Raw genomic sequence first — 63628 nt, forward strand, 5'->3', positions numbered from 1 at the left:
GCTCTCGGATGGCAGGGCAAGGCAGCTTGAAGAAATGCATGGCATGGGGAGTGATAAGGAGCAAATTGCTGCTGGTGATTAAGCCGTGGCACAACATGGTGCCTGCCTCAGGTGTGCAGCAGCGAGCACAGCTTGGCCGTGCTCTGGGCTGGGTGTCACGGTGAGGTGACAGGGGGATGAGGTCTCTCAGTTTGGACTCTTCCCAGCTGATGCTGTGGTCAAACAAAGACGACTTACCTCCCCATCTGAGACCACCTGGCCTGCTACAGCATCACAGATTGGGCAGCCCAGTGCATGCAGCATCAAGGCACTGTAATACACAATAAATGTTTGTTCATTGTCTTTTGTATTATAAAAACAAGGAGTACTGTTTGAGGAGCGGGAGTTGTGAAAGCTCCCTGCTGAAGTAAGGAGCTGTATAATGCTTGGCTAGACACTATGAAAATTCTTTTGCTTAATGTAACAAAAAAGAGAACCCCCTCCCCTTCTCTCCTTCTGCATCTCAGTTGCCTCTTTTGTTTAAAGACCCTGCTGCAAAGCTCATGTAACCATCTCCTGATAACTTGCTAAACTAGTGTATCAACATCCTGCCTTCCTGTCTCATGCTGGGCCAACATGACCAAATAAAAAAAGAAGTTGAACCACAACGCCGAGGTAGACTACGGCCTTCATCTTCACGACCACCAGAGGGACAGAGACGACCCCCTAGCAACAGTGCGCGCAGTCGCAGAACATACCAGGATGTGCTGTGTAATCCTGGAATTACCAAGATATAAAAAGGGGACCCTGGCCGGGGTGAGGTGCGCGCCGTTGGCAGAGCCGAGACTCCCCGGCCACCCAGCGCTGTTTTGCTTGCTGTTGCTTACTCAATAAATTCCTTTCTATTATTAATGCAATGCTCTCTGAAAATTAATTAAAGGGGCAACTTATAACAGGCACACTTGAACAAATAAAAAAATTGGCATGTGTTTCCTTAAATGAAATGTGGATCTGAGCAGGGCGCGAGAAGACGCACACCTCTGCCGGCAGCACTGGAGCAGTGGCAGGATGGAGGCATAGGTAGCTCGCGGTAGTCATGTTGGAAGCAGAGACTTGGCAGCGTCCCTTCCTCAGAGGGTTTTGCAGGCCAAATGGTTAGTGTAATGGATATTGGAGGTGTTAGCAATGTTACTCATGGGGATCTTAAAGGGAATGCACTTAACTTTTCCCTGTTTGTAGTGGGTTTACATAGCAAGGTAGCAGGGGGCCATAGGGGTGGCTTCTGTGAGAAGAATCCAGAAACTGCCCCATGTTAGGTAAGGGCCCCACTGCTGACCAGAGCCAAGCCAGTAAGTGATATAGTTTGCACCTTTGTGAGAGCATGTTTAAGACAGGAGAAAGAAAAAAAAAGGCTACTATACAGCAGCTGTGGGAGAGAGAGGAGTGAAGAACAGCCTTGCAGGCACCAAGGTCATTGAAGAAGGAGGGAGAGAGGCTCTCCAGGCGCTGGAGCAGAAGTCCCCTGCAGCCTGTGGAGAGGCCCCTGGTGGAGCAGGCTGTCCCCCTGAAGCCCATGGGTCCCCCGTGGAGCAGATCTCCATGCTGCAGCCCCTCCATGGGTGGAGGAGCCCCCGGTGGAGCAGGTGGATGTGGCCCGGAGGAGGCCGCGGCCCATGGAGAGCCCCCGCAGGAGCAGGCCCCTGGCCGGAGCTGCAGCCCATGGAGAGGAGCCCACGCAGGAGCAGGGGGTCTGGGGGGAGCTGCTGCCTGTGGGGGACCCGTGCTGGAGCAGTTTGCTCCTGGGGGATGGACCCTGTGGTACGAAGCTGTGTGGGAGCAGTTCTTGGAGAGCTGCTGCCTGTGGGCAGCCCCGCAGGAATCGGTTTGGGAAGGACGGCATCCTGTGGGAGGGACCCCACGGCACAGAGGATGAGAGAAGGAGCAGTAGAGACAAAGTGCTATGGACACTGTTACAGAGTCTGTTTTGCCCGTCACAACAATTGTTGAGCAATTTCCCCATCCTTATCTCAACCCTTGAGCCCTTTGCATCGCATTCTCTCACCCTTTCCCTTTGAGGAGGGGGAGTGAGAGAGCAGCTGAGGTGGAGCTTGGCAGCCCACCCGAATAAAACCACCACCCTGTTTTGGACTCCGTTCTGCATACTGTTTCCCCCTTAATTCCCACCAGTGTGTCATCCTGAGAACTTCTTTCCAACGTTGTGGTCCTGAATTGAACAAATTCTGTTGTCTCTGTTGGGAAAGTGAAGGAAAACTAGACTGCCTTTTACCTAACTGTTGTCTGGAGGCAAACGAACTTATAATCTCAAACTAGTAGCTGCATATGTTTGTTTAATGTCCTACATATAGTATAAATCCTTCCCTAGGAGAGAATAATTTTATCCACGCCAGCCACTTCACCACACAGCTGCAGCAGTGCCAGATACTGCCTCGGCGCTCGCGGACGGACCTTTCAAGCACGGTGAGCTGCGGGGCAGCTGCGTAGGGCGAGCGGAGAGCAGATGAGCCTCTGCTGCAGGTGCTGGCTGCCCCGGCAGCTTTCGGCCGTGGGTTACAGTCTTCTGGGTCTGGGGCTGCTCCTGCGAGCTGGAAGACAAAGAGGGATGCTGTTAGGCAGAGGGATTGTGTTGTTCTCTCTGAGCCTGTGTTTGTCCTAGGCTATTGACATATTGGTATTTATTTAATGTTTTAGAGCTTCTAAATTGAGGGCAAAGGGTTAAATGTTATCACAAATTGTAGCTGTGTTCCAGTATTCATCACCCTTCAGAGGGTCCTCCTCCACCCTCCCTTTTCAGCCGTGCTGCTGTGTGCAGTCCCTCTGGCTTTACTCCTCTGGATACCTTTTATTTTATTTGTCTGGACAGGATGTTCTTCCCTCTAATTATAACGCTGTATTTTGGATGTCACCCAAAATATATGGTTGAAATTCATTTTGCCACTGCAAGTAGCAAGACACAGCTGGAAATAATTTTAACCCAGAGTATTTGTAAGTCTTACACTCCTTTGTACCGATAGTCAAAGGAATCATAGCTGATATTACTGTTAAATTTAATAGTTATTCACAGCTGTTTTAGCTGTTGTAGCTTTGGGACTGTCAGCTACCTTTGCTTTTTGTATATCCGCGTATATACGTGGTTTTGAAGAAGAGGTTAGAGAGATTAATTGTCTTTTGATGCTGTGTTGCTGGTGGATTTGGTAAAACATTCATAGGAGCATAAGTGATCTTTGCTAGTGAAATTGTTGTTTTTACCCCTGTCCTGGGCTTTAATGTGAACCAATCTTAGTTTCTGAAGTTAAAGCAAGCCATGTTTCCCCCCCTCTCTATCAGTTAATATTTCATTTTGCCTCAATTTTTTAAACCATTTTCTTGTTTTGGCCTTAGCTGTCATCTAATTTTAATAAAACTTGAAAGATACTTCCTGTGTAACTTAGCTTTTCAAAGAATGTATTTAATAACCAAGTGAAAAGCACTGAATCAGATACAGTAATTGTATTTAAGTAAGGTCTTAAAAATAAAATTCTCTTGTTAGCAGAGATGGAGATGCCTACTAGTCTATGAATTTTCACAGCGGGAAAGCAAATAGAATTAGGAAATGGGATGGCATAGTAAAACTAGTAAACAAAATCATGTGATTAAACTCTACATGTGGGAGTTGCTTACTACTGACCTGTTCCCTGGCTAAGTTTTTCATATCAGTATGGAACTGGAAAAAAAAAAATGTAGAGGGGACTCAGTGGTATTTTAAGTGATAACATTTGACATGCAGGATCACAAAATATATAAATAAGGCGAATATTGGAAAACCAAGAAAGCTAATTCCTTTTAATTTAAGTATTAAAAGTTAAGTTACAGAAGTTCACAGGCCCTGAGATAACATAAATAAAGCTGTTCTCAAGCTAAAAGATCTCATTTCTTCAGGATTTCTTCTGGATGCCTTACGCAGATTCCTGCTGAGTTCTGATAAGTCGGAAAGCAGCAGGAAGAGACCAGAGAATTTGACTCATTAGTGTAAAACTGGCACGGGCAGCAATCTCCCAAATTACAGATGTTCAAGCATACTAGTTAAAAAGAGATTAGAGTGTGACTAGAGAGGCATCTCAAACTCCTGTTATACACTTCAATTTCTCTCCAAGGATGGAACGACTACTACGTATTACCATGCCTGACTGGCTGTAGAGGGAGAGAGAGGAAGTGAAAGACTTAGAAAAGCACCTTCCCTTCATAGCCCTCCAGAACCAAAATGGTTCTCAAGAAAAACTACTGACAGACTAAGGTTAACTGCTTTGAAAGGGTTGTGCGGGTGGACCCATCACCTTCAAGTTCAAGCTTTTTCCTGCTGAAACTGCCAACAGTTCTGCCAAATATTACAATGGTTTTGCAATACAGAGAAACATCTTCCAGACTGAAACGAGAAAGTCTGACTTTTGTTGTTGTCTGGGCACAGACAACTAAGCAGTAAAGAGCAATGCTAAATAACCGTGATAGCCAGAATGCATGAATACTGCATAACAGTGACAGAAAATGCTATAATACAAAAAGAAAAAAAATTACCTCCACAATGTAAATACATTGATTAATCATGCCATATACTTTGTCCAAGGGAAATATGTCAGATCCCTGAGTTAGCTCAATGACAGTGTGCAACAGTTTCTGAAGAAAGCAATGGGAGGGTGGGGTGGGAAAAAACAAAAAACAAATGGGCCAGATGGGATTCACCCGAGGATACTGAGACAAGTGTCGGAGGAGCTGGCCAAGCAGCTTACCATCATTTATCGGCAGTCCTGGCTATCAGGGGAGGTCCCAGTCGACTGGCGGCTAGCAAACATGACGCCCATCTACAAGAAGGGCTGGAGGGCAGACCCGGGGAACTATAGGCCTGTCAGTTTGACCTCAGTGCCAGGGAAACTCATGGAACAGATTATCTTGAGTGCCATCATGCAGCACTTACAGGGCAAGCAGGCGATCAGGCCCAGTCAGCATGGGTTTATGAAAGGCAGGTCCTGCTTGACGAACCTGGTCTGCTTCCATGACAAAGCGACGCATTAGCATTAACATTGAAGTTCTCGCCTCTTAAAAATGAGCGACAGTGCATGTCCAGGTGAAGACACAATCCTGTTTGATGCTGGAACAACCCTCTTCAAAGCCATAGAATATCCTTTGCTTTTATTTTAGTAGAATTAATGTCTAGTCACAATCTCTCCCTCCTTGCATAGATCTGAGGATCGCGTCGATGCAGAGAGCACAGCGCAGCTTCAGTACATAAGGATTTTATATCTGCACCACAGTATCCTAATAAACAAAACCCACATGTTACATCAGTCAAGGCCCAGGTTTACAATATGCAACATTCAAAGAATTTGTAAAGCCCAAACCAAACAAGTTATCAGGGACTGGAAAGTGCTACCGCTCTGCAAGGAAGTTTTGTTATGTTGCTCACTGCCTGCTATGTCTCCTATCCCCCTCCACGAGCCTAGGAGATGTCCTTCTGTAGCCTTGTACTTGGCATTGCCCTTGCCCACATTGCACTGATCCTGGAGGAGCCCTAAATCCCACTGGAGGGACAGGATCTCCCTTCCCAGAGGCTGGGGTCAGGGCCTGTCTGTTGGACTTCACGGGACACATCAGGGTTTCCTCAGCATCAAGACCACCTTTACATGGCCTGGTATCCCCATCATCACTGCTTGCACTTTTCTGCTCTAACAAGCCCATGGGGGGGCTTTGTCAGGAATGTCCCTCAGTGGGACTCATTAACGCCGCGAGAGGCTTTGGTGTTTGCATCTGCATTCTCTACTTGAGAAATGTCTTCTATTTCCTCTCAGTGTCTGAGGCTCCTGGGCTCTGCCCAAACCCACCGGGAGGGTCAGTAAAACGCCTTTGGCTGGGCCTGTGCTGCTGAGCTGGGACAGCTAATGGCATGGAGGGACGGAGCTCCTGGCAAGCAGGCAGCAATGCAGAGACACAGCTCTGTCCAGGAGTATCTCCTCTGCAAGGTGCAGCAGGGCTGGGGGCACTGCCTGCAGCAGGCATGGGGAAAGGAGAGAACTGGGAATGAGGTTCAAGGCATCCTGGGGGGGAAATGCAGGGGGAGAGCTTGCTGGGGGAGAAATCTTCACAGCCACCTCCCCATGGTAGGTCTCTGGGTGCAGGGCAATGCCGCTGTGCACCCCGCCAGGCTCTCCTGGAGCTGGCACAGCCCTCAGCCGATGGGAGCTGTCAGGAGGACGCTCGGTGTTGGAGTTGAAGGGCAGGCAGGGCTTGTGTGCTGCAGGGTCAGCATGCAGGGCCCGAGGGCTCACTTCTCTTGGGGCCGGCTGCATTGTGTACAGCCGGGGGTGCAGGCAGGGGTGCCCAGGGCTGTGGTGCAGAGCAGGGTCCCTGCTGTGCTTCAGGGGCTGTGTGCTGGGGCAGGGTCTCTGCTGCCTGCCAGGCTCAGCACTCAGCCTGCCCGGGAAGCTGCCCAGGCGCTGTGGTGAGAAGCTGTGGGTGGAAGGATGCCCCTCGGCAGGGCAGGGCAGGGCAGGATCCTGCTGCTGCCCAGAGTCTGCTGCCTGGGGCAGGCTGCTTACAGCCCCACACCTCTGCAGGGCATTGCACAGTAGAACTGCAAGGCAAGAGCTACCTGAAGGCAATGCAATTTCTACAGTCTCTGTTTCCGTTTTTCTTACTGGGTGCTGAGGCAGAGGGATGGTAATGGAGTAGTAACATCTGTATTAGAGACTAAGGCTCCTTGAGCATTGCTGTCAATTTGAGGCGCCTTTGTTGTTTCTTAAGGGATTATTTGACCTTCTCCTCATGTTCTGAGATCAGAGAGATATCCTTGGCCTGTGGACTTCTCAGATGACTCCTGGTTCCCTTTTACATGATGCCGTAGACCAGGACGGACTGCTGCAGAGTCCACAGCACAGCCCCCTGCTTGTTGTGGCACCCTCAGAGCACCAACCAGAGGTAAGCCATGGAGCTGCAGAAAGCTCTTCCTGAAGTCACTGAGGCAGTGTGGTGTTTGTAGGGTATTCTATGAGACATGCAATGGATTTTGGTCAGAGAAGAAATTAAATTTTGCACTGTCTTTGCTTCGTTTGGACAGGCTCCCTTGATCAGAGATAGTACATGTGTAACAGCAGCTCCATCACTGAGTTCCTCCTCCTGGCTTTTGCAGACACATGGGAGATGCAGCTCCTGCACTTTGGGCTCTTCTTGGGCATCTACCTGTCTGCTGTCCTGGGAAACGGCCTCATCCTCACTGCTGTAGCTTGCAACTACCGCCTCCACACCCCCATGTACTTCTTCCTCCTCAACCTTGCCCTCATTGACCTGGGCTCCATCTCCACTTCTATCCCCAAAGCCATGGCTAATTTCCTCTGGGACACCAGGGCGATTTCCTATTCAGCATGTGCTGCACAGGTCTTTTTGCTAGTCTTTTTAATTTCAGCAGAATTTTCTCTTCTCACGGTCATGGCCTATGACCGCTACATTGCCATCTTCAAGCCCCTGCACTACGGGAGCCTCCTGGGCAGCAGAGCCTGTGCCACCATGGCAGCAGCTGCCTGGGGCAGTGGCTTTCTCCATGCTGTGCTGCACACTGCCAATATTTTTTCACTACCTCTCTGCTGTGGTAATGTCCTGGACCAGTTCTTCTGTGAAATCTCTCAGATCCTCAAGCTCTCCTGCTCAGACTCCTACCTCAGGGAAGTTCAAGTTCTTGTGGTCAGTGCTATTCTATTTGGGGGTTGTTTTGTTTTCATTGCTCTGTCCTATGTGCAGATCTTCAGGGCTGTGCTGAGGATCCCCTCGCAGCAGGGACAGCACAAAGCCTTTTCCACGTGCCTTCCTCACCTGGCTGTGGTCTCCCTCTTCATCAGCACCATCATGTTTGCTCAACTGAAGCCACCTTCCATATCCTCCCCATTCCTGGACCTGGTTCTGGCAGTCCTGTATGCGGTTGTGCCTCCAGTAGTGAATCCCCTCATCTACAGTATGAGGAACCAGGAGCTCAAGAATGCCATGTGGAAAGTGATGACCAGGTGTTTTTCATAATCAATTAACATTCTTGCCTCTCCTCCTCTGAAAACAACTGAAAACATTACACACCACAGGACATGCCTGTTCTTTTTTTGTTGTTGTTGTTTTGTTCTTACTTTCCAGTAATATTCTGAGTAATTTTGTTCACTTTGAAATAATATTCCTCATCTTTGTTCTAAATTTACACCATATAAAGTATATTTTTTTTCTTATATCTTTTCTCTGAAGCCTTTTGTGTGACTACAGAGGCAGTGACCTCTGTAGAGGGCAGAGGTAGAAGGAAAAGAGTCGTGGCCCAGCAACATGGCCAGGGAGCACCAGCACTGGGTCTAAGCAGAGCTGATCCTACCTGCCACTGCCAGCCTCTCCTGCTGAGCCCTGCTGGTGATGTAAGACCGGGCTGCTCCTGTAGCTTGGTGCTAGCTACTAGCTTGCTGCTGTGTGGCTGTGCTGGGACCACAAGCAGGGCCAGTGGGCATTTTGGTGACACAGCTAGCCTCTAGAACAGCATTTCCCTCCTAAAAGGGACGTGTCTGAAGGCTCAGGTCATCTTTTGGGGTTGCTGTCACATCAGAACATGCTCAAAGAGCGTCCCAAAGGCTTCCTGGGACATAGGATGTCGTGAGACAAGAGAAGACCGGGTGCAGGGGAGACATGGTAACAGAAACTCTTTGCAGCTGATACTACCAACAGGCACATCGTACGCACGTGGAGATAGGAACAAGAGTGAGCCCAAAGGCCATCAACTATCCCTAGGGGTGACATGAAGGCCAGTGGGACAGACAGCATCTCTAGGTCCCTTCATCCTGAGAGTAACGTCTATGGGGCATCTGCCTGAATAGCACAGAATAGTCCAGATGGAAAGCACTGTCAGAGACTGACTAGTCCAAAGTGTAAGACCTAAATGCAGCTCTTGTGAAAGGCCTGGCCACTCCTGTATCTTAGTGCTAGTGCTGTTGTGTGGCCATGCAGCAACTGGAGGCCAAAGTGCAAGACCTGAATGCAGCTCTGGGATGTGCTTCCTTGAACCTCCAAGGTCCTGTGCCCATTCCTCATGCCTCGGGGCATCTCAGAGGAGGGCAGAGCAGGGTGATTCTCCACAGGGCTGACGTGCCTCCCAGCCTCCGGCAGTCGCTGCAGGAGTCAAGGGGACCCTGCAAGCGCTTCAGTACTCTGCCTGTGTGTGTGTGCAAGGCAGGGACTGGTGTCTCTAGCCAGCCCTGCATGGATGAGCAGTGCACGAGGCCAGCTCAGATATGGGGACCTCCCAGAGCCCTGACATTATTCTGGGTGGTTGGCCCCAGTGTTCCCTTGACATTTGTGTCACCCTTCTTGCACAGTTTCATTGCAAGTATCCCTCTCTGCTATGTCATGCTACCCTGTCTTTCTGGACTGGTGGTGACAGCCAACTGGTGGCTGTTGGTGACAGCCAACATGGCTTCAATAAGGGCAGATTGTGCCCGTCAACTCTGGTGGCAATCTCCAATGGGCTTACAGCATTGGTAGTACAACATCTGTTGGTATGTAGACAGTGTGATTGAGTGCAGTCTCAGTGAGTTTGCTGATGATGCGAAGCTGGGTGGTGCAGTTGACACGTGGCAGGGAAGGGATGCCATCCACAGGGGCCTTGACAAGCTTGAGAGATTTTCCTGTGAGAACCTCATGAAATGCCACAAGGCCAAGTACAGGGTCCTGCAACTGGGTTGGGGCAATCCCAAGCACAAATGCAGGCTGGGTGGAGAATGGATAGAGAGCAGCTGTGAGGAGAAGGACGTAGGCATTTTGGTTGATGAGAAACTCCGCATGTGCTGGCAATGTGTGCTTGCAGCCGAGAAAGCCAAATATTTTCTGGGTGGCATCAAAGGAATTTTGTCCAGCAGGTCAAGGGAAGTGATTTTTTTTCTCTACGCTGCTCTCGTGAGACCCCACATGGAGTACTGCATTCATCTCTGGGCCGCAAGCTCAGGAAGGGCATAGATGTGGAGGAATGGTTAAGTGAAGTAGGTCATGTGAATGTTGAACAACTTGGAGGTCGCGAGCTAAAAAAGTATCGAACGCAGCTCATATGAGTCTGGCAGATGGCGGGAAGCCAATCAAGGGACAAAGGCATTGTGTCAGAGTGTGGATGGGAATGTACCTAAGGCGGAATAATGGTTGAGGGAATGAGGAGCTAGCTGATAAGATAGGGAAAGTTGCACTAACCAATAGTGAGCTTAGCTTTTGCAATATGTATGAGCTAATTATATTGAATCATATAAAAAACGGCTGAGCTATCCAATAAATCGAAGTTCACTGATCACTCATATTGAGCGTCTGTGTCTTCCTTCCGTCGACAACACATGGAAGTATGAGAATGAGTCTAGAAAAGGCCAAAAAGGGGATTGAAAGTCTGGGGGCACCTTTTCAGTGAAGACAGGCTGAGAAAGCTGGTTCCCTTCAGCCTGGAGAAACCCGATAGTAGCCTTCCAGTACCTAAAGGAGGCCTACAGAAAAGCTGGGGAGGGACCTTTTGTCAGGGACTGAAATAGTGAGACAGGAGCCCGAGTGGGCAGCAGCTGGCAGGAGGCGAGGGGAAGCCAGGAAGCGCCTCCTAAGGCTGCTCCTGCCAGCAGAGACAAGGCCAGGGCTGAGGGAATGGGAGAGGAGGGGGCTGGAAGGATGGTCGTGAGGTCCCAGGCGGTGTGAGGCCTGGTTGCCCTGCAGGAGATGTGCTGGCCAGCAGGCCTTGTGAGGTCACCCAGCACGTCACAGAGTGCCCCAAGGCAGCAGTGATGGCACTGGAGAGGCGATTGGCAGAGCCTAGCCAGGGGCTGGCTGTGGGTCCCCTCTGCTGCAGCTGCCTGACAGAGCGTGGCGGGAGGAGGGCAGGCAGAGCTTGTGGCTGCTGTGCTTACATTTGCCTTTCCACAGGCTGCTGCAGGGCTCTGGGCATGCTCACCACAGCCCCATCCCCTTGGAAGGCACCACAGCTTCTGGGACAAAGGTGGTTCTTGGCCTCTCCAACAACCTCAGGGCCAGAGTCAGCCATGGCACCAGGAAACGGAGGTCCATGAGATGCTGGCACCCCTGCTGCCAGGCCCAGTGGAGCCCTGGCACAGATTTTCAGGGGAGTAGATGGTGAATTTACATTGTCCCATCACATCTCACCCCATCAGGCTGATGGGGATATTAGCAATGTAAGGGTGTACTGTGCACGTAATACCTTCTTGTTTTTTTATAGTAATGTCGTGGTTCCGCTCGAGTGGGCAGCCGAGCTCCACCACAGCCACTCTCTCACTCCCCCTCCTCAAAGAGGAATGGGGAGAAAATATGTGAAAAGGGATCAAGGATTGAGATAAGGAAGAGAAAATCACGCAATAATTATTGTAACGGGCAAAACAGACAAAAGAAGACAGATAGTAAGATTTATTGCTCATTAGTAACAAGCTAGAGAAGTGAGAAACAAAGGAAAGAAACCAAAAACACCTTCCCCCCCCATCCACCCTCTTCCACCTCCTCCCCCGGAGCGGCGCAGGGGAATGTGGGAATGGGGGTTATGGTCAGTCTACAGCACTTCTTCTCTGCCGCTCCTTCTCGGTCACTCTCGTTCCCTGTGCTGTGGGGTTCCACCCACGGGATACAGTCCTTGATGAACTGATCCGGCGTGGGTTTCCCACAGGCAGCAGCTCTTCCAGAACTGCTCCAGATATGGGTCCGTACCACGGGGTCCATCCCTCAGGAGAAAACTGCTCCAACCTGGCTCCCCTACGGGCAGCAGCTCCTGCCAGGTCACCTGCTCCTGCGCGGGCTCCTCTCCACGGGCTACAGGTCTGGCCCGGAATCTGCTCCGGTGTCGTGGTTTAACCCGGCCGGCAGCTAAACACCACGCAGCCGTTCGCTCACCCTCCCCCCTCCCTCTCTGGGACGGGGGAGAGAAATGGAAAGTGAAGCCCGTGAGTTGAGATAAAGACAGTTTAATAAGACAGGAAAATAATAATAACAATAATAATAATAATGATACAATGGTGATAATAGGAAAGTAATAATAATATGTACAAACAAGTGATGCACAATGCAATTGCTCCCCACTCGCTGACCGATGCCCAGCCTAACCCCGAGCAGTCCGGCCCCCTCCCCCCGGCTAGCCACCCCTATATATTGTTTAGCATGACGTCAGATGGTATGGAATACCCCTTTGGCTAGTTTGGGTCACCTGTCCTGGGTCTGTCCCCTCCCAGCTCTTACTGCACCCCCAGCCTGCCCGTTGGCAGGACAGAGCAAAAGGCTGAGATGTCCTTGGCTTAGTATAAGCACTGCTCTGCAACAATTAACGCATTGGGGTGTTATCAGCACTCTTCTCATCCTAAGCCAAAACACAGCATTCCACCAGCTACTAGGAAGAAAATTAATTCTAACTGAAACCAGGACATCTATCCACCCCTTATTCCATACCCTTTATGTCATGCTCAGGTTACACTCTTTTCCATACATTCTAATTAGTCACCTATAGTAATCATGGTAGTGATAACATACAGTATAATATACTAATTAACATGGTACAATTCAGTTCATGGGCTATTCTCACCCAGTATTAAATCTCCTTGAGGTACACACCAGACCTCTCCGTTCTTTTGCATCACCCACCAAGTGTATCCAGGTCCCTGAGCGAAAACAATTCCACGAAGAGGTTTGCCTTTTCCTGAGGCAGGAGTAGCCCAGACTGTTTTACCCAGCATATTTCTTACATGCACTACAGGAACTTTATCCCCATCTACAGTACGTAACAGGTTTGATTGGGCAGGTCCAGCTCGGTTGGTAGATCCCCTAGTATCGACTAACCAGGTGGCCTTTGCCAAATGCGTATCCCAGTTTTTGAACGTCCCAGCGCCCATTGCTTTCAAGGTAGTCTTTAACAGGCCATTGTATCGTTCAACTTTCCCGGAGGCTGGTGCATGATAGGGGATGTGATACACCCATTCAATACCATGTTCTTTGGCCCAAGTGTCTATAAGGTTGTTTCGGAAATGAGTCCCATTGTCTGACTCTATTGTTTCTGGGGTGCCATGTCGCCATAGGACTTGCTTTTCAAGGCCCAGGATGGTGTTCCGGGCGGTGGCATGAGGCACAGGATATGTTTCCAGCCATCCGGTGGTTGCTTCCACCATTGTAAGTACGTGGCGCTTGCCATTGCGAGTTTGAGGGAGTGTGATGTAATCAATCTGCCAGGCCTCTCCATATTTATATTTCAGCCATCGTCCTCCATACCAAAGAGGCTTTGACCGTTTGGCTTGCTTGATTGCAGCACATGTTTCACAGTCATGAATAACCTGTGCTATAGTGTCCATGGTCAGGTCCACCCCTCGATCACGAGCCCATCTGTATGTTGCATCTCTACCTTGATGGCCTGAGGTGTCATGGGCCCATCGGGCTATAAATAATTCACCTTTATGCTGCCAATCCAGGTCCACCTGAGCTACTTCAATCTTAGCAGCCTGATCCACCTGCTGGTTGTTTTGATGTTCTTCAGTAGCCCGATTCTTGGGCACATGAGCATCTACGTGGCGTACTTTCACAGCCAGGTTCTCTACCCGAGCAGCAATATCTTGCCACAATGCAGCAGCCCAGATGGGTTTGCCCCTACGCTGCCAGTTGTTTTGCTTCCATTGCTGTAACCATCCCCACAGGGCATTTGCTACCATCCATGAATCGGTGTAGAGATAGAGAACTGGCCATTTTTCTCATTCAGCAATGTCTAAACCCAGCTGAATGGCTTTCACTTCTGCAAACTGACTCGATTCACCTTCTCCCTCAGCAGCTTCTGCAACTCGTCACGTAGGACTCCATACAGCAGCCTTCCATCTCCGATGCTTCCCCACAATACGACAGGACCCATCAGTGAACAGGGCATATTTCTTTTCACTCTCTGGCAACTGGTTGTACAGTGGGGCTTCTTCAGCACGACCCACCTCCTCCTCTGATGATATCCCAAAGTATTTGCCTTCTGGCCAGTCCATGATCACTTCCAATATTCCTGGGCGACTGGGGTTTCCTATTCGAGCCCGCTGAGTAATCAGTGCAACCCACTTGCTCCATGTAGCATCAGTTGCATGATGCGTAGAGGGGACCCTTCCCTTGAACATCCAGCCTAGTACCAGCAATCGGGGTGCTAGGAGGAGCTGAGCTTCAGTACCGACCACCTCCGAAGCAGATCGAACTCCTTCATATGCTGCCAATATCTCCTTTTCAGTTGGAGTATAGCGGGCCTCAGATCCTCTGTATCCCCGACTCCAAAACCCCAGGGGCCGACCTCGAGTTTCCCCAGGTTCTTTCTGCCAGAGGCTCCAGGTGGGGCCGTTCTCCCCGGCTGCAGTGTAGAGCACATTCTTTACATCTGGTCCTGTTCGAACTGGCCCAAGGGCTACTGCATGGACTATTTCCTGCTTGATTTGTTCAAAGGCTTGTCGTTGTTCAGGGCCCCATTCAAACTCATTCTTCTTACGGGTTACTTGGTAGAGTGGGTTTACAATCAGACTGTAATTTGGGATGTGCATTCTCCAAAAGCCCACAGCACCTAGGAAAGTCTGTGTTTCTTTTTTGTTAGTTGGTGGAGACATAGCTGTTATTTTGTTGATCACATCCATTGGGATTTGACGACGTCCATCTTGCCATTTTATTCCTAAAAACTGGATCTCTCGTGCAGGTCCTTTGACTTTATTCTGTTTTATGGCAAAACCGGCTTTCAGAAGGATTTGGACTATTTTCTTCCCTTTCTCGAAAACTTCCTCTGCTGTGTCACCCCACACAATAATGTCATCGATGTACTGCAGGTGTTCAGGAGCTTCCCCCTGCTCTAGCGCAGACTGGATCAGTCCATGGTAAATGGTAGGGCTGTGTTTCCACCCCTGGGGCAGCCTATTCCAAGTATATTGGACTCCCCTCCAAGTGAAGGCAAATTGTGGCCTGCACTCTGCTGCTAGAGGGATGGAGAAAAATGCATTAGCGATATCAATTGTGGCGTACCACTTGGCTGCCTTTGATTCAAGTTCATACTGAAGTTCCAGCATGTCCGGCACTGCAGCACTCAGTGCTGGTGTCACTTCGTTCAGGCCGCGATAGTCCACTGTTAGTCTCCACTGGCCATTAGACTTTTGCACTGGCCATATGGGACTATTGAAAGGTGAATGGGTCTTGCTGATCACTCCTTGGCTCTCCAATTGATGAATTAGCTTATGGATGGGAATCAGGGAGTCTCGGTTGGTGCGATATTGCTGCCGGTGCACAGTTGTGGTAGCGATTGGCACTTGCTGTTCTTCGACCCTCAGCAACTCTACAACAGAGGAGTCCTCTGAGAGACCAGGCAAGGTAGATAATTGTTTAATGCCCTCTGTCTCTAAGGCAGCTATACCAAAAGCCCACCGGAACCCTTTTAGGTCCTTGCAATATCCTCTTCTAAGATAGTCTATGCCAAGGATACATGGAGCATCCGGGCCAGTCACAATGCAGTGCTTTTCCCACTCATTCCCAGTCAGACTCACTTCAGCCTCCAATACAGTCAACTGCTGAGATCCCCCTGTCACTCCACAAATACAGATGGGCTCTGGTCCTTTATAGCTCGATGGCATTATAGTACATTGTGCACCGGTGTCTACTAAAGCCTTATACTTCTGTGCGTCTGACGTGCCAGGCCATCGAATCCACACAGTCCAATAAACTCGATTGTCCCTTTCCTCCCCCTGGCCGGAGGCAGGGCCCATCTAATCCTGGTCAGAATCTTCTTCATTTCTGCGTTTGAAGGACTGTCTGCTGGAAGTTGGAGCAGCAAACTTTTCAGAGAATCCCTTTTTCCCAATTGTTTTCTTTTTCAACTCACATACCCGTGCCTCTAGGGTCGCAGTAGATTTTCCATCCCATTTTCTCATGTCCTCTCCATGGTCTCGTAAGTAACACCATAGGGTGGCACAGGGTTAGTACCCACCATATCGTCTTCCTTGTGTGGATGAACGCCTACCTCTGATAGCTGAGACACTGCTTTGTACAGGTACAGAGGAGAATAATCTCTCTTCAAGTTGGTGGACCTTTTCAGAAAGTTTCTCCACAGTGTTCTCTTTTGGTCGGTGGACACTGTTTGGTTCAGGTTGGGGGGAAGATAGAGTCTCTTTAAGTTGGTGGAACTCTTCAGAAAGTTTCTCCACAGCTGAGACGCAGGCCTGTAAGGAAGAGGAAAGACTTTCTTCGTACTGCCGGAGTTGTTTAGCCACTTCATCCACTGTGGGTTCCTCATCCTCTTTCCAGGCCATTATTGCCAATGAGCTGGCATATGATGATGGTGCACTCCGTACAAACTTCCGCCACATGGGTCGTGTACACTTGACTTCATCTGGATCTTTGGATGTTTGTCTGAGGTCTGGATCCTCATAAATCACTTCCCATATGGCTAATTCCCTCAGGTACTGGATTCCCTTCTCCATAGTGGTCCACTTGCCTGGTAGACATAAAAGTTCTTCCTTGAAGGGATACCTTTCCCTCACAGCTGAGAGGAGACGCCTCCAGAGGCTGTGAGATTGTGCTCCCTCTGCAATTGCTTTGTCAATGCCTGCATCTCTAGCAAGGGATCCCAGCCGCTTTGCTTCTCTGCCATCTAATTCCACACAATTGGCTCCAGTGTCCCAGCATCGGAGCAGCCAGGTGACAAGCTGCTCACCTATACAACGACCAAAATCTTTTTGCACATCTCATAGCTCGCGCTCGTTTAGACTTTGGGTAGTTACTGTTGATTTTTCGACATCCTCATCTTCCTCCTCCTGAATCCTTGATGGCCCAGCGTCGTCATCATCTCCGTCGTCTCTATACCTAGATTTGGCAGAAGACTCTCTGCGTTCTAAATGACCTGAATCTCTATACCATTTTTTCACCTTCTCTACAGGGGCAGCTTGCACTGCTACTGCTTGTTTCTCTGACTTTGTTACAGGATCTGCCACAGGGGTTGGAATACCGTCTGCAGGGTCTACTTGCACTGCTATAGCTCGTTTCTCTGACCCCGTTACAGGGTCTGTTACAGGTGTTGGAATAACCCCTGCAGGGTCAACTTGCACTGCTACAGCTCGTTTCTCTGACACAGCCACAGAAGCTGGAGCAGCTGCAGGAGCTGGGACTGGAGCAGCTGCAGGAGCTCGGACTGGAGCAGTTGCAGGAGCTGGGACTGGAGCGGCTGCAGGAGCTGGGACTGGAGCGGCTGCAGAGTCCACCGTAGGGGTCACAGTGGCCGTTGGATCTGTCACAGGGCTTGGAGTGGCCGCAGGGTCTGTCACTAAGTTGATAGCAGTATCCATGGCAGCTCGATAGACATGAGCCAGGCCCCAGCATGTTACAATGATTTGTGTCACTTTGGAACTGCCAGAATCATGACACCTTTTTTTCAAGCATTCTGCCAGTTTTTGAGGATTTTGCAATTGTTCAGGGGTGAATTTTCAAAACACTGGGGGTGCCAACTGCTCTAGATGCCTGCCCATATCCTCCCATACTCCCTGCCACCCACAACTATACTGCCTCCGGGCAGATCTCCGGATGAGCTTCCTAAGTAGTTGTTTAACTTTAAGCAGAATCTGAAGCGCATTCAGGAGGCAGAACAACAAGACTATGCTGGTCTGAGTATCCCAAGAACATTCAATATCTTGGAGAGCTATTGTAACAAGCTCGGAGGATAAGAGGGTGGTGAAGGAGGAAGGGAGAGTGATCCAGGAGGATACAGGGGTGGTGAAGGAGAAAGGGAGAGTATTCAAGTAAGAAAAAATATCTTCCCCTTTCCCCTCCACAGATTGACTCCCTAATGGAAAAAAACAATAGGTATAATTGCTAATAGTTTCCAAGATACAGTTTCCAAAGTACAGAGTCGACGACGTTACTGAGTACAAATACCAAGTTAGAGTCATGACCAGATATCTCATCATCTCATAAGCCATTGCTACAAAACTCAGTACCATAATGATCTGAAACCAGGGCCCGGAGAGTAAAAACAACATGACAGAGAGCAAATACGGAAAATAATGTACTATAATACTCAATTTGGAAAACAGGCGCAGCAGAGTTGAGATTAAAGTAATCAGCATTATGACAAGTGACTATTAAGCAGGTCTAATACTTACACCAATTTTAGTTTAACACACTCTGGTCAGATCAGCTGTTATCTCAACCTTACGGGCCCCAAGTTGGGCGCCAAAAAGACTGCCGTGGTTTAACCCGGCCGGCAGCTAAACACCACGCAGCCGTTCGCTCATCCTCCCCCCTCCCTCTCTGGGATGGGGGAGAGAAATGGAAAGTGAAGCCCGTGAGTTGAGATGAAGACAGTTTAATAAGACAGGAAAATAATAATAACAAAAATAATAATAACAATAATAATAATAATAATAATACAATGGTGATAATAGGTAAGTAATAATAGTATGTACAAACAAGCGATGCACAATGCAATTGCTCAGCACTCGCTGACCGATGCCCAGCTTCACCCCGAGCAGTCTGGCCCCCTCCCCCCGGCTAGCCACCCCTATATATTGTTTAGCATGACGTCAGATGGTATGGAATACCCCTTTGGCTCGTTTGGATCACCTGTCCTGGGTCTGTCCCCTCCCAGCTCCTGCTGCACCCCCAGCCTGCCTGTTGGCAGGACAAAGCAAAAGGCTGAGATGTCCTTGGCTTGGTATAAGCACTGCTCTGCAACAATTAAAACATCGGGGTTTTATCAGCACTCTTCTCATCCTAAGCCAAAACACAGCATTCCACCAGCTACTAGGAAGAAAATTAATTCTGTTCTAACTGAAACCAAGACACACCGTGTGCAGGCTCTGTGCTATCACTGCAGTGATAGGAAACCTGGTGATACCATGGAATTGGTGGGCTGATAACCAAATCGTGTCCTCTGGGTGAGCTTTGCTCGTTATACTCTTGTTATAATGTCAAAACACACCTCCACTCCAAAGGCTACCCACCTCCAGAGTGCGACCACTGAGCATGCGCTCTGGATTTCTCTAAGCCTAGGCTTAGAGAAAACATGAAAAAAAATAATACCAATTTATAAATTTATACCAATTTCTAAGTTTATACGGATTTATACAAGGGCACATTTGACCAGAGTCACTCATGCTCCACCTAAAGGTAGGAAAATAGTATAGAAATGGCTCGAGAGAAAAAAAAAAATGTTAGGGAAAATACCATCAAGTTAGAAGGACATCACTGGCTTCTGGCATCAGTCAACAAGTTCAACCTCTCTTCCCCCCCAGCAGGGATGCCTACTGAGTGAGATTCAAACCCTTGCGTATAATGAGTGCTTCCCCAGGAAACCTAACATTGTCTATAGAGTTGTTTCATAAGTTAACTTGTATGTAGTAGGTTGCATTGGTCATATTCTTGGTATCTGCATGTGCTTGGCATACAGCCTACTTATCACCAGGAATCCAAAAGAATCTGTACTCCTGTTGCTTCAGTAAACTATGGCAGTCATTAATCTACTAGCCTGAAGGTGTGCCATGCTATCTGTGCTCATGATAATTCAATATATTGAATGTGACTGGACTCAGTGCTGAACTGGGTCCAGCCCAGCCGGCCGCCCCCAGCCCCTGTGATACCTGAGGACAAGACGTAACACAAGGGGGTTTAGGGCCTACCAAGCTTCTTTACCATTTAACATAACAAGTTACTACAGAAACCAACCAGAGAAGTGTTACTGGACCTGGTGCTCACCAATGAAAAACTCATTAAAGAGGTTAAGCCTGGAGGCAGTCTGGGCTGCAATGACCATGCCCTGGTTGAATTTCTGATCTTGGGCCTGGCAAAGAGCAAAGCCAGGACCCTCAACTTTAGAAGAGAGAAATTCCGTCTGTTAAAGAACCAGTGGATGAGATCCCCTGGGATGGAGGAAATGATCAGAGCCTGCAAATTTTTAAGGATGCTTGTCTTAAAGCAAAAGAACTCCCCATCTGGAAGAAATCAAGCAGGGAAGGCAGGAAACAGGCATGGCTGAGCAAGGACCTGCTGGTCAAAGTGAGGTGCAAGAAGGAGATGCAAAGGCAGTGGAAGCAGGGACACATGGCCTGGGAAGAGTCCAGGAATGCTGTCTGGATGTGCAGGGATGGGATCAGGAAAGGTACAGATAGAACTGAGCTCGGCAAGGGGTGCAAAAAATAGCAAGAAGGGTTTCTATAGGTACATTGCTCAGAAAAAAAAGAAAAAAAAAGTGTGCCCCCTCTGATAAATGTGAAGGGTGAACTGGAGGTGTGGTTTAAACTGGCCAGCAGCTAAGCACCACACAGCCTTTCACTCACCCTCTGTCTCCGGAATGGGGGAGAGAAATGAGACAATGAAGCCTGTGGGTTGAGATAAAGACACTTTATTATGACAGGAAAATAATGATAATGATAATAATAACAATAATAGTACTACTACTAATAATGTGTACAAAACAAGCAATGCCCAATGCAATTGCTCACCACCCGCTGACCGATGCCCAGCCTATCCCTGAGCACCTGCTCCCCCCACCCCAGCCAGCCCCCCATATTAATTGTTTAGCATGACTTTGGTATGGAATACCCCTTTGGCCACTTTGGGTCAGCTGTCCTGGGTCTGCTAGGGTCTCCAGCAGTGACTTACCAAGGGTGAAGCATTCTGGCCCATCACCATGGTCGGCAGTGATAAGGCTTCATTCATAGAATCATAGAATCATAGAATCATAAAATATCCTGAGTTGAAAGGGACCCTTAAGGATCATCAAGTCCAACTCTTGACACCGCACAGGTCTACCCAAAAGTTCAGACCATGTGACTAAGTGCACAGTCCAATCTCTTCTTAAATTCAGACAGGCTCGGTGCAGTGACCACTTCCCTGGGGAGCCTGTTCCAGTGTGCAACCACCCTCTCTGTGAAGAACCCCCTCCTGATGTCAAACCTAAATATCCCCTGCCTCAGCTTAACCCCGTTCCCACGGTCCTGTCACTGGTGTTAATGGAGAAAAGGTCTCCTGCCTCTCGACACCCCCTTACGAGGAAGTTGTAGACTGCGATGAATTCTCCCCTCAGCCTCCTCTTCTCCAGGCTGAACAGGCCCATTGCCCTCAGCCGTTCCTCGGACGTCTTCCCCTCCAGGCCTTTCACCATCTTCGTAGCCCTCCTCTGGACACTCTCCAACAGTTTCATGTCCTTTTTCTACTGTGGTGCCCAGAACTGCACACAGTACTCAAGGTGAGGCCGCACCAGCGCAGAGTAGAGCGGGACAATCACCTCCCTTGACCTACTAGCGATGCCGTGCTTGATGCACCCCAGGACACGGTTGGCCCTCCTGGCTGCCAGGGCACACTGCCGGCTCATATTCAACTTGCTGTCTACCACGACCCCCAGATCCCTCTCTTCTAGGCTGCTCTCCAGCGTCTCATCGCCCAGTCTGTACGTGCAGCCAGGGTTTCCCCGTCCCAGGTGCAGGACCCGGCACTTGCTCTTATTGAACTTCATGCGGTTGGTGATCGCCCAGCTCTCCAACCTATCCAGATCCCTCTGCAAGGCCTTTCCACCCTCATTCGAGTCCACAACTCCTCCAAGTTTGGTGTCATCAGCAAACTTGCTCAAAATACCTTCTATTCCTACATCCAGATCGTTTATAAAAATATTGAAAAGTACCGGCCCTAAAATGGAGCCTTGAGGGACCCCACTGGTGACCGCCCGCCAGCCTGACGCAGCCCCATTTACCATAACCCTTTGGGCCCTGCCCGTTAGCCAATTGCTCACCCATCGTATGATGTTTCAAGGCTGTGATGATTCAAGGCTTTGATGATTCAAGGCTGTGTGCTGTAGTGTTCTTCAAGGCAAGCTGTGGTTGTGTGGACAAAGGGAGAAGATAGTTTGGCAGGTGGGAAACTGGTTGATAAGGGAGTCAAAACCCAGATCAGGAGTCCCCCAGGGGACCAGTACTGGGCCCATGATTGTTTGATGTCTGCTGATGGTCCCGGCTTCTCTCCTGGGCACCTGGGTGCGTCTGACCTCAAAACATTTGAAACTGGTGAATTCCCCTCTCCAAAGACAAAAAGGGGCTCCAGAGAGCCCCTGCTCCTGCACCCCAAGGTGTTTGGACACAGAAGGTCTCCAATTCTATGTCTGTGCTGGGAAGGAGTGTGGTGAGGAAGACGAGGTGGGGATGGGTTCCCTGCTGTAGGCGTTGGCTGCTCTGAATACCGATGGTCAAAGCTGGGGTGACCTGGGGGCACAGCTCATGTGGGGAATAGAAATGTGGGGTAGCTGGGGCAGCCCCTCACCTGCACCCTCAGCACCCAGAAAACACCAGCAGACAGCCAGGGTCCTTACCAGCCTGGAGAAGAAGCCCCCAAGCAGGACATGGGATGGGACCTGTCCCTTTCCTGGCTGTTGGAGATGGGACACTGTTCTTATCCTGCCTTTGTTTATGCCATTGGGGTTTGATGATGAAATGTGCTGGTGACATGAGGCACGGGGGCTCCACAGGCTTGGGAACTTAGGGAGTGGTGGACATGGGGGCTGCAGAGCAGGGATGATCACAGGCAACCGGTGGGAGGCAGAATAGGGATGGTACCACCAGCCCCACGCAGTGGGGATGGAGATACTCCACTGCAGCACCTCCGGCAGAGATGATGCTCTTCTGGAGAGCCCTGCCACACTTGCAGGCTTCACAGAGACGGAGCCACCGCAGATCCAGAGGCTGTGCTGACCTGTAGGGCTGTGCTGCACATTGCAGGAAGCTCAGGCTGGGCTGGGGCTTTCTGTCCTGCCACCCTGGTGGCACTGGACATCATGTCAACAGGCTACCAGAAGCCACATGGTGGCTTTTCACTCTGCTCCTTGCAGGTGGGAACAGGCTTCACCTTGACAAAGGGAAAAACCTCTCTGAAGCACTGAAAAACTCACGGGTTAAGCTAAGAATGGGGTGATCTCCCACCAGTTACTCGCATGGGCAAAACAGATGCAGCTTGGCTAAGATTGCTGTGATTTATTGCGAATGAATGACAGTGGAGAGCAGTGGGAACTAAAAGCAAACAACAAACACTTTCCCCAGTCATCCATCTCATTCTGCCTCCTCCCCCCAAACAGTGCACAGGGATGAGGGAATGGGGGCTGCAGTCAGTCCGTAACGCTTCGTCTCCACCACTCCTCCACACTCACTTCCTGCCCCTGCCCCAACAGGAGGTCCCTCCTCTGGAATGCTGTCCTTCCAACCTGATCTTTAAGTTCTGTTCTAACATGGGTCGCCCACAGACAGCAGCACCCCCCAACACCCCTGCTCCTGCGTGGGCTTTTTTTTGCTTTTTTTTGTTTGTTTGTTTGTTTGTTTGTTTTTTTGTTTGCTTGCTTGCTTTTTCTGAGGAGGAATTCTTTTTTGTTTGTTGTTTTTTTTTGTTTTGTTTCATTTTGTGTTTGTTTTCTGATGTCACAGCTAGTGACCATGTGAGATTTAAAGAAGGGAGGGAAAGGGTGAGGGAAGGGAAGCCAAGCCGAAGTCCCTCTTTTGTCCCAGTGGCTGCTGGCTCAGGGAGGGGTGGTGGAGCAGGGTGCTGGGAAAGCAGAGGGGAGGAGCTCGGCTGAAGCACAAAACCAAGGCCCCCTTCCAGGAAACCATGACGTGCTTTCTGTTAGCCTGAGCTCCACTGCCGCAGGCTCCACCTGACACTTCGTCCTCCAGTGTGTATTTATTTACACATTGGCCTGGAAGCATCATTTTGCAAAAGCCAGCCCCTCTCGCCCTGTGGTGCCTGACTTCTGGGAAGGAAGCACTGGAGATCAGCGTGCGCCTCCACCCACGGGCAGAGTGGTGGGGAGTGGGAGGATGAGACATGCCAGAGGTGATTTTGTGCAGGCATTTCCCTACAGTGCAAGGGGCAAAGTTGAAATGGTGCCTAGGGGCTGCAGGGGTGGCACAAATAGATGTCCCCTGCTGACAAGGGTCACTCCTCCTGGCACGGGCTGAGCAACAGAACCGCAGCTGCTGTCCGTCAGCTTTTAGGCTGTCCCCAGACATCCCAAACAGAGCTGGGATGGCTGCCTGAGCTAGGAAAAAAGCACGGGGCAGAGCAGAGGGAGGGCATGGTGGCAGGGGGGTATCAGTGCATCTTGCTGTGATGCTCTCTAGGCATCCTTATCTACACGCTAAGCATCTCTGCAAGGAGAACATATGCAGCGTACAAGGGTTGGAGCATTGTTTATTAGTTATCACCCATAAGCGTGAGATAGCACTCTACAAGCTGCTGTTAGCTTATTGGCAAAGTCATTGAAGCTGTAGGACAGTTAAGAGCAACCAGGCTGCTGGTGGTGCCATCGCCCACCAGATTTATCATCAACCACCACCTGTGATCACCAAAGAGGCAGCACAGTGAGATCTCTACCTTCATCCTTGATGAAAATCTCACGAGGGAAGCTTTTGACAGCAAAGGTGTCTTCACTCACATGTCTTTGGAATAGGGTGGGGGATCTATATCGTCTACCTGGACTTTCAGGATCGCTTTTGCAGTGTTGGACATCCTGGCTCTGACACGAATATTCCCCAAGGAGACCTCCAGGGTTTCATGGTCTGACGCTAGTGTAGCTCTCTGGAAGAGTGTGGAACTGCCGTAAGCTTTTCTTTCCATCATACGGGAGAAGACTTCATGGAGTCTTACCATGTGGTTCTCTGTTTTGAAGAGCTCCAGAGCGAACTCGATGCTGTAAAGGGCGTAGTCGAAGGGGTTGGAGAACATGATGGCCAGTGAGAAAGAGCTGGCCTTGCAGACCAGGACACCCACACTCCCACGCAGGCTGTATGACGTCTTTGCAAAAATGCATCTTCCTACGGACTGTGGGCCGATTTCAAAGGGGGGAACGATCTGGATGTTGCCACTGAAGCAGTAACTCCTGCAGGAAGAGAAGGACCAGAACAAAAAGAGACGTGGATGTGCTGGAGAGAGTCCCATGGAGGGCCACAAAACCAGCAAGGGAGGAGAGGCTGAGGGGGCTGGGACAATTTACCAAGGAGAAGACAAAAGGCTCAAGGGGATCTTGCCAATGTATGTAAATACCTGCAGGGAGTGTGCAATGAAGACAGAGTAGACTTTTTTCAGAGGTGCCCAGGGACAGAACAAGAGGCAATGGGCACAAAATAAAACACAGGAGGTTCCCTCTGAACGTCGGGAAATGTCTTTACCATGAAGGTGACTGAGGACTCACACAGGCTGCCCAGAGATGTGGTGGAGATATCAATTTTTTATATATTTTGTCTGTCTTTGGAGATACTCAAAATCCCTCTAGACATGGTCCTGGGTAAGTGACCAAAGGAATTCCAGAGGCCCCTGCCAACCTCAAGCAGTCTGTGGTCCTGTGAACCTCTGACCTTTGCTCTTCTGCCCCAGACTGTAGCATTATTGATACCTCTCCCTTGTCACTCCAGAATACACACTTGTCCCAGGAGAAATTCCCCTGATGGCACCCCCCTTCTGTTTCTTAACACCTTTACATTGTTAAAGCATTTGGCCATGCTGTTAATAACTGCCCCTGCCCTCTCTGAAAACCTCAGTAGACCTCAAAGTGCACAAACTAAGCCTTAATGGGAAGGGAATAGGAAAAGAGAGTGGCAAAAGGCAGTGGTAGCACAGCGTAAATATGTACTGCTTTCTGCTGGTTCCCCCAATCTGGAAGAGATGAGAGCTCATCCTGATGGCCTCAGGTCATCCGGGCAAGCTGGTTAAGGTGAGGAAGTCCTCCAAAGGTGGATAATGTTATAAATGATATTCTCTGCAAGATTTATAAAGTTTTAAGCAATGGTTGGAATCCCATATCCAGAATATTTCACCCAACTCATTGTTCCACAGGGTGTATGATAATTGTCACTAGCAGCATCACACACATCATATTCGGTTGATCAAAGTAGATAACCAATCCTCTAGGTATATTTCCCAGCTATTATTTCAATCGCTACAATTAGAATCCAACAGGGGTAGCTATGCCCTGATATACTTCAAGTTCCTGTTATGGGTCCCTTTTCACCTGACCCTTCCTGGAAGCTTCAAATAAGCTCTGAAACCCTGGAACTCTCCCTCAAAGAGGTTCCAAATCCCTGGAACCCTCAAAGAGGTTCCGAATCTGTGGAATCCTCAAAGAGGTTCAAAATCCCTGGCCGAATCCCTGGAACCCTTAAAGAGGTTCTGAATCCCTGGCTGTGCCTGTGTTTAGAGGTGTCTTGCAAGTGGTTAACCCACCCACGAATTCTTAGCTTCGGAACTAAATTACCATCTCAGTTACATCCCTACACACAGTCACACAACCGAATTCCACCCAACTGAATGGTATCTTCATTCAGGTCTTCCGTGCAGAATTATGGGTCACAAAATAAGAGCTCTTGGTTCCTTACTTGCCTCTTATGTTCAAAATCTTGTTGGACTACAGCACCACTATCGGCAAGGGCCACTGTGTGGGGTGCCTCCCTTTACCTGTCACAGATCCAAAGTCCAAGAAGATCACGTCAGGGTCACCAATTTGTTATAAATGAAGTCTCAACTCAATCTGAATTTTGTAATATTTATAAAGCAAATATTTCTAAAAGGTATAAAAGGTATAAAAGGCAAGTAAACAGTGCTGGGTATGCGGGGAGTCTACGTTCCACCAACACGCACACACAAACATCAAACATTCTAAATATACAGAACATTGCTTTACATACTAAACCCGAGTATGCCTATACAATCAGAAAAGGTAACAAACAATCCTTTAAGTTCCATGACTTAACAGTCCTTACAGTCCATGACTTAACAGGCTTTCCAACACCCATGGCCACACTCTCAAATCTCCCCCTTCTTTATTAATATCAAACATTATCTTGACATGAGTTCCCACTCCATATATAACAATAAGGAAAAGCTTTCTCAAAGCGCATGCATCTGAGTAGTGCAACTGGTGTATACAGAGGAGGTGTCCAGCAGGAGCTAGAGGAACTTGCAGGAGAGAGCTCTGGCACCAGGCACTGAGCTTGCCCCCATTGTTTTCCTAACACCCAAGGCATTTTAAGGAGATCCCTCAGGGGAGGCTGGCGGAAAGCAGTAGGGGAGCAGGGGATGCACACCTGAAGTCCTCCAGTGTCACGTTTTTGGTGTTGTTGATGATCTCCACGCCCACACTGCGGCAGACTTCTATATTTCCCATCAGGCTTTCCAGGTCAGACTGAAATTTAGGATTGTTACACTTCTGCTCCTTCTTGGCTGCCATCTTCCCTCTGATCGTGCTGCAGGAGAACTGCAGGGCTGTGGAGCAGTGGAGGCTCTGAACTAAGGCAAAAGTGAAACAAGAGAATGGGCAGGGCCACCTCCTGCTATGGGAGCTGAGAGCATAGCTCCTCCCCAGCGTCTGTAAGGCTTCTCAGGGCTGATAAAGGGCAGCTCCTGTGAAAGGAAATTGTGGGTGGTGTCTAAGTGAAGCTATCTACCTGCTGATTGAATTGGGCAGCTACAGTGTTCGACTGATCATGTCCTTTTACCCATCCTATATTTAGTGTTTGCTGTTTTCCTATCTCTAACAGTTGTTTCCAACTTTCAGTTTGCCAGACTGGAACTCTATTTACCTGCCAATCATTAACTGCCCAGTGACCGATCCACTCAGTAGCTCCTTTAAAAACAGCATATGAGTCAGTATAAATATGGGTAGCACCATGTTGTGCGGCTAATAAAACTGCTCTGAGTTCCCCTACCTGTGCACTGCCTTCACCGGTTTCAATCAGTTTCTCTCCTGTGGCTACTTCCAATGCCACAGCCTTGTATTTCCACTTATTGTTTTCCCTATGAGACGAGGCATCTGTAAACCACACTCCTGTAAGATCACTGTCTTCCTTTAGAGTAGGTGCTTCCTGGATTGGAGATGGTTTGGTCGGTGGAAGCTGAAACAGGAGGGTACTATCTATGTCCTTTTGTAGTTTGGATATTTTAGTATTACCCTCAGTGATTGGCATAATCTCATTAATACCTTCTAAATAGGCATACCATTTACGAACCGTGGGTTTCTGGGCAATGCCAGCAGGTGGTATTGTTCCTTTACGGACTACATCCAGGATACGGAAAGGTCCTCGGACAATCACATTCTGTTTTCTCCTTAATTGCTCTGTCTGTTTCACTGCTCGCACTAAAGACAATAATCCCTTCTCCAGATCCGAATATCTTCTTTCAGTATCACTGAAAGAGTGGGAGCTGAATTCTAGTGGTCTCTCGGGTCCCTCTGGCCCCCTTTGCCATAAGTTACAATGAGAGCCATGTTCACTGAACCCCCATTCCACATGGATAGGGTCAGTAGGGTGTATGGGACCAAGCTGTTGGAACAACCTCAATTCCTTTATTAATAATTCTATTGCATTAGTATGCTGTTCAGTCCACTCCCATGATTTTCCTTTCCTAAGCAAGTTATAGAGAGGACGCGCAATGATAGCAAAACCTGGAATATGTTTACGCCAGTAACTTAAAGCACCCGATACTTGTTGTAATTCCTTTACACTAGAAGGTCTTTGTCCATGTTCTATTTTTTCCAGCGTGTCCTGAGGAATAGAGGCAGCTCCATTAACCCACCATACTCCTAGGAATTTAACTTCCTGAGCAGGCCCTTGGCACTTTGAGTCAGGGATTTCCAATCCTAAATCAGTCAGTGTCTTCCGGATATTTTCCATTGTGCCTTTTACGCTTTCCTGATCCTTTCCCCCTATCAGGATATCATCTATATACTGATATACTGTGTTGTCCGGTGGAATAGGAATTTCTGCTAGAATTTTAGCCAAAGTATTGTGGGCAATCGTGGGAGAATGCTTGTATCCTTGTGGAAGCCTATTAAAAGTATATTGGATTCCTTTCCAGGTGAAAGCAAACTGAGCTTTGTCCTGCTCAAGGAGAGGAATCATAAAAAACATATCTTTAACATCCAAAGCAGCCATCCAAGGATGGGCAGCGCCTTGTATTAATGTCACTATTTCTGCTATGTTTGGGACCGCAGCAGTTAAAGGTGCGGTGTTAGCATTTAACTCCTGTGAAAGGAAATTGTGGGTGGTGTCGCGTTAAAGGGGTGTAGCTGATTAACCGTCACGGGCCCGTTTGGATTCAGAGTACTGAACCAGTCGGACATTCACCAAAACTGGGGGTCCGTTCGGACATTCACCAAAAACGTAATAACCGCCTGGGGGTCCACTCAGACATTCACCAAAAACGTATTAACCACCCGGGGGTTCCGTTCAGACATTCACCAACAATGCATTAACCGTCTGGGGGTCTGGTTAGATTCAGAACACTGAACTATCACGGATAACCACCCTCACCCTAGTCGCATTAATGAGAGCTATCACAATGCAATCAAGTATGGTTTATTACAGCAACAGATAATCAGGTTCTTTTGGATTGCCGGCGATAGTGACTGTCTGCAAAAGCAAGTTAGTATGTATGAAATACACAGGCGTTATAGGTGTTACAGATGTGACAGGTGTTATAGGTGTTGCAGATGTTATAGGTGTTATAGGTGTTATGGGTGCACAGCCTAGAAATAAACGCGTTAAAAGGATCGAAGACTCTATATAGAGATTTATAAGCAAATATTCAGATCTCACCCAAAGGCGTCCCAATGGGGGGGGAAGAGAGGCTCAGCCCGTCGACTGATCCCAGGAGTCAGGAGGTCCTAAGGATGCTGTATGTCCTCGGGATGGTATCTCCCCTGACGGTGGTATCTTCCCTAACATCCCCTCTCTCTTGGGCCAATTTATATTATTTTCTATCTTTTAGGTGGAGCTTGAGTGGCTCTAGTCAAGCATATCTTAGTTATGATTGGTGTAAAGTTTTCCCGTCTCCGTTTAAAGTAATAGGCTCCAAGAAATTCAGAGCGCATGCTCAGTGAGGGGTGGTCGCACCTTGGAGGCGGGTAGCTTTTGGGATGGAGGTGTGTTTTGGTATTATAATGATATTATAATGAGCAAAAAGAACACTAGGGTACAGCATTTGTCAAAACATGACAGGTCTTTGGCTTAGGGTGGCAAAAAGTGCAGCTTTGTGCACAAGAACAATCGAGGTCCCACCTGATTACAGAGCCTAGCCGTGGTGTCTCCACTCCACTCCACGTTCCGTGGTGTTCCTTAGAGCTAGCACACCAAGTTTCCCCAGCGCGATAGCATCTAAGGTTGGGAGCCTAGGGAATGCAGTTATGCCCTACCCTGAAAGCCTCTTCAATGCTGTACCTTTTCCTTAAAAGTGTGAATGTTAGTTTTATTTTCCTAGTTACTTCAGGTATTTACACCACATAATCCACCCCGTGACTATAGTCACTCAAGCTTCACGACAGTTGAATTATGTCAGGGATATCACATACATCCTCGGAATGAGGTTTATCGAGTGTATGTACATTGTGTAGGGATGCTAAACGTTTCATCATAAACCGGAGGTTAGCCTACAAACTAATTGTCAGTATAAAACATAATACAGTGAGTATTAGCAGAATGATAACAGGGTGAAGCATCTTGTTGAAGATTCCCTTGGCAGCTGGCGACCATCCAAACAAAGTGTCCCACCAACGGTGTCTCTCATCTCTCTTCACTCTTTCCATCACTCGATGTATTTCTCGTGCATCATGGTGGACAGTAATCAGAGTCTTTTGTCCATTTTCTTGGACTTGTGTCATCAGCTGCTTCAGGTCCTCATGTACCAGCAATTTCTTCACCAAGATGAGGTTCATTCCAATAGGAGTAGGCAGCAGTTCATGAAGCAGAATATAATTAGATGCAATAAGTTGATAAGAAGTGACAGGAGCTGAGTATTTAAAATCACATCCTAGAATTTTGGTAAAATTGCAAACACAAACATTAGAGTGATTATTGGTATCTACCACTGTATCATCTACGACTATGGAATCACAATGAGTTCTCATACAAACACAACCTTTCCCAATATATATAAGTACAGTTTTAAGGGTTTCATTAAGATGTATCTCAAAGTGGCAAATATTTTGCTCAGTGTCAAGACAAATGTCTTGAGATTCTAGCGTGTTACTTTCACAGATGAAACCTTTTTGTTCACGCACAATGCATGCATTTACATCAATTGTTTGCCACTTTCCTCCCTTTTGATGGGCCCATACTTTACGCTCTTTAGGATAAAGTATAGTTCCATTATGATTGAGTCCTAATGCAATGATTGGATATACATTGTATATGGTGGCATTACTTATAGTAAGTATAAAGGCAACAATTTGATCATTTTAATGGGTAAAGTTGACTAATTGCCACCAAGCTTGAAATTCTTTTTCAAATTCTGAAGCATTATCCCAAATCAATTTTCGAATTTCAGTGGGCAAAGTTCCTCCTTCTCCCTCTCTAATAATAGCTGCTGCTACAGATTGTATCCATAACTGCACTTGGATACAGCTCAAGGCAAGGGAGGTATTGCCTTGGGCTTTTCCAAGGGCATTTATAATTAATTGATGATCATTTTCCTCAATTTGTTCCCAATGGGGTAAAATATCTGATAGAAGCCATTGATTTGCTCCTAAAGCCAATAAAGATGATTTTATTGGTTGTTCCAATTTCCTTAGGTCATCTGTAGTAGCAGTTACTCTACTCATTAAGACCTCAGCATCAATGCTATTTAATATACCTAATCCTGTCCCTAATAACCCAGTTGCATCCTGTGGCCCTTTTTTAGGGACCAGCTAGGGTTAAAGACAATTTGTTGTTGTCCCACATTTTTAATTATGTAAGGACCTGTGTTGAAGATGGAAGGGGTTAGACCAATGGGAGGCTGAGTCGGTTCGTTTTCAAATATCTGCAGGGCCAGAGGCTTCATATCCTTTGACCATGAATTCAAATAGTAATTCTGTGCCTCTGTAGCCCCAAAGACAGTACACAATTATAGGTTTGGTGAAAGTAAAATTGTACCAGCAATCAAAATTTGGTTCAGTTATTTTAGTTATTTGGCAACCAATTTGTATTGTTTGTCCAGACATGGCTTAAAGTTCAGCCATTCTTAGAGAATCATTCCAACTCCATTCATCTTTTGAAAATATTTTCTTTCCCTGTAAAACTAAGGTAGATAAATTTAGGCTCCTTTTGTTCTGAGGTGTTCCAATGATTGCGCTGTATCGTGATAATGCATGATTCCAAGGATCATCATAAGGTGTTATGGTGTCACTGGGTATATTTCTACTTCCATACTGCAGTATATCAAATGTAATGTATGGTGTTAGGTCAGGTGGTGTAGTTGGTTCACGTTCAACCACATCTATTTTGAATCTAAATAGTAGTCCTGTACACCGTGACTGAGACAGGCCTGAGCCTGAGCAGTGTTGTTGCCATATACAAGTTACAATAGTGGGTTCTATCAGGGTAAAATTATACCAACAATCCCACTCATCTGTAGCACAGGACTTTGTAGTCAGTTGGTTTCCAGATATTGTTATTAATGTGGCTTTCTCGTGAGTTGAGCCATTAACCATTCTACACCCCACTCGGATTTCTTCTCCTGTTCTCCCCTTAAGAAGCGGAAGCCATCTCTCATCCCAGCCCCACTCGTGTCTCGAAAACACCTCAGTTCCATGCATAACCACGGTAGCTAAGTTTAATTTTTCCTTTAAGGCTTGCGTTCCCAAAATACCAGTGTATTTAACATAGGCTTGGGACCACAGCCAGCCTGGTTCTCCTTGGCTGTAAACCAGAAGTGATTGCATCAAGGTCAGGGCGGAGCAAAGTATTATTAATCCAAACTGTTGATTCATCATCTTCCAGCTGTCCATATGCTGTTCGCTCAGGGTTCCTGTAAACATAAAAAGAAAGAAAAGCATGCTCGGTTGTATTCAACCGGCAGGGTCAGAAAGAAGGTGATATCCACCGGGTGCTGATCCGGTGTGTTTTTCCTGAACAATCTTTAGCTTCCCATGCATAGGGATTTTTGGGAGTAGTTAGTGTCATGGGTACTATTCCAATCTGAGGCATTTTTACCAGCACAGGCTGTCCAGGAGAAAATCCTACAGTGTGCTTTTCCATTTTGGTATGATGCTTTTCTGTTTCAGTGTAGTGCTTTGGAGTGATGGTGGTAGAAGATGCACAGAAGGCTTTCATTTTGGGGCAGCCATCTCCACTCCATCTATTATTTATTTGATAGATGGCGTCATGTAACCGCAAATGCCATCCAGATTCGTGAGTATTTGCGAAACGCTTGACCAATCCATTAGTGCGTTCTATAATACCATTTGCTTGAGGATAATAGGGGGTGTGGAATACCCATCGGATCCCTTCCTCTCTGGCCCAGTCCTGTACCACTGCAGCTGTAAAATGTGAACCATTATCACTTTGAATTTCTTCAGGTAGGGGGAGTGTACTGACTGTGTTTTCCCCAGTAGCTGATGCAAAAGCAGTAGCCATAGTGAGACCAGATATTACCTCTACTCCTACTAGAACATACTTCTTCCCTCCTGATGATCGCAATGGGCCGATGTAATCAATCTGCCAGGAGTGCCACAATGTTTTCCTGTCCCGAATGTGCAAGGGAGGTGCCTTACTCGGATGGTCCTTGTTAAGCCGTAAGCGACATTGGGAGCAGGCAGTCACCACTTGTTCACACAGTTTGACTGATACAGGCCATCCTCGAGCCATTTGCCGAGGCGATCGGCTCCGGGGCAGACGCGTTCTGCAGCGGAGCGGGGGATCGGGCCAGGCAGGGCTAACTTTCCAGCATCGAGCCTACTTCAGGGAGCCGCCAGGAGCCGGCAGCCCTCGTGAGGGAGGCTGACGAGGTGAAGGCGGAGCCAGCAGCGCCCCCTCCCCGGCCTTTCAAAAGCTGCCCCTAGGGAGCGTGAGCAACCAGGAGCGCGGCGACCAGGACGGGCAAACAGGGCGTGGCGCGTCAGAAGGGAGTGGCGCGTCAGAAGGGAGTGGCGCGGCAGTTAGCGCGGCAGTTAGCGCGGCAGTTCGCTCAGGCAGGGCGAGCAGGAAGGGCGGAGAGCTACCCCCGCCCACATGAACACCTGTTAACGACAGCCGTTAGCTAGGTGATAATGGTCTCCACCAGGCACCGAGCGCTCTGCAGGAGGTCGGTACACACCCAGACCGAGTACCCGCTAAAGAATGCAGCGGATCAGGTCACGGGATGCAGGGAGTGTCAGAGCCTGCTGCTGCCATCGGCAGGAGGCAGAGACGCTGTGTGTGTGAGGTGTGAGCAAGTGGATGACCTGATCCACATGGTGGCGGAGCTCAAGGAGGAGGTAGAGAGGTTGAGGGCCATTAGGGAGTGTGAGCGGGAGATAGACTGGTGGAGTAACTCCCTGCAGGGCCTCAAGGAGAGGTACCGGGGTGAGACACCCCAAATGGGGGTGGACACCCTGCCCTGTCGCCGTCGGGCAGAGGGAGGGGATCTGGGAGTTGAGGAGGAATGGAGACAGGTCCCTGCTCGACATCGCAGGCGATGCCCTCCTCTTCCGACCCCACCTTCCCAGGTGCCCTTACAAAACAGGTTTGAGGCCCTGGAGAATGAGAGATCAACAGCAACTGAGGAAGAGGTAGAAAGTGTTCCCAGGAGGATTCCTAGGGCGAGGAGGTCGACTCCACGCATCAGGACTGCCTCCACCAAGAACGAAAGAAGGGTGATTGTTGTGGGAGACTCTGTCCTTAGGGGAACAGAGGGTCCTATTTGTCGGCCTGACCCTACCCGTAGGGAAGTCTGCTGCCTCCCTGGGGCCAGGGTCAGGGACGTTGCCAAGAAAGTCAAGCGCCTGGTACGGCCCACTGACTACTACCCGCTACTGGTCTTTCAGGCTGGTAGCGATGAAGTAGCAAAGAGAAGTCCGGAGGCGATCAAAAGAGACTTTAGGGATTTGGGGCGACAACTTAGAGGTTCGGGCGCGCAGGTTGTGTTTGCCTCTATCCTTCCGATAGGGGGGATCGAAGCAGAAAGGTGCGCTGTTCGCATAAACTCGTGGCTTCGAGACTGGTGTGACCGGCAGAACTTTGGGTTCTTTGATCACGGGAAGGTCTATGCTACACCGGGCCTGATGGCACAGAATGGGATGGGCCTCTCTCGGAGAGGGGTAAGGATCTTTGGTCAGGAGTTGGCAGGGCTGATAGATAGGGCTTTAAACTAGAGTCGAAGGGGGAAGGGGCTAAAACCAGGCACGCCGGTGAAGACCTAAGGGATGGTACGCTAGAATCAGAGGGGCTGTGTGCCAGTGAGGTCCTTCGGTTAGATCCACAAGGTGCTGAGTGTAAGGAGACGCACCTGAAATGCTTCTACACGAACGCACGCAGTATGAGGAATAAAATGGATGAGCTAGAAGTCCTGGCCCAGTCCCGCAACTACGACATCATCGGCATAAGCGAAACCTGGTGGGATGAGTCCTGTGACTGGGGTGTTGCGATAGACGGTTACAGGCTCTTCAGGAGGGACAGGCAGGGTAGGCGAGGTGGTGGGGTGGCGATGTATGTGAAGCAGGGGCTGGACTGTGTGGAACTCCAGGTCGGCGATGGCAAAGTTGAGAGCCTCTGGGTAAGGATCAAGGGACGAACGAATAAAGGGGATGTCATTGTGGGAGTCTATTACAGACCGCCTGGCCAGGACGATAGCGCCGATAACTTATTCTTTACAGAACTAAGAGAGGCCTTGAGATTAACTCCCCTTGTCCTTATGGGGGACTTCAACTTGCCAGACGTTAACTGGGAGTGCCACACGGCTGACACGAATAAGTCCAGGAGGTTCATGAAGCACCTAGATGATAACTTCTTGGTGCAGGTGCTAACGGAGCCAACTAGGAAAGGTGCCCTCCTTGACCTGTTGCTAGAAAACAGAGAGGGTCTGGCGGGAGATGTGGTGATTGGTGGCCGCCTCGGTCATAGTGACCATGAAGTGGTTGAGTTCAAAATTTACGGTGACAGAAGGAAAAGAGCCACCAAAACCTCATCCCTAGATATGGGGAAGGCAGACTTCAGGCTGCTCGGGGAACTAGTCAGCAAGGTCCCCTGGGAAGCTGCTCTTGAAGGCCTTGATGTCCACCAGTGCTGGTCACTCTTTAAGCGATGCCTCCTAGAAGCACAAGATCAGGCAATTCCTAAATATCGCAAGTCAGGCAGGCGTGGCAGGAGGCCAGCGTGGCTGACCAGGAACATTCTTATGGAGATTAGGCGGAAACAGAGAGTGTTTCGCTACTGGAAGGAGGGCCAGGTGACATGGAAAGAATACAGGGATGCTGTTCGTGTCTGTAGGAAGAAAATTCGTGTGGCTAAAGCACACCTAGAGTTGAAGCTGGCTGTGTCTGTGAGAGAAAATAAAAAGGTTTTTTTTAGATATGTGAATGGAAAAAGGAGAACTAAAGAATACATAGGGCCGCTCCTTGACAGGGAAGGTCTTCTCACAGACGATGACATAGGCAAAGCAGAGACGCTTAACGCCTTCTTTGCCTCTGTCTTCAATGCCGATGATGGGCTTCGGGACCCAGGGTGCCCCGAGCTGGAGGACCGGGACGGTGGGGATGACAAACTCCCAACCGACCCTGAACGTGTGCGGGATCTGCTACTCCACCTGGATCCCTACAAGTCCATGGGTCTGGATGGGATTCATCCCCGGGTGCTGAAGGAGCTGGCGGATGTCATCGCGGAACCTCTCTCAATTATTTTTCAACAATCCTGGGAGTCTGGAGAGGTCCCGGTAGACTGGAAGCTGGCAAATGTTGTGCCGATTTTCAAGAAGGGTCAGAAAGAAGACCCTAGCAATTACAGGCCTGTCAGTCTCACGTCAGTGCCTGGTAAAATCATGGAGAAGATGGTTCTCGAACTTATTGAGGCGCAACTGGGGGACAAAGCAGTCATTGGTCCCAGCCAGCATGGGTTTGTGAAGGGTAGGTCCTGCCTAACTAACCTCATTTCCTTTTATGATAAGATCACCCGTATGGTGGACCAAGGGAAACCAGCTGATGTGATTTTTTTGGACTTCAGCAAGGCTTTTGACACGGTTTCCCATAGGATCCTACTGGACAAAATGTCCAGCATACAGCTAAATAAAAACATCATACGATGGGTGAGCAATTGGCTAACGGGCAGGGCCCAAAGGGTTATGGTAAATGGGGCTGCGTCAGGCTGGCGGGCGGTCACCAGTGGGGTCCCTCAAGGCTCCATTTTAGGGCCGGTACTTTTCAATATTTTTATAAACGATCTGGATGTAGGAATAGAAGGCATTTTGAGCAAGTTTGCTGATGACACCAAACTTGGAGGAGTTGTGGACTCTGTTGAGGGTGGAAAGGCCTTGCAGAGGGATCTGGATAGGTTGGAGAGCTGGGCGATCACCAACCGCATGAAGTTCAATAAGAGCAAGTGCCGGGTCCTGCACCTGGGACGGGGAAACCCTGGCTGCACGTACAGACTGGGCGATGAGACGCTGGAGAGCAGCCTAGAAGAGAGGGATCTGGGGGTCGTGGTAGACAACAAGTTGAATATGAGCCGGCAGTGTGCCCTGGCAGCCAGGAGGGCCAACCGTGTCCTGGGGTGCATCAAGCACGGCATCGCTAGTAGGTCAAGGGAGGTGATTGTCCCGCTCTACTCTGCGCTGGTGCGGCCTCACCTCGAGTACTGTGTGCAGTTCTGGGCACCACAGTATAAAAAGGACATGAAACTGTTGGAGAGTGTCCAGAGGAGGGCTACGAAGATGGTGAAAGGCCTGGAGGGGAAGACGTACGAGGAACGGCTGAGGGCAATGGGCCTGTTCAGCCTGGAGAAGAGGAGGCTAAGGGGAGACCTCATCGCAGTCTACAACTTCCTCGTAAGGGGGTGTCGAGAGGCAGGAGACCTTTTCTCCATTAACACCAGCGACAGGACCCGCGGGAACGGAGTTAAGCTGAGGCAGGGGAAGTTTAGGCTGGACATCAGGAAGGGGTTCTTCACAGAGAGAGTGGTTGCACACTGGAACAGGCTCCCCAGGGAAGTGGTCACTGCACCGAGCCTGTCTGAATTCAAGAAGAGATTGGACTGTGCACTTAGTCACATGGTCTGAACTTGGGTAGACCTGTGCAGTGTCAAGAGTTGGACTTGATGATCCTTAAGGGTCCCTTCCAACTCAGGATATTCTATGATTCTATGATTCTATGATTCTATGAATGAAGCCTTATCACTGCCGACCATGGTGATGGGCCAGAATGCTTCACCCTTGGTAAGTCACTTACCAAGCAGGATAGAGGTTTGCAGAAATAAAGGAAAATAAAGGACCTCTTAAGTTCCTTATGCTGTGGTAAGGCTGTTCATTCAGTAAAGCCAACCGAGATTTGTGAATGCAACATTTTTGGCACATGGTGCTCTGAATGCACAGCCTTACTCAAAATTGCTCCAACAAAGAGCCTGCAATTCAACTATTCGCTATTTTTTTAAAAAAATATTATTTATTTATTTATTTATTTATTTATTTATTTATTTATTTATTTTTAGTAATGTAAATTCATCCTGAAGCCTGTTCACTTGAAAAAATTGGTCTTAATGTATTTTGGTTTTCCTTGTTTTGAGGGACTGTCGTGGTTTAGCCCGGCTGGCAGCCAAACACCACGCAGCCGTTCGCTCACCCTCCCCCCTCCCTCTCTGGGACGGGGGAGAGAAATGGAAAGTGAAGCCTGTGAGTTGAGATAAAGACAGTTTAATAAGACAGGAAAATAATAATAACAATAATAATAATAATAATACAATGATGACAATAGTACTACCACTAATAATATGTACAAACAAGTGATGCACAATGCTCACCACCTGCTGACCGATGCCCAGCCTAACCCCCTAGCAGTCTGGCCCCCTCCCCCGGCTAGCCACCCCTATATATTGTTTAGCATGACATCAGATGGTATGGAATACCCCTTTGGCTAGTTTGGGTCACCTGTCCTGGGTCTGTCCCCTCCCAGCTCTTACTGCACCCCCAGCCTGCCCGTTGACAGGACAGAGCAAAAGGCTGAGATGTCCTTGGCTTAGTATAAGCACTGCTCTGCAACAATTAAAACATCGGGGTGTTATCAGCACTCTTCTCATCCTAAGCCAAAACATAGCATTCCACCAGCTACTAGGAAGAAAATTAATTCCGTACTAACTGAAACCAAGACACACCGTGTGCAGGCTCTGTGCTATCACTGCAGTGATGGGAAACCTGGTGATACCATGGAATTGGTGGGCTGATAACCAAATCGTGTCCTCTGGGTGAGCTTTGCTCGTTATACTCTTGTTATAATGTCAAAACACACCTCCACTCCAAATGCTACCCACCTCCAGAGTGCGACCACTGAGCATGCGCTCTGGATTTCTCTAAGCCTAGGCTTAGAGAAAACATGAAAAAAAAATAATACCAATTTATAAATTTATACCAATTTCTAAATTTATACGGATTTATACAAGGGCACATTTGACCAGAGTCACTCATGCTCCACCTAAAGGTAGGAAAATAGTATAGAAATGGCTCGAGAGAAAAAAAAAAAAAAAGTTAGGGAAAATACCATCAAGTTGGAAGGACATCACTGGCTTCTGGCATCAGTCAACAGGTTCAACCTCTCTTCCCCCCCAGCAGGGATGCCTACTGAGTGAGATTCAAACCCTTGCGTATAATGAGTGCTTCCCCAGGAAACCTAACATTGTCTATAGAGTTGTTTCATAAGTTAACTTGTATGTAGTAGGTTGCATTGGTCATATTCTTGGTATCTGCATGTGCTTGGCATACAGCCTGCTTATCACCAGGAATCCAAAATAATCTGTACTCCTGTTGCTTCAGTAAACTATGGCAGTCATTAATCTACTAGACTGAAGGTGTGCCATGCTATCTGTGCTCATGATAATTCAATATATTGAATGTGACTGGACTCAGTGCTGAACTGGGTCCAGCCCAGCCGGCCACCCCCAGCCCCTGTGATACCTGAGGACAAGATGTAACACAAGGGGGTTTAGGGCCTACCAAACTTCTTTACCATTTAACATAACAAGTTACTACAGAAACCAACCAGAGAAGTATTACTGGACCTGGTGCTCACCAATGAAGACAAACTCATTAAAGAGGTTAAGACTGGAGGCAGTCTGGGCTGCAATGACCATGCCCTGGTTGAATTTCTGATCTTGGGCCTGGCAAAGAGCAAAGCCAGGACCCTCAACTTTAGAAGAGAGAAATTCCGTCTGTTAAAGAACCAGTGGATGAGATCCCCTGGGATGGAGGAAATGATCAGAGCCTGCAAATTTTTAAGGATGCTTGTCTTAAAGCAAAAGAACTCCCCATCTGGAAGAAATCAAGCAGGGAAGGCAGGAAACAGGCATGGCTGAGCAAGGACCTGCTGGTCAAAGTGAGGTGCAAGAAGGAGATGCAAAGGCAGTGGAAGCAGGGACACATGGCCTGGGAAGAGTCCAGGAATGCTGTCTGGATGTGCAGGGATGGGATCAGGAAAGGTACAGATAGAACTGAGCTCGGCAAGGGGTGCAAAAAATAGCAAGAAGGGTTTCTATAGGTACATTGCTCAGAAAAAAAAGAAAAAAAAAGTGTGCCCCCTCTGATAAATGTGAAGGGTGAACTGGAGGTGTGGTTTAAACTGGCCAGCAGCTAAGCACCACACAGCCTTTCACTCACCCTCTGTCTCCGGAATGGGGGAGAGAAATGAGACAATGAAGCCTGTGGGTTGAGATAAAGACACTTTATTATGACAGGAAAATAATGATAATGATAATAATAACAATAATAGTACTACTACTAATAATGTGTACAAAACAAGCAATGCCCAATGCAATTGCTCACCACCCGCTGACCGATGCCCAGCCTATCCCTGAGCACCTGCTCCCCCCACCCCAGCCAGCCCCCCATATTAATTGTTTAGCATGACTTTGGTATGGAATACCCCTTTGGCCACTTTGGGTCAGCTGTCCTGGGTCTGCTAGGGTCTCCAGCAGTGACTTACCAAGGGTGAAGCATTCTGGCCCATCACCATGGTCGGCAGTGATAAGGCTTCATTCATAGAATCATAGAATCATAGAATCATAAAATATCCTGAGTTGAAAGGGACCCTTAAGGATCATCAAGTCCAACTCTTGACACCGCACAGGTCTACCCAAAAGTTCAGACCATGTGACTAAGTGCACAGTCCAATCTCTTCTTAAATTCAGACAGGCTCGGTGCAGTGACCACTTCCCTGGGGAGCCTGTTCCAGTGTGCAACCACCCTCTCTGTGAAGAACCCCCTCCTGATGTCAAACCTAAATATCCCCTGCCTCAGCTTAACCCCGTTCCCACGGTCCTGTCACTGGTGTTAATGGAGAAAAGGTCTCCTGCCTCTCGACACCCCCTTACGAGGAAGTTGTAGACTGCGATGAATTCTCCCCTCAGCCTCCTCTTCTCCAGGCTGAACAGGCCCATTGCCCTCAGCCGTTCCTCGGACGTCTTCCCCTCCAGGCCTTTCACCATCTTCGTAGCCCTCCTCTGGACACTCTCCAACAGTTTCATGTCCTTTTTCTACTGTGGTGCCCAGAACTGCACACAGTACTCAAGGTGAGGCCGCACCAGCGCAGAGTAGAGCGGGACAATCACCTCCCTTGACCTACTAGCGATGCCGTGCTTGATGCACCCCAGGACACGGTTGGCCCTCCTGGCTGCCAGGGCACACTGCCGGCTCATATTCAACTTGCTGTCTACCACGACCCCCAGATCCCTCTCTTCTAGGCTGCTCTCCAGCGTCTCATCGCCCAGTCTGTACGTGCAGCCAGGGTTTCCCCGTCCCAGGTGCAGGACCCGGCACTTGCTCTTATTGAACTTCATGCGGTTGGTGATCGCCCAGCTCTCCAACCTATCCAGATCCCTCTGCAAGGCCTTTCCACCCTCATTCGAGTCCACAACTCCTCCAAGTTTGGTGTCATCAGCAAACTTGCTCAAAATACCTTCTATTCCTACATCCAGATCGTTTATAAAAATATTGAAAAGTACCGGCCCTAAAATGGAGCCTTGAGGGACCCCACTGGTGACCGCCCGCCAGCCTGACGCAGCCCCATTTACCATAACCCTTTGGGCCCTGCCCGTTAGCCAATTGCTCACCCATCGTATGATGTTTCAAGGCTGTGATGATTCAAGGCTTTGATGATTCAAGGCTGTGTGCTGTAGTGTTCTTCAAGGCAAGCTGTGGTTGTGTGGACAAAGGGAGAAGATAGTTTGGCAGGTGGGAAACTGGTTGATAAGGGAGTCAAAACCCAGATCAGGAGTCCCCCAGGGGACCAGTACTGGGCCCATGATTGTTTGATGTCTGCTGATGGTCCCGGCTTCTCTCCTGGGCACCTGGGTGCGTCTGACCTCAAAACATTTGAAACTGGTGAATTCCCCTCTCCAAAGACAAAAAGGGGCTCCAGAGAGCCCCTGCTCCTGCACCCCAAGGTGTTTGGACACAGAAGGTCTCCAATTCTATGTCTGTGCTGGGAAGGAGTGTGGTGAGGAAGACGAGGTGGGGATGGGTTCCCTGCTGTAGGCGTTGGCTGCTCTGAATACCGATGGTCAAAGCTGGGGTGACCTGGGGGCACAGCTCATGTGGGGAATAGAAATGTGGGGTAGCTGGGGCAGCCCCTCACCTGCACCCTCAGCACCCAGAAAACACCAGCAGACAGCCAGGGTCCTTACCAGCCTGGAGAAGAAGCCCCCAAGCAGGACATGGGATGGGACCTGTCCCTTTCCTGGCTGTTGGAGATGGGACACTGTTCTTATCCTGCCTTTGTTTATGCCATTGGGGTTTGATGATGAAATGTGCTGGTGACATGAGGCACGGGGGCTCCACAGGCTTGGGAACTTAGGGAGTGGTGGACATGGGGGCTGCAGAGCAGGGATGATCACAGGCAACCGGTGGGAGGCAGAATAGGGATGGTACCACCAGCCCCACGCAGTGGGGATGGAGATACTCCACTGCAGCACCTCCGGCAGAGATGATGCTCTTCTGGAGAGCCCTGCCACACTTGCAGGCTTCACAGAGACGGAGCCACCGCAGATCCAGAGGCTGTGCTGACCTGTAGGGCTGTGCTGCACATTGCAGGAAGCTCAGGCTGGGCTGGGGCTTTCTGTCCTGCCACCCTGGTGGCACTGGACATCATGTCAACAGGCTACCAGAAGCCACATGGTGGCTTTTCACTCTGCTCCTTGCAGGTGGGAACAGGCTTCACCTTGACAAAGGGAAAAACCTCTCTGAAGCACTGAAAAACTCACGGGTTAAGCTAAGAATGGGGTGATCTCCCACCAGTTACTCGCATGGGCAAAACAGATGCAGCTTGGCTAAGATTGCTGTGATTTATTGCGAATGAATGACAGTGGAGAGCAGTGGGAACTAAAAGCAAACAACAAACACTTTCCCCAGTCATCCATCTCATTCTGCCTCCTCCCCCCAAACAGTGCACAGGGATGAGGGAATGGGGGCTGCAGTCAGTCCGTAACGCTTCGTCTCCACCACTCCTCCACACTCACTTCCTGCCCCTGCCCCAACAGGAGGTCCCTCCTCTGGAATGCTGTCCTTCCAACCTGATCTTTAAGTTCTGTTCTAACATGGGTCGCCCACAGACAGCAGCACCCCCCAACACCCCTGCTCCTGCGTGGGCTTTTTTTTGCTTTTTTTTGTTTGTTTGTTTGTTTGTTTGTTTTTTTGTTTGCTTGCTTGCTTTTTCTGAGGAGGAATTCTTTTTTGTTTGTTGTTTTTTTTTGTTTTGTTTCATTTTGTGTTTGTTTTCTGATGTCACAGCTAGTGACCATGTGAGATTTAAAGAAGGGAGGGAAAGGGTGAGGGAAGGGAAGCCAAGCCGAAATCCCCCTTTTGTCCCAGTGGCTGCTGGCTCAGGGAGGGGTGGTGGAGCAGGGTGCTGGGAAAGCAGAGGGGAGGAGCTCGGCTGAAGCACAAAACCAAGGCCCCCTTCCAGGAAACCATGACGTGCTTTCTGTTAGCCTGAGCTCCACTGCCGCAGGCTCCACCTGACACTTCGTCCTCCAGTGTGTATTTATTTACACATTGGCCTGGAAGCATCATTTTGCAAAAGCCAGCCCCTCTCGCCCTTGTGTTTCTCCTGTGGTGCCTGACTTCTGGGAAGGAAGCACTGGAGATCAGCGTGCGCCTCCACCCACGGGCAGAGTGGTGGGGAGTGGGAGGATGAGACATGCCAGAGGTGATTTTGTGCAGGCATTTCCCTACAGTGCAAGGGGCAAAGTTGAAATGGTGCCTAGGGGCTGCAGGGGTGGCACAAATAGATGTCCCCTGCTGACAAGGGTCACTCCTCCTGGCACGGGCTGAGCAACAGAACCGCAGCTGCTGTCCGTCAGCTTTTAGGCTGTCCCCAGACATCCCAAACAGAGCTGGGATGGCTGCCTGAGCTAGGAAAAAAGCACGGGGCAGAGCAGAGGGAGGGCATGGTGGCAGGGGGGTATCAGTGCATCTTGCTGTGATGCTCTCTAGGCATCCTTATCTACACGCTAAGCATCTCTGCAAGGAGGACATATGCAGCGTACAAGGGTTGGAGCATTGTTTATTAGTTATCACCCATAAGCGTGAGATAGCACTCTACAAGCTGCTGTTAGCTTATTGGCAAAGTCATTGAAGCTGTAGGACAGTTAAGAGCAACCAGGCTGCTGGTGGTGCCATCGCCCACCAGATTTATCATCAACCACCACCTGTGATCACCAAAGAGGCAGCACAGTGAGATCTCTACCTTCATCCTTGATGAAAATCTCACGAGGGAAGCTTTTGACAGCAAAGGTGTCTTCACTCACATGTCTTTGGAATAGGGTGGGGGATCTATATCGTCTACCTGGACTTTCAGGATCGCTTTTGCAGTGTTGGACATCCTGGCTCTGACACGAATATTCCCCAAGGAGACCTCCAGGGTTTCATGGTCTGACGCTAGTGTAGCTCTCTGGAAGAGTGTGGAACCGCTGTTTGTTTTTCTTTCCATCATACGGGAGAAGACTTCATGGAGTCTTACCATGTGGTTCTCTGTTTTGAAGAGCTCCAGAGCGAACTCGATGCTGTAAAGGGCGTAGTCGAAGGGGTTGGAGAACATGATGGCCAGTGAGAAAGAGCTGGCCTTGCAGACCAGGACACCCACACTCCCACGCAGGCTGTATGACGTCTTTGCAAAAATGCATCTTCCTACGGACTGTGGGCCGATTTCAAAGGGGGGAACGATCCGGATGTTGCCACTGAAGCAGTAACTCCTGCAGGAAGAGAAGGACCAGAACAAAAAGAGACGTGGATGTGCTGGAGAGAGTCCCATGGAGGGCCACAAAACCAACAAGGGAGGAGAGGCTGAGGGGGCTGGGACAATTTACCAAGGAGAAGACAAAAGGCTCAAGGGGATCTTGCCAATGTATGTAAATACCTGCAGGGAGTGTGCAATGAAGACAGAGTAGACTTTTTTCAGAGGTGCCCAGGGACAGAACAAGAGGCAATGGGCACAAAATAAAACACAGGAGGTTCCCTCTGAACGTCGGGAAATGTCTTTACCATGAAGGTGACTGAGGACTCACACAGGCTGCCCAGAGATGTGGTGGAGATATCAATTTTTTATATATTTTGTCTGTCTTTGGAGATACTCAAAATCCCTCTAGACATGGTCCTGGGTAAGTGACCAAAGGAATTCCAGAGGCCCCTGCCAACCTCAAGCAGTCTGTGGTCCTGTGAACCTCTGACCTTTGCTCTTCTGCCCCAGACTGTAGCATTATTGATACCTCTCCCTTGTCACTCCAGAATACACACTTGTCCCAGGAGAAATTCCCCTGATGGCACCCCCCTTCTGTTTCTTAACACCTTTACATTGTTAAAGCATTTGGCCATGCTGTTAATAACTGCCCCTGCCCTCTCTGAAAACCTCAGTAGACCTCAAAGTGCACAAACTAAGCCTTAATGGGAAGGGAATAGGAAAAGAGAGTGGCAAAAGGCAGTGGTAGCACAGCGTAAATATGTACTGCTTTCTGCTGGTTCCCCCAATCTGGAAGAGATGAGAGCTCATCCTGATGGCCTCAGGTCATCCGGGCAAGCTGGTTAAGGTGAGGAAGTCCTCCAAAGGTGGATAATGTTATAAATGATATTCTCTGCAAGATTTATAAAGTTTTAAGCAATGGTTGGAATCCCATATCCAGAATATTTCACCCAACTCATTGTTCCACAGGGTGTATGATAATTGTCACTAGCAGCATCACACACATCATATTCGGTTGATCAAAGTAGATAACCAATCCTCTAGGTATATTTCCCAGCTATTATTTCAATCGCTACAATTAGAATCCAACAGGGGTAGCTATGCCCTGATATACTTCAAGTTCCTGTTATGGGTCCCTTTTCACCTGACCCTTCCTGGAAGCTTCAAATAAGCTCTGAAACCCTGGAACTCTCCCTCAAAGAGGTTCCAAATCCCTGGAACCCTCAAAGAGGTTCCGAATCTGTGGAATCCTCAAAGAGGTTCAAAATCCCTGGCCGAATCCCTGGAACCCTTAAAGAGGTTCTGAATCCCTGGCTGTGCCTGTGTTTAGAGGTGTCTTGCAAGTGGTTAACCCACCCACGAATTCTTAGCTTCGGAACTAAATTACCATCTCAGTTACATCCCTACACACAGTCACACAACCGAATTCCACCCAACTGAATGGTATCTTCATTCAGGTCTTCCGTGCAGAATTATGGGTCACAAAATAAGAGCTCTTGGTTCCTTACTTGCCTCTTATGTTCAAAATCTTGTTGGACTACAGCACCACTATCGGCAAGGGCCACTGTGTGGGGTGCCTCCCTTTACCTGTCACAGATCCAAAGTCCAAGAAGATCACGTCAGGGTCACCAATTTGTTATAAATGAAGTCTCAACTCAATCTGAATTTTGTAATATTTATAAAGCAAATATTTCTAAAAGGTATAAAAGGTATAAAAGGCAAGTAAACAGTGCTGGGTATGCGGGGAGTCTACGTTCCACCAACACGCACACACAAACATCAAACATTCTAAATATACAGAACATTGCTTTACATACTAAACCCGAGTATGCCTATACAATCAGAAAAGGTAACAAACAATCCTTTAAGTTCCATGACTTAACAGTCCTTACAGTCCATGACTTAACAGGCTTTCCAACACCCATGGCCACACTCTCAAATCTCCCCCTTCTTTATTAATATCAAACATTATCTTGACATGAGTTCCCACTCCATATATAACAATAAGGAAAAGCTTTCTCAAAGCGCATGCATCTGAGTAGTGCAACTGGTGTATACAGAGGAGGTGTCCAGCAGGAGCTAGAGGAACTTGCAGGAGAGAGCTCTGGCACCAGGCACTGAGCTTGCCCCCATTGTTTTCCTAACACCCAAGGCATTTTAAGGAGATCCCTCAGGGGAGGCTGGCGGAAAGCAGTAGGGGAGCAGGGGATGCACACCTGAAGTCCTCCAGTGTCACGTTTTTGGTGTTGTTGATGATCTCCACGCCCACACTGCGGCAGACTTCTATATTTCCCATCAGGCTTTCCAGGTCAGACTGAAATTTAGGATTGTTACACTTCTGCTCCTTCTTGGCTGCCATCTTCCCTCTGATCGTGCTGCAGGAGAACTGCAGGGCTGTGGAGCAGTGGAGGCTCTGAACTAAGGCAAAAGTGAAACAAGAGAATGGGCAGGGCCACCTCCTGCTATGGGAGCTGAGAGCATAGCTCCTCCCCAGCGTCTGTAAGGCTTCTCAGGGCTGATAAAGGGCAGCTCCTGTGAAAGGAAATTGTGGGTGGTGTCTAAGTGAAGCTATCTACCTGCTGATTGAATTGGGCAGCTACAGTGTTCGACTGATCATGTCCTTTTACCCATCCTATATTTAGTGTTTGCTGTTTTCCTATCTCTAACAGTTGTTTCCAACTTTCAGTTTGCCAGACTGGAACTCTATTTACCTGCCAATCATTAACTGCCCAGTGACCGATCCACTCAGTAGCTCCTTTAAAAACAGCATATGAGTCAGTATAAATATGGGTAGCACCATGTTGTGCGGCTAATAAAACTGCTCTGAGTTCCCCTACCTGTGCACTGCCTTCACCGGTTTCAATCAGTTTCTCTCCTGTGGCTACTTCCAATGCCACAGCCTTGTATTTCCACTTATTGTTTTCCCTATGAGACGAGGCATCTGTAAACCACACTCCTGTAAGATCACTGTCTTCCTTTAGAGTAGGTGCTTCCTGGATTGGAGATGGTTTGGTCGGTGGAAGCTGAAACAGGAGGGTACTATCTATGTCCTTTTGTAGTTTGGATATTTTAGTATTACCCTCAGTGATTGGCATAATCTCATTAATACCTTCTAAATAGGCATACCATTTACGAACCGTGGGTTTCTGGGCAATGCCAGCAGGTGGTATTGTTCCTTTACGGACTACATCCAGGATACGGAAAGGTCCTCGGACAATCACATTCTGTTTTCTCCTTAATTGCTCTGTCTGTTTCACTGCTCGCACTAAAGACAATAATCCCTTCTCCAGATCCGAATATCTTCTTTCAGTATCACTGAAAGAGTGGGAGCTGAATTCTAGTGGTCTCTCGGGTCCCTCTGGCCCCCTTTGCCATAAGTTACAATGAGAGCCATGTTCACTGAACCCCCATTCCACATGGATAGGGTCAGTAGGGTGTATGGGACCAAGCTGTTGGAACAACCTCAATTCCTTTATTAATAATTCTATTGCATTAGTATGCTGTTCAGTCCACTCCCATGATTTTCCTTTCCTAAGCAAGTTATAGAGAGGACGCGCAATGATAGCAAAACCTGGAATATGTTTACGCCAGTAACTTAAAGCACCCGATACTTGTTGTAATTCCTTTACACTAGAAGGTCTTTGTCCATGTTCTATTTTTTCCAGCGTGTCCTGAGGAATAGAGGCAGCTCCATTAACCCACCATACTCCTAGGAATTTAACTTCCTGAGCAGGCCCTTGGCACTTTGAGTCAGGGATTTCCAATCCTAAATCAGTCAGTGTCTTCCGGATATTTTCCATTGTGCCTTTTACGCTTTCCTGATCCTTTCCCCCTATCAGGATATCATCTATATACTGATATACTGTGTTGTCCGGTGGAATAGGAATTTCTGCTAGAATTTTAGCCAAAGTATTGTGGGCAATCGTGGGAGAATGCTTGTATCCTTGTGGAAGCCTATTAAAAGTATATTGGATTCCTTTCCAGGTGAAAGCAAACTGAGCTTTGTCCTGCTCAAGGAGAGGAATCATAAAAAACATATCTTTAACATCCAAAGCAGCCATCCAAGGATGGGCAGCGCCTTGTATTAATGTCACTATTTCTGCTATGTTTGGGACCGCAGCAGTTAAAGTTGCGGTGTTAGCATTTAACTGTCTGTAGTCCACGGTAAAGCGCCACTGCCCAGTTGATTTCTTTACTGGCCACACTGGGGAATCATAAGGTGAATGGGTCCTTTTAATAATGCCTCTTTCTTCCAATTCTGTTACCACCCCGTCAATCCCCATAAGTGCTGCTGCTGGCAACGGATATTGCCGAACATTAGTAATTTTAGAGGGAGGTAAGGTTATAGATGTTTGTAGCAGGCTCAATTTTACTGTGTCCGAATCCCTTTGATATGTCGCAAAACTCCACACTGTTCCATCAGGGAGTTTCCATGCACGACCACGCAGTACGTCAAATCCTAAAATATTAGTGTATGCAGCACCAACTAATACTTCTACCCTGGTTAATTTTTTTTCCTCTGGCAACCAGAGTGAAATTTTTGTGGTCGGGCATTGTTTTTCCACACCATCGATTCCTGTAAATTTAACCCTGCGTCGACCAGGTGTTATACCCAGGGTCTGTGCGGTCTCATGTGTGATTACTGACATTTGAGCCCCAGTATCAATAAGAAAATTTACCAATATTTTTCGGGGTCCAACAGGAATGGCAATGATAGGGTCAGATTGTTCATTAGAGAGCCATTGAATTGCTAATACCCGCCGAGCAGGGTGGCTCACTGCCCTCCCCGGGGATAGGAGTTTTTTTGCTGAGATTCTGTTTTGTCACTTAAGCTTGGTGCCGAAGGTGTACATTCTTTACGGACGGGATTTTTTCCTGTTAGGCAATCCCCTCCATCTGGAACATTTTTCTTACCCAGAGATTGGACTAATGTACGGAGGTCGTCTAGAGAAGCACCACGCAAGAGTGGTCGGGATGCACCCAAAGCTAGGGCCTTACGCCAGAGCTCATCCCGTTCTTTATTAAATTTGAACCTGTTTTTAAAATTAGGGTATCTGGGATTTTTAGTGTGGATTTGGCGGACTCGCCGAGAGTGATCTTGGGGCTTAATACTGGATGAATTAATCCAGCCCATTCGGCGTCCGTATTTATCTAGGTCTTGGACAAATTCACTCCATGTGGGAATAGGAAAGTTTGGATTTCGTCTACGACCACGATCACCATCCCTATGAGCAGCTTGTATACGATCCTGGGTGTTTGCTACAAACATTTTAAGACAATCAGGGAGCCCACGGATAAGAGGGGTTAACCGAACCGGATCAATAGGAGCTAACATCGGGGATTTCCTAAATTCATCTCTTTCATATATCGCCTGAATACAGGCTGCTTTTTGTACTGCTACAGCCAGGTCAGAATAGCCTGTAGCTCTAATTTCCAGAGGTTCCCCTCTCTCTTGGGGATCTATACCACCTGCCCAATATGCTGCCCGTGCAGTGATAGAATAACTATGGTCTCCTGGTGTGATGGTTAAAAATACTCCAGGTCCCCAAAAGCCTCCTACCTCTTCCTCACTCAACATCATTCGATCTCCTCCTTTAAGAGAAACTCGACACACATACTCAACTTCTGATTCCCCTGACCGCCTTGAGAACTTCTCCTGTATTTTAACCAACTCTGCTGGTGGCAACGGAATCGTTCGCACAGTAGTGCGGATTTCATCATTATCATCAACAGTAGTCTCAGTCTTAACCAAAGGTCTCAAGGAAATGGATTGGGGTTCAGAATCAGAAATCTCTTCAACACCATCATCGCTGTCAGACCAGAAATCACTGTCCCAGCTTTCAGGTTCTGCATTATGCAGCACTCCGCGAATCTGCTTGACCAGAGCACAAGGCTGTACTTTATTTAACAGATGACTAACCCTCTCCAGCAATTGTTTAAGATGATTATTCTCATGCACAAGTTTATCATTTTCACTCACAAGTTTATCATTTTCAGTCACAAGTTTGTCATTCTCAATGGAAAGTTTATTATTTTCATCCAAAAGTTTATCCACTCTGATTCCTAATGTTTTTCCCGTCTCCCTTTCAAAGGCCAATGATGACTTAAACACCTCAATCTCTGATTTCAAAGCTGTATGTTCCGCATCAGAGATCAGTTTGGGAGCAGGAGTTTCCTTAGCTTCTTGCTGAGCACAAGACAAACAGGCTCCTAACACAGCACAAATCGCACTTTTACCCTTTCTTTGACCAATCTTTCGTGAAGCCTGACACTGCTCAATGCGCTCTACCACTTTCTCCTCATCTTTCCAAAACTTTTGGGAAAACTCCTTCCCTGCCTGGGAAGGGGCACATTTATATTTTTGCAGTAGTTTATCCATAGCAATCCTGCCGACTACGCCAATTTTACTGTCGCATTAAAGGGGTGTAGCTGATTAACTGTCACGGGCCCGTTTGGATTCAGAGTACTGAACCAGTCGGACATTCACCAAAACTGGGGGTCCGTTCGGACATTCACCAAAAACGTAATAACCGCCTGGGGGTCCACTCAGACATTCACCAAAAACGTATTAACCACCCGGGGGTTCCGTTCAGACATTCACCAACAATGCATTAACCGTCTGGGGGTCTGGTTAGATTCAGAACACTGAACTATCACGGATAACCACCCTCACCCCAGTCGCATTAATGAGAGCTATCACAATGCAATCAAGTATGGTTTATTACAGCAACAGATAATCAGGTTCTTTTGGATTGCCGGCGATAGTGACTGTCTGCAAAAGCAAGTTAGTATGTATGAAATACACAGGCGTTATAGGTGTTACAGATGTGACAGGTGTTATAGGTGTTGCAGATGTTATAGGTGTTATAGGTGTTATGGGTGCACAGCCTAGAAATAAACGCGTTAAAAGGATCGAAGACTCTATATAGAGATTTATAAGCAAATATTCAGATCTCACCCAAAGGCGTCCCAATGGGGGGGGAAGAGAGGCTCAGCCCGTCGACTGATCCCAGGAGTCAGGAGGTCCTAAGGATGCTGTATGTCCTCGGGATGGTATCTCCCCTGACAATGGTATCTTCCCTAACATCCCCTCTCTCTTGGGCCAATTTATATTATTTTCTATCTTTTAGGTGGAGCTTGAGTGGCTCTAGTCAAGCATATCTTAGTTATGATTGGTGTAAAGTTTTCCCGTCTCCGTTTAAAGTAATAGGCTCCAAGAAATTCAGAGCGCATGCTCAGTGAGGGGTGGTCGCACCTTGGAGGTGGGTAGCTTTTGGGATGGAGGTGTGTTTTGGTATTATAATGATATTATAATGAGCAAAAAGAACACTAGGGTACAGCATTTGTCAAAACATGACAGGTCTTTGGCTTAGGGTGGCAAAAAGTGCAGCTTTGTGCACAAGAACAATCGAGGTCCCACCTGATTACAGAGCCTAGCCGTGGTGTCTCCACTCCACTCCACGTTCCGTGGTGTTCCTTAGAGCTAGCACACCAAGTTTCCCCAGCGCGATAGCATCTAAGGTTGGGAGCCTAGGGAATGCAGTTATGCCCTACCCTGAAAGCCTCTTCAATGCTGTACCTTTTCCTTAAAAGTGTGAATGTTAGTTTTATTTTCCCAGTTACTTCAGGCATTTACACCACATAATCCACCCCGTGACTATAGTCACTCAAGCTTCACGACAGTTGAATTATGTCAGGGATATCACATACATCCTCGGAATGAGGTTTATTGAGTGTATGTACATTGTGTAGGGATGCTAAACGTTTCATCATAAACCGGAGGTTAGCCTACAAACTAATTGTCAGTATAAAACATAATACAGTGAGTATTAGCAGAATGATAACAGGGTGAAGCATCTTGTTGAAGATTCCCTTGGCAGCTGGCGACCATCCAAACAAAGTGTCCCACCAACGGTGTCTCTCATCTCTCTTCACTCTTTCCATCACTCGATGTATTTCTTGTGCATCATGGTGGACAGTAATCAGAGTCTTTTGTCCATTTTCTTGGACTTGTGTCATCAGCTGCTTCAGGTCCTCATGTACCAGCAATTTCTTCACCAAGATGAGGTTCATTCCAATAGGAGTAGGCAGCAGTTCATGAAGCAGAATATAATTAGATACAATAAGTTGATAAGAAGTGACAGGAGCTGAGTATTTAAAATCACATCCTAGAATTTTGGTAAAATTGCAAACACAAACATTAGAGTGATTATTGGTATCTACCACTGTATCATCTACGACTATGGAATCACAATGAGTTCTCATACAAACACAACCTTTCCCAATATATATAAGTACAGTTTTAAGGGTTTCATTAAGATGTATCTCAAAGTGGCAAATATTTTGCTCAGTGTCAAGACAAATGTCTTGAGATTCTAGCGTGTTACTTTCACAGATGAAACCTTTTTGTTCACGCACAATGCATGCATTTACATCAATTGTTTGCCACTTTCCTCCCTTTTGATGGGCCCATACTTTACGCTCTTTAGGATAAAGTATAGTTCCATTATGATTGAGTCCTAATGCAATGATTGGATATACATTGTATATGGTGGCATTACTTATAGTAAGTATAAAGGCAACAATTTGATCATTTTAATGGGTAAAGTTGACTAATTGCCACCAAGCTTGAAATTCTTTTTCAAATTCTGAAGCATTATCCCAAATCAATTTTCGAATTTCAGTGGGCAAAGTTCCTCCTTCTCCCTCTCTAATAATAGCTGCTGCTACAGATTGTATCCATAACTGCACTTGGATACAGCTCAAGGCAAGGGAGGTATTGCCTTGGGCTTTTCCAAGGGCATTTATAATTAATTGATGATCATTTTCCTCAATTTGTTCCCAATGGGGTAAAATATCTGATAGAAGCCATTGATTTGCTCCTAAAGCCAATAAAGATGATTTTATTGGTTGTTCCAATTTCCTTAGGTCATCTGTAGTAGCAGTTACTCTACTCATTAAGACCTCAGCATCAATGCTATTTAATATACCTAATCCTGTCCCTAATAGCCCAGTTGCATCCTGTGGCCCTTTTTTAGGGACCAGCTAGGGTTAAAGACAATTTGTTGTTGTCCCACATTTTTAATTATGTAAGGACCTGTGTTGAAGATGGAAGGGGTTAGACCAATGGGAGGCTGAGTCGGTTCGTTTTCAAATATCTGCAGGGCCAGAGGCTTCATATCCTTTGACCATGAATTCAAATAGTAATTCTGTGCCTCTGTAGCCCCAAAGACAGTACACAATTATAGGTTTGGTGAAAGTAAAATTGTACCAGCAATCAAAATTTGGTTCAGTTATTTTAGTTATTTGGCAACCAATTTGTATTGTTTGTCCAGACATGGCATAAAGTTCAGCCATTCTTAGAGAATCATTCCAACTCCATTCATCTTTTGAAAATATTTTGTTTCCCTGTAAAACTAAGGTAGATAAATTTAGGCTCCTTTTGTTCTGAGGTGTTCCAATGATTGCGCTGTATCGTGATAATGCATGATTCCAAAGATCATCATAAGGTGTTATGGTGTCACTGGGTATATTTCTACTTCCATACTGCAGTATATCAAATGTAATGTATGGTGTTAGGTCAGGTGGTGTAGTTGGTTCAGTTTCCTGGTGAAACCCTCTCCCATCCTTCACACCAAAGAATCAGGCTTCTTCTGTCCTGGTGCCATGGAGACAAGGTGTTGCTCCTTGTCATCGGTTTGCTGATTCTTGGTTTTCCACCAGGGCTTTCATGTTTGCTTAGGCAGTATTGGATGCAGTGGCAGCCACATGGACTTTACGTACGGTGACCTCCAGGTTTCCCTGGTGTTTGCTCAAGTTGGCTTTATGGAAAGATGCAGAGTTACAGGAGATGAAGGTGGGACTTGGCAAACAGGCAGGTCCCCGTGGAGCCTGGGGTTATACTGGGGTGAGTGGGGGTGGACAGGCCTCCTCCACCCACAGCAGGAACCCCTGTAGGAAGACAATGAGAGGGGATGGGGAGTTTGGTTAGAACAGCGGAGGGAATTGGCACGGCTGAACACTGGGGTACAAAAGTGAATGACTTTGGGGTGAGTTCTTCTATCAAATGATGGCTGGGCTGGAATGGGCAGAGAAATCATGGAGGAGGGAAGGATGGTGGATGAAGGATGAAGGATGACCCAGTGGGTACTGGATCACATCTGTAGTGGAGTTGATTATCTTGATGCCTACACACCTCAAGACATCCAGGGCTGTCACCAGGTGCTCGATGTTTCTCTCTGTAGGAAGAGGGTTAGTGTGGCAGTGGGACTGGGACCAGCCCGTGTGGGCTCACCTTCCTTAGGAGAGCTGGAGGGAGGAGGAACACCCAAGAAGGGACAAAGGAACCTCCTCTGCACCATTCACAGCAGCTCAGGGCCACGCTCTTGGCTTTCTCTCCAGGTTGCCACATGTCCTGCATCCCTTGCTGCTGAGCCTGGGTCTGGGCACGTTCCAGGACTGGACACCCGCCAGGGCATGAGTGCAGGCAGCTCATGGGTGTCCCTCAGTAAGGCGTCAGAAGATAACCATGAGCTCTTCCCTCAACAAGCTTGAGGCGGTGACTGACAGCTGCCAGTCATCCTCAGAGTGGATGTGAGTGTGGCCAGTGTGAGAGGGAATGTGCAGCTCCCACGTTTCCATCAGCTTGTCGTGGTTTAACCCGGCCGGCAGCTAAACACCACGCAGCCGTTCGCTCACCCTCCCCCCTCCCTCTCTGGGATGGGGGAGAGAAATGGAAAGTGAAGCCCGTGAGTTGAGATAAAGACAGTTTAATTAGACAGGAAAATAATAATAACAAAATAATAATAACAATAATAACAATAATAATAATATGGTGATAATAGGGAAATAATAATAATATGTACAAACAAGTGATGCACAATGCAATTGCTCACCACCCGCTGACCGATGCCCAGCCTCACCCCGAGCAGTCCGGCCCCCTTCCCCCGGTTAGCCACCCCTATATATTGCTTAGCATGACGTCAGATGGTATGGAATACCCCTTTGGCCACTTTGGGTCACCTGTCCTGGGTCTGTCCCCTCCCAGCTCTTACTGCACCCCCAGCCTGTCCGTTGGCAGGACAGAGCAAAAGGCTGAGATGTCCTTGGCTTAGTATAAGCACTGCTCTGCAACAATTAAAGCATTGGGGTATTATCAGCACTCTTCTCATTCTAAGCCAAAACACAGCATTCCACCAGCTACTAGGAAGAAAATTAATTCTGTGCTAACTGAAACCAGGACATCTATCCACCCCTTATTCCATACCCTTTATGTCATGCTCAGGTTACACTCTTTTCCATACATTCTAATCAGTCACCTATAGTAGTCATGGTAGTGATAACATACAGTATTATATAATAAATAACATGGTACAATTCAGTTCATGGGCTATTCTCACCCAGTATTAAATCTCCTTGAGGTACACACCGGACCTCTCCGTTCTTTTGCATCACCCACCAAGTGTATCCAGGTCCCTGAGCGAAAACAATTCCACGAATAGGTTTGCCTTTTCCTGAGGCAGGAGTAGCCCAGACTGTTTTACCCAGCATATTTTTTACATGCACTACAGGAACTTTATCCCCATCTACAGTACGTAACAGGTTTGATTGGGCAGGTCCAGCTCGGTTGGCAGATCCCCTAGTATTGACTAACCAGGTGGCCTTTTCCAAATGCGTATCCCAGTTTTTGAACGTCCCAGCGCCCATTGCTTTCAAGGTAGTCTTTAACAGGCCATTGTATCGTTCAACTTTCCCGGAGGCTGGTGCATGATAGGGGATGTGATACACCCATTCAATACCATGTTCTTTGGCCCAAGTGTCTATAAGGTTGTTTCGGAAGTGAGTCCCATTGTCTGATTCTATTCTTTCTGGGGTGCCATGTCGCCATAGGACTTGCTTTTCAAGGCCCAGGATGGTGTTCCGGGCGGTGGCATGAGGCACAGGATATGTTTCCAGCCATCCGGTGGTTGCTTCCACCATTGTAAGTACGTGGCGCTTGCCATTGCGAGTTTGAGGGAGTGTGATGTAATCAATCTGCCAGGCCTCTCCATATTTATATTTCAGCCATCGTCCTCCATACCAAAGAGGCTTTGACCGTTTGGCTTGCTTGATTGCAGCACATGTTTCACAGTCATGAATAACCTGTGCTATAGCGTCCATGGTCAAGTCCACCCCTCGATCACGAGCCCATCTGTATGTTGCATCTCTACCTTGATGGCCTGAGGTGTCATGGGCCCATCGGGCTATAAATAATTCACCTTTATGCTGCCAATCCAGGTCCACCTGAGCTACTTCAATCTTAGCAGCCTGATCCACCTGCTGGTTGTTTTGATGTTCTTCAGTAGCCCGATTCTTGGGCACATGAGCATCTACGTGGCGTACTTTCACAGCCAGGTTCTCTACCCGAGCAGCAATATCTTGCCACAATGCAGCAGCCCAGATGGGTTTGCCCCTATGCTGCCAGTTGTTTTGCTTCCATTGCTGTAACCATCCCCACGGGGCATTTGCTACCATCCATGAATCGGTGTAGAGATAGAGAACTGGCCATATTTCTCATTCAGTAATGTCTAAAGCCAACTGAATGGCTTTCACTTCTGCAAACTGACTCGATTCACCTTCTCCCTCAGCAGCTTCTGCAACTCGTCGCGTAGGACTCCATACAGCAGCCTTCCATCTCCGATGCTTCCCCACAATACGACAGGACCCATCAGTGAACAGGGCATATTTCTTTTCATTCTCTGGCAACTGGTTGTACAGTGGGGCTTCTTCAGCATGACCCACCTCCTCCTCTGATGATATCCCAAAGTATTTGCCTTCTGGCCAGTCCATGATCACTTCCAATATTCCTGGGCGACTGGGGTTTCCTATTCGAGCCCGCTGAGTAATCAGTGCAACCCACTTGCTCCACGTAGCATCAGTTGCATGATGTGTAGAGTGGACCCTTCCCTTGAACATCCAGCCTAGTACCGGCAATCGGGGTGCTAGGAGGAGCTGCGCTTCAGTACCGACCACCTCCGAAGCAGATCGAACTCCTTCATATGCTGCCAATATCTCCTTTTCAGTTGGAGTATAGCGGGCCTCAGATCCTCTGTATCCCCGACTCCAAAACCCCAGGGGCCGACCTCGAGTTTCCCCAGGTTCTTTCTGCCAGAGGCTCCAGGTGGGGCCGTTCTCCCCGGCTGCAGTGTAGAGCACATTCTTTACATCTGGTCCTGTTCGAACTGGCCCAAGGGCTACTGCATGGACTATTTCCTGCTTGATTTGTTCAAAGGCTTGTCATTGTTCAGGGCCCCATTCAAACTCATTCTTCTTACGGGTTACTTGGTAGAGCGGGTTTACAATCAGACTGTAATTTGGGATGTGCATTCTCCAAAACCCCACAACACCTAGGAAAGTCTGTGTTTCTTTTTTGCTAGTTGGTGGAGACATAGCTGTTATTTTGTTGATCACATCCATTGGGATTTGACGACGTCCATCTTGCCATTTTATTCCTAAAAACTGGATTTCTCGTGCAGGTCCTTTGACTTTATTTTGTTTTATGGCAAAACCGGCTTTCAGAAGGATTTGGACTATTTTCTTCCCTTTCTCGAAAACTTCCTCTGCTGTGTCACCCCACACAATAATGTCATCGATGTACTGCAGGTGTTCAGGAGCTTCCCCCTGCTCTAGCGCAGACTGGATCAGTCCATGGCAAATGGTAGGTCTGTGTTTCCACCCCTGGGGCAGCCTATTCCAAGTATATTGGACTCCCCTCCAAGTGAAGGCAAATTGTGGCCTGCACTCTGCTGCTAGAGGGATGGAGAAAAATGCATTAGCGATATCAATTGTGGCGTACCACTTGGCTGCCTTCGACTCAAGTTCATACTGAAGTTCCAGCATGTCCGGCACTGCAGCACTCAGTGGTGGCGTCACTTCGTTCAGGCCGCGATAGTCTACTGTTAGTCTCCACTCGCCATTAGACTTTCTCACTGGCCATACGGGACTATTGAAAGATGAATGGGTCTTGCTGATCACTCCTTGGCTCTCCAATTGACGAATTAGCTTATGGATGGGGATCAGGGAGTCTCGGTTGGTGCGATATTGCCGCCGGTGCACAGTTGTAGTAGTGATTGGCACTTGCTGTTCTTCGACCCTCAGCAACCCCACAACAGAGGGGTCCTCTGAGAGACCAGGCAAGGTAGATAATTGTTTAATGCCCTCTGTCTCTAAGGCAGCTATACCAAAAGCCCACCGGAACCCTTTTAGGTCCTTGCAATATCCTCTTCTAAGATAGTCTATGCCAAGGATACATGGAGCATCCGGGCCAGTCACAATGCGGTGCTTTTCCCACTCATTCCCAGTCAGACTCACTTCAGCCTCCAATACAGTCAACTGCTGAGATCCTCCTGTCACTCCACAAATATAGATGGGCTCTGGTCCTTTATAGCTCGATGGCATTATAGTACATTGTGCACCGGTGTCTACTAAAGCCTTATACTTCTGTGCGCGTGATGTGCCAGGCCATCGAATCCACACAGTCCAATAAACTCGATTGTCCCTTTCCTCCCCCTGGCTGGAGGCAGGGCCCCCCTAATCCTGGTCAGAATCTTCTTCATTTCTGTGTTTGAAGGACTGTCTGCTGGAAGTTGGAGCAGCAAACTTTTCGGAGAATCCCTTTTTCCTGATTGTTTTCTTTTGCAACTCACGTACCCGTGCCTCTAGGGTCGCGGTAGATTTTCCATCCCATTTTCTCATGTCCTCTCCATGGTCTCGTAAGTAAAACCACAGGGTGGCACGGGGTGAGTACCCACCATATCGTCTTCCTTGTGTGGGTGAACGCCTACCCCTGACAGCTGAGACACTGCTTTGTACAGGTGCAGAGGAGAATAATCTCTCTTCAAGTTGGTGAACCTTTTCAGAAAGTTTCTCCCAGGTGTTCTCTTTTGGTCGGTGGACACTGGTTGGTTCAGGTGGGGAGGACAATAGATTCTCTTCAAGTTGGTGAACCTTTTCAGAAAGTTTCTCCACAGCTGAGACACAGTCCTGTAAGGAAGAGGAGAGACTTTTTTCGTACTGCCGGAGTTGTTTAGCCGCTTCATCCACTGTGGGTTCCTCATCCTCTTTCCAGGCCATTATTGCCAATGAGCTGGCATATGATGATGGTGCACTCCGTACAAACTTCCGCCACATGGGTCGTGTACACTTGACTTCATCTGGATCTTTGGATGTTTGTCTGAGGTCTGGATCCTCATAAATCACTTCCCGTATGGCTAATTCCCTCAGGTACTGGATTCCCTTCTCCATAGTGGTCCACTTGCCTGGTAGACATAAAAGTTCTTCCTTGAAGGGATACCTTTCCCTCACAGCTGAGAGGAGACGCCTCCAGAGGCTGGTGGATTGTGCTCCATCTGCAATTGCTTTGTCAATGCCGGCGTCTCAAGCAAGGGATCCCAGCCGCTTGGCTTCCCTGCTGTCTAATTCCACACAATTGGCTCCAGAGTCCCAGCATCGGAGCAGCCAGGTGACAAGCTGCTCACCTATACAACGACCAAAATCTTTTCACACATCTCGTAGCTCGCGCTCGTTTAGGCTTCGGGTAGTTACTGTTGATTTTTCGACATCCTCATCTTCCTCCTCCTGAATACTTGATGGCCCAGCGTCGTCGTCATCTTCGTCATCTCTATACCTAGTTTTGGCAGAAGCCTTACCTGGATTGGCAGAAGACTCTCTGCGTTCTAAACGACCTGAATCTCTATACCATTTTTTCACCTTCTCTACAGGGGCAGCTTGCACTGCTACTGCTCGTTTCTCTGACTTTGTTACAGGGTCTGCTACAGGGGTTGGAATACCCTCTGCAGGGGCAGCTTGCACTGCTACTGCTCGTTTCTCTAACTTTGTTACAGGGTCTGCCACAGAGGTTGGAATACCCTCTGCAGGGTCAACTTGCACTGCTACAGCTCGTTTCTCTGACACGGCCACAGGAGCTGGAGCGGCTGCAGGAGCTGGAGCAGTTGCAGGAACTGGAGCTGTAGCTGCTACAGGAGCTGGAGCTGGAGCTGGAGCAGTTGCAGGAGCTGGGACTGGAGCAGCAGTAGGAGCTGGAGCTGGAGCAGCTTCAGGAGCTGGAGCTGGAGTGGCTTCAGGAGCTGGAGCTGGAGCAGCTGCAGGAGCTGGGACTGGAGCGACTGCAGGAGCTGGGACTGGAGTAGCGGCCGGAGCTGGAACTGGAGCGACTGCAGGAACTGGGACTGGAGCGGCTGCAGGAGCTGGGACTGGAGTGGCTGCAGGAACCGGATCTGGAGCGGCTGCAGGAACCGGATCTGGAGCGGCTGCCGAGTCCACCGTAGGGGTCACAGTGGCCGTTGGATCTGTCACAGGGCTTGGAGTGGCCGCAGGGTCTGTCACTAAGTTGATAGCAGTATCAATGGCAGCTCGATAGGCATGAGCCAGGCCCCAGCACGTTACAATGATTTGTGTTACTTTAGAACTGCCAGAATCATGACACCTTTTTTTCAAGCATTCTGCCAGTTTTTGAGGATTTTGCCATTGCTCAGGGGTGAATTTCCAACACACTGGGGGTGCCAACTGCTCTAGATGCCTGCCCATATCCACCCATACTCCCTGCCACCCACAACTATACTGCCTCCGGGCAGATCTCCGGATGAGCTTCCCAAGTAGTTGTTTAACTTTAAGCAGAACCTGAAGTGCATTCAGGAGGCAGAACAACAAGACTATGGTATTCTGAGTATCCCAGAAATATTCAATATCTTGGAGAGCTATTGTGACAAGCTCAGGGGATAAGAGGGTGGTGAAGGAGGAAGGCAGAGTGATCCAGGAGGATACAGTTTCCAAAGTACAGAGTCGACGATGTTACTGAATACAAATAACAAGTTAGAGTCATGACCACATATTTCATCGTCTCATAAGCCATTGCTACAACACACAGTACCATAATGATCTGAAACCAGGGCCCGGAGAGGATAAACAACACAACAGAGAGCAAATACGGAAAATAATGTACTATAATACTCAATTTGGAAAACAGGCGCAGCAGAGTTGAGATTAAAGCAATCAGCATTATGACAAGTGACTATTAAGCAGGTCTAATACTTACACCAATTTTAGTTTAACACACTCTGGTCAGATCTGCCGTTATCTTAAACTTTCGGGCCCCACGTTGGGCGCCAAAAAGACTGTCGTGGTTTAACCCGGCCGGCAGCTAAACACCACGCAGCCGTTCGCTCACCCTCCCCCCTCCCTCTCTGGGACGGGGGAGAGAAATGGAAAGTGAAGCCCGTGAGTTGAGATAAAGACAGTTTAATTAGACAGGAAAATAATAATAACAAAATAATAATAACAATAATAACAATAATAATAATATGGTGATAATAGGGAAATAATATGTACAAACAAGTGATGCACAATGCAATTGCTCACCACTCGCTGACTGATGCCCAGCCTAACCCCGAGCAGTCCGGCCCCCTTCCCCCGGCTAGCCACCCCTATATATTGTTTAGCATGACGTCAGATGGTATGGAATACCCCTTTGGCTAGTTTGGGTCACCTGTCCTGGGTCTGTCCCCTCCCAGTTCTTACTGCACCCCCAGCCTGTCCGTTGGCAGGACAGAGCAAAAGGCTGAGATGTCCTTGGCTTAGTATAAGCACTGCTCTGCAACAATTAAAGCATCGGGGTGTTATCAGGACTCTTCTCATCCCAAGCCAAAACACAGCATTCCACCAGCTACTAGGAGGAAAATTCTGTTCTAACTGAAACCAGGACAGAGCTGCAGATGCTTCTCTCTTCACCGCACCCACCCTGACACTGCACCGCCAGCACTCAGGGACCCCTTCCCACTGCCTGGGACATCTCAGGAGCCCAATACCAGTCCCTCTCAGCATGTACAGATGGCTTCAGACTGGGCTTATGGAATACCCTAGAAGTTTGGGAGCAGGACGATAGGTTGTGGCTCAAGATCAGGATCTGCACCTTTTCTGGGAGGAAGTTGATCTTGTTTTCTATCTGATTGTGAAAGCAACCAGGGCGGTGAAGCTGCCTCTCTCCTGGCTTCTTGGGGAAGTGAAGAAAAGGACATTTGAGACTTATAGTTTTGCTCTTGCATGACATGGTGTTATTTCAACCCAGAAATGAGTGTCTGGAGGAGATGGAGATCAGGAGTGGGGCAAGGTTTGGTCCCTTTTGTGGTTTATTAACCATGGGGTATGCAGGTCACCCTGAATTTGGGTGGTCACAACCTGGCTGTTCCTGTGTGAGCTCCCATGATAGTCAAGGAAAGGGTTCCATACCTGAAGCATGGGCATTTGATCATTATTTGGGGCCATTTGGGGTGTTTCCACTGCCTGCACTGAGAACTGCTGGGCAAGGCCTTGTCTGAGGAATGAGCCTGTGTGGAGGAGAAAGGTTTGGGTGGATAAAAGGAGCTAACGAAAGACCTTGGAGGTGAAAGTAGGGTGTTGCAGGAAGCACGGCTGAAAGCT

General features: G+C 48.3%; 1 protein-coding gene and 1 pseudogene across 1 annotated transcript; one reads left to right on the forward strand and one right to left on the reverse strand.

The window, feature by feature from the left end:
• Positions 1–7104: 7104 nt before the first annotated feature.
• On the forward strand, positions 7105–8031 carry LOC137846077 (olfactory receptor 14C36-like). Its single transcript, XM_068663697.1, has one exon. It carries the CDS (start codon positions 7105–7107, stop codon positions 8029–8031), a length of 927 nt encoding a protein of 308 aa, XP_068519798.1.
• A 22393-nt stretch (positions 8032–30424) lies between these two features.
• LOC137846078 (uncharacterized) lies at positions 30425–33620 on the reverse strand (annotated as a pseudogene).
• Between the last annotated feature and the right edge of the window lie 30008 nt (positions 33621–63628).

The sequence above is a fragment of the Anas acuta genome, chromosome 30 (genome assembly GCF_963932015.1).
Source record: "Anas acuta chromosome 30, bAnaAcu1.1, whole genome shotgun sequence".
NCBI classification, from domain to species: Eukaryota; Metazoa; Chordata; class Aves; order Anseriformes; family Anatidae; genus Anas; species Anas acuta.

Excerpts from the sequence above, each read along its gene's own strand:
- LOC137846077 (XM_068663697.1), top strand. The coding sequence starts at position 7,105 with ATGTGTAACAGCAGCTCCATCACTGAGTTCCTCCTCCTGGCTTTTGCA.